This window comes from Ptychodera flava, unplaced genomic scaffold, assembly GCF_041260155.1.
Source record: "Ptychodera flava strain L36383 unplaced genomic scaffold, AS_Pfla_20210202 Scaffold_54__1_contigs__length_889265_pilon, whole genome shotgun sequence".
Classification (NCBI taxonomy): Eukaryota; Metazoa; Hemichordata; class Enteropneusta; family Ptychoderidae; genus Ptychodera; species Ptychodera flava.
In genome coordinates this window covers 463,690-522,500 of record NW_027248376.1, presented here as the reverse complement: position 1 = coordinate 522,500, position 58,811 = coordinate 463,690, and the positions used below count along the sequence as shown (strand labels likewise).

At 37.9% G+C, this 58,811-nt stretch overlaps 2 protein-coding genes across 5 annotated transcripts; both read left to right on the top strand.

Annotated features, from left to right (window-relative positions):
• Positions 1-2,833: 2,833 nt before the first annotated feature.
• LOC139128449 (uncharacterized protein KIAA1958-like) lies at positions 2,834-3,484 on the top strand. Its single transcript, XM_070694221.1, has one exon. It carries the CDS (start codon positions 2,834-2,836, stop codon positions 3,482-3,484), a length of 651 nt encoding a protein of 216 aa, XP_070550322.1.
• A 5,579-nt stretch (positions 3,485-9,063) lies between these two features.
• Positions 9,064-39,487, top strand: LOC139128460 (neuropilin and tolloid-like protein 1). 4 transcript variants are annotated; one of them, XM_070694231.1, is made up of 11 exons: positions 9,127-9,290; positions 23,528-23,673; positions 24,723-24,809; positions 26,320-26,431; positions 26,799-26,920; positions 27,710-27,965; positions 28,710-28,886; positions 37,085-37,294; positions 37,962-38,156; positions 38,326-38,457; positions 38,975-39,487. In XM_070694231.1, exons 4-11 carry the CDS (start codon positions 26,344-26,346, stop codon positions 39,067-39,069), a joined length of 1,275 nt encoding a protein of 424 aa, XP_070550332.1. In that variant the 5' UTR covers positions 9,127-9,290; positions 23,528-23,673; positions 24,723-24,809; positions 26,320-26,343; the 3' UTR covers positions 39,070-39,487. The 4 variants fall into 4 exon arrangements, with proteins under 4 accessions (XP_070550330.1, XP_070550333.1, XP_070550332.1 ...); XM_070694229.1 differs by having other exon boundaries at positions 9,064-9,290; positions 23,528-24,809; XM_070694232.1 differs by lacking the exon at positions 28,710-28,886 and having other exon boundaries at positions 9,114-9,290; positions 23,528-24,809; positions 38,975-39,479.
• The last annotated feature ends 19,324 nt before the right edge of the window (positions 39,488-58,811 follow it).

Below are 58,811 nucleotides of genomic sequence, written 5' to 3'. Positions count from 1 at the left end.
TGCGCCGCGTACCGGAGTTTAAATCCAAATCATGCCGGTAAATTGACATATGGGTTTTGGTTATTTTTCGGGGGGGGGTCATCAATTTTTTTCGTCTGACAAAGGGGGGGTCATCTTGTTTTCACAAAAAATGCAGGGGGGTCTATATTTTTTTGAACACCGGCGACAAGATTTTGCCGCCCCCCCCCCCCGGCCGTAAAAACTGAACGCTCATTTACCACCCTGCCAAATACCCTCTTGACAATCACCACCAGACATATACCCCCGGCTAATTAGCACCAACCACTTACCACCGAGACATTTACCCCCAAAAGACATTTACCACATGGATATCAACCAATAATACTATTTATAACGACAATATTGCTTTGTTGAAAATGGGGAAATAATGAAAACGAAGGTTCCTGATCAGTCGAAAAGACTGCTTGTGCATCTTTTCTAGTACTGCATCCTGCTGGTGACACATGAGATACCTTTCTCTACACCTCGCAAATGTTACTAATCATTTAATGATTACCCCGGCTAACGCTTATTACCACAGTATATATGCGGTATGTAGCGCGCCCTCTCTAGGTGAACTTATCACACACGATTTCTGCCTTCTCCTCCATACAGTGGCAATAAGGCAATTGTAATAGCGTGTCAAATGGTGAGCTGTCACTGTTGTCAGGAAGAGGACAGGGTGTGAGAGAAGGTTGGACGTTATGAGATTGAGTCAGAACAACAATGTTACTGCATAACACCAGTACTCTATCCTGGTTTTGCATCAGTGTGTCTGGATAGATCGTTGGTGGAGACAGCGTACTTTTAAGACATGCAGGAGTGTGGGAAAATGAGACAGTTTCAACAAAATGAGTGAGTGTACAACGTATACTTATTTTTACAATATTTTATTTTTCGGGTTATTTTGAATAGTTTTATGTCTACTCCATCAGTCATATTTTATCATAATAAATTATAATTGACAGAATTTCAAATGACTTAAAACTTAATTTATTTTATTTTCTCACGAGAGACAGATACACAGCCAAACGGCACTTTGTCAGATAGTGTAAGGTAGACATGAACGTGCTCAGCTTCCAGCATGCGTTATATCAAAGATGCGAGAACGTTTATCATCATCTAATTGAACATATAAGAATTTTTAATTTGTCAGTTCACTCCAGGAAGTATCAGAGTGATTGATTTAATGTAAACTGTAATTTATTTAATTCTGAATTTGAGGAGATAAAATGAATTCAAAGTCACAAATCTCTGTGTTGTAATTTGTCAGCTCCTTTATTTTTGTCCATATCTGTATTGCTACAGATGCGTCACAAATCAATGTTGCATTATGGGTCATGTTGTACATTCCCAAAGAAGTACAGTTTCCCATTGCGACAACTTTTTTGAACTTCCCTGTACTCATAAAAGACATTTGGGTTGAAACAGAACAGTAACCAGTTAAATAACAAACCTTGATTCTGAAAATATCTGAATCCTAGACTTTTGTAACAGAATCATCGTTATTAACACGTCCTCGTATTTTTAAAAATAACATTACATGAAATGTTTGCCGCATAAGAAATGGCATGCCAAGTTATGCTTCTAGGATGCGCATACTTCAGTAAAGCATGCTAGTCGTTTTTTTTTTTTAAATTACGCTTTCTGTGTAAATTCATATCAGTTATGACATCTAATCGTCACTACATTCTAAAAAATTTGTCCTTACACCACTGCATTGAAGCGGCTTACAAAGGACTCGATAGCTTCATCCTTGTCAGGATGTTCCATCCTAGATGACATGGAATCTGGAAGATTGTTACTGAGCTGCTCACTAATCTGTTTCATCACTCTTCGATGTTGTAGATAGTCGTCGTTAAACAGTGCTTCCATGAGTTTCTGCAAATATACTGTAAAGGGCATATGCAGCACAATGAGAATATGAAGCAATCAACCTGCAGCACATTTCATGAATTGGGAACATTTCATGAATTGTGATTATAGGATCTTCATATTTTTTCAAATTTCTCAAAAGTGTTAGATGCCATATAGCTGAATGTTGCAATATTAAAAATACTCATAAAAACAAGTGTATAACTTTAAAAAAAAGCAGATGAGCTTACGTTTGCAGATTAAAACGACCTTACTTCACAATCCAATTATCCCAAATTAGTTCAAATCGTGTTCCATATCGTTTGCGCATTATTAATGCCAAAATCAAGTATTCACACTTGATTTTAGTTACGGCGCTAGTGACAAAAATGTCCCTTTTGATTTGACCACTTTCTTTTTGAAGAGTGGCATATTTGTCTTGACTTAAATCATTGTCAATTTGAAGAGAGAGGAAAGTTTACTTACAAGAGCTTGGTTTTGTCGTTATTGGTCGTACAGTGTAATCACCTGTTTGTAATTTGGGAGGACAATGAAATAACGCATCTGGCCTTCACTGTTGAAAGCGTGAGGTCTAGCACTATTTTCAATATAGTGAAGCCATGCCAGCACCAGTCTGTAAGTTAAAGAGAATTACATATTTCTTGGTAAAGTGAATCTACTACAATGGTGTTACTCAGTAGCTCCCTGTAAGATCACTTATCATATACCTAGATCCACGTACCCATGTAAACCTATGGGAAGAGGCGCTCTTACAGGTGTGTAATAAGTTGCCGTATCACGACCAGGCACACTTTGTCTGAATATGGTCATTCACGCGCGCAGTTCTGAACTACTTTCAGTGTGGTTGCTATGCGCGTTGCTATTTGTACACTTCCCAACTAGTACTTGTAAACAAATCAGCGCGAGATTCAAAAATTGTCGTCTGCGTTCTTCAGTTCTCATTGCTGATCAAAACACCATGGCACAAGCTGATGAAATAATGCAGTATTTGCAGGAAATTCCCGCAGAAAATCTAAACAGTATCTTGTTCGGTGATATCGATGATGGCTCTGAAACGACAAACACTTGCGCATCCGCCAAAGGAAACGAAGACATGGATTCCGTGAACAATTTCATAAAATCTCAGCGAAAGGTCAGTACCGTACGAACGACCGAGAGAGATGTAAACAAAGTACGACGATTTATCGAGACTCGGTATGATGACCATATTGAGCTGTCTGACATTCCAGCGACTGCCCTGAATGAATACCTAGCAGCGTTTTTCATCAATATGAAGAAAGCCGATGGGAGCGACTACGAGCCTGATTCGATCTCGGCCGTGAATCACAGCATTGAGAGGTATTTTTCGGAAAAGCGATACGGCGTTATTCTAAATGATAAGCAATTCGACCTAGCTAACGAAGCACTGAAGGCAAAGTGGATGCAACTCAAGAAGCTTGGGATGGGCGGAAAGCCTCAAGCATCTGAGGCAATTTCTCCCGAGGAAGGAAACGCTATGTGGAAGTCTGGCGTTCTTGGAAAGAAGGACGGTGAAACTATCATCTTCACGCTGTGGTATTCTTTACGAAGAACTTTGGACTCCGTGGTCGCGACGAACATAAAAAACTGACCTTCGGCGATATAAAACTGCAGAGAGACAACTCCGGACACTTGTTCCTAGAATTTCGCGAGCGTGACACGAAGACTAGAGACGGAAAGTATGGAAGACTGGTCACGACATGCGACATGCGAGTTTTTTTTAAACTGCGACCTGGGAGTTCTTAAACTGCGACATGCGAGTTGCAAAACTAATATGGCGTTTGCATACATGTTATTTCGTTCTCCTCCTAACGATGAATTACAGAGGTAGAAACGAGCTTATTTCTGCATACTTCTACAATGGATACACCCTGGGAGAAATAGCGGCCACGTTAGGACTCCGACATGTATGGAAGACCGGTCACGACCTGCGACATACGACCTGCGTCTTTAACTGTGATCTGCGACCTAACCCTAACCCTAACCCTACCCTAACCCTAACCCTAACCCCTAACGCTAACTAACCCTAAGTTATGCCGTTATAATTTTTCTGTCCCTTGGCCTAACCTCCAGGGTTGAGAGCGAAGTAAGGCTTTTTACGAGAGAAAACCTAACCCTAACCCTAACCCTAACCCTAACCCTAACCCTAACGCCTAACCCTAACCCTAACCGCTGATCGCAGTTTTAAAAACTCGCATGTCGCATGTCGTGACCGGTCTTCCATAGAAAGTATATGGATTGTCGCTCCGTCCCCCCTCGCGTGTTTGAAGCTCCCAGAAGTGACCGTGACCCGATTTAGATCTACCGCGGGTTCATCAGTCGGAGACCCATTGACGCGTGCAACGATGATAGTCCGTTTTACCTTCAACCGATCCCGTCTCATAAGATCAACTCCTTGCTGTGGTTTTATCCGCGACCGATGGGTATAAACAAGCTTGGATCTTTCATGCAACGGACTGAAAAAACCTATGTCATTTGCTGGACGCAAAACAAACCACTCCGTTCGCAAAACAACAGTGCAAACCCTGAGCAAAGCCGGCGTTCTGCCTCAGCAGATCATCAAGATCACTGGCCATAAAAATGTGTCGAGTCTCTAGCATTATGACACCGTCTCCATCGATGACCACCGCCGTATTTCAGGCATTCTGACAGATGTCGCCAATCAGCAGAGGTACAGTTCTGAGCCTGCAACTGTGACAGGCGTGAAGATTGAGTGCCCGGCGAATCCCATCGCAAATTCACCGATCGCAAAAAGACCACTCTTCCCGCTGCAACCGAATACAGAAAACGCGCTCGCCCATGCACATACGATAATGAATAACTGTACATTTAACATCACGCTCGCACCGAAAGTCAAGAGAAGCCGTCCATTTGTCATCGAATCTGACAGTGATAGTCAGTGATTCAGTCTGTTGACTGTTGCATTTGTTTTTCGATTTTTGATGTTTTTGCTTACGTTGCACGTTGACTAAGTCCGTGTCGTTGCGTTCTTGTGTTTCAACTTGAAGTCTATTTCGATTGTACGTTGCCGTGCTCATTCAGTCGTTTCAATCATTAGAAAAGTTTATTAAACATTCGGATTTGTGTAACTTTAACAAAGGTCTCCTTCCCTTTTTTGTTTGTACGTTTGCGAGTGACAGCTGAGATTGAGAATGAGTTTGTTTACATGTAAATATATTACATCATACTTACATCAATGCGCAAAGTGATTTGGCTTGGGCTTTCGCTGGTGGAATGACGATGTCACGTATAATTTCGCCATGAAAATGAAAAAAAAAAACCGCTCAATTTAGCCATGAGAAGGTGAAAAAATATATAATTTTCCTGAATATTCAGTAATAAGGTATATGATAAAACCTTTACGGCCCTGATACGTTTTTTGCGGACCTCGATCGTATGGCGTACGGGCCCTCGCACGCTCGGGCCCTTCCGCCGTACAACCTCGGTCCGCAAAAACCGTATCAGGGCCGTAAAGATTATAAATTTTCATATTGAATCACACTGAGAAACACTTTCAATAGCGGTATGTTCATTGTAGTCTGCAAACGTACTCAGAACTTTCTAAAGTTTAAGGAGGCAGTGTGTTTTGGTGCAAAGGGCAGCAGAGGGCTATGAAAAAACTTTAAGACTGCATATTTGGTAGCGAGCTGATAGCTTCCCGATGTCTTTAAGCAAAGCCTTTGATGTTAGGATATTCTCCAATTCGACTTTAGCTCTACTGTCTGGAAATTAAAATAAGTCACATGCTTATATTTATTTGCTCAATTACACACATCCTGTGAGTATGAAGAGTCAGCAGGCGCCTTTTGTTTGTAATAAATTTAATAAATGTCATCATCACAACTGGTCATGAGACTACGTTACCTGACTAAAATGTAATAATATTAGTTGAATAACTGTCCGACTGTACATGGCTTAATGCAGAACTGTACTGACAATGGACAGTAGTTAAGGCAGCAGAAGATAACACAAAATGATGGGAAATGTTTACAAGTGCATGCATTATGCTGTTAACTCAAACTCATATACTTTTGACGTTATGGATTAGCCAATTCAAGATATAAGTTTATTGCAGAAACTAACTTCATTAAATACATAGCCTATTTCTCTCTTCCCACTTAAGTGGACCATGGGCACAGTCTGTCAACAGTGGGTCTGGATGACTGGGATGTACATTCTGTAAATAACCTATGACAGAACACCACTTTGGCACTGTCACTTCTGCTCTACTGTCCGTAGTTGAAGCAACTGACCAGTGAAAATGATTGATAATAGACTGTTTCTATGCTTTAAGTCAGAGCAGTCTTTCTGGCTACCAAGGGATCCAATTTTTCGACTTACTCCTATAAAAAGTAGATTACATTACACAATATACCAATAGTGAACAGAAAGTTTGTATTTATTTACTAATATCTGAAGATCAGAATATGCAAATAAATTTGACTTGTTGCGAATAGAAGAGAACGTAAACCTGGTAACATTGATGTAATATAATGCTACATATCACGATTTACTAATATTAGACGACTTATTTATTTTTTTTCTGCAGTAATAGGATTAATTATGTTATATGTATATCTTACGTAAACACATACATGTACATATGATATGTTTGCTGATTCACACCGCTCACAAACATGCAATTTAATGAAGCCATAGACTGATCTGACCTTTAGCAACATGCCACACATCAAATAATGATCTGTGTTGGTCATTTGTTCCCTAATAGATTTGGCATTTTGGCGATATCTGTCACTGAAAATAGTTGACACATGACACATTCTTATCCGCAATCTGCTCGTACAATCAATAATTGCCGATGGTTCATATGACAAATAATAACACAAAATCGCATTTTTACAGAATTAAGACAGAAACGTGAAAATATATGAAACCTCCCATTGTCGGATTATATTATACTTTTCTGCCTCTCTTCTTGTACTCTTTGTATCTTGTCAACTATAGTGTACTTGTTTCCTAAACTTGACCGTATCTTTGCATCTTGTTTGAGATTTCCATCATTTCTCCCCTGTTTTGGGAGTTATTTGCAATGGTCTCTTTGACAAAGGTTTTAAACTGAGCGTGCGTTAAGATAATAGCATGCTTGCTTTCACTGCTGTCTTTCAATACACAGAGTCAAGTTAGTAAATGGTGACACCAACCCGTTACGAAGAAACCAAGGGCCTTAGCCTGTAGTTGAATGTGACAACAACTACGACTCCAACTGCAGCCAATACTTTACCATCATATAAGTCACCTGAGCCACTTACAACGACAAGAACGCCCCATTAATCATAATCTTGATTTTGTAATAATCTAGTTTTAAACACAGTCAGTTGCTAAAATTGGTCAATGTCTTTCAGGAAAGGGCACAAAATTGAGACTCATGGGCCGGTGATATCTCTTTTCTCTACATAACTGATAACATATCCAATCTATTATTGTTTCTTGGCCTGTGGTGTGGCTGAGGAACTGGGACGACTAAAACCCGGTGTGCCTTTATTGCTTCATTAAAAAAAAGCCATTTCACTTTTCTCGACGCAAGGAAAAATTATTTCGTAGTCGGGTATTGGCGAACCCATCGGAGAGGAGTCTGCGCAATAAAACACAGTCAAGAAACAAAGACCGGAAAAAAAACAGAACCAAACAAATACAATCTTGGTAAGAACAGAACTAAAGAGAATAAACATCATTATTATATTATCACTCTGCATAAATTGACTGAATAATTATTATAATTATTATTAATAATTATAATCATACATAATCGAAGTTTTGCAAAGGAAATAACCATACATTTTTATAAACATATACCAATGAGATTCCACAGATGGTCAAAATCATCTTCACGATAATTACGTATCGATCTTTCTACACATTTATAATCTTTTATAGTGTCAGCTATGTCGAGGGAGCGTGATGATGAATTATGTATGGTCCGAGAAAATAGCTGTATCAACTGTCAATACTTCAAGACATTCAGGGTCGTTACACAATACCAAATCAAGTTGACGATTATTGCAAGCGTTAACTGTACTGACTTGAAACATATTATATTCATTGAGAATTTCAATAAAAAAGGTTTGTTTTCGATTGCTCAAAGATTAAGGTTAAATATCATATCAACCCTAAGTCTTTTGCTAAGTAATGTCCGCAAATAAGGACTTGGTGAAAGGGTTTACCACTACATTTTTGAACGATTACTGTTACTTACTTGACCAGAGTTTTATTAGATATCACCACTAAGTAGAAGACGGACTCTTGCACAAGGATTTACATAGTGTGATAGTGGCCCAACGTACTTACATGTACTTCGATAGTAGTTCTGTTGGATTGTCGTGCTTTCCAGAATTGCCACTTGGTTAGTCTAAAAGTTTGTATCACTGGAAACTGTTTGCGAGAAAGGTAGCCAAGGGGTAGTGTTTACCATACATTTTACGAAAACATAAAAAGGTGAAAACGCTGGAAAGTGTCCGAGAATAACTTAGTGCATGCCATCCCGTCGACGCCATTGTTTGACCCCAGTACGCTTTAATTTGTTGAACAATGCAGAGTGTCCAGACGTGACATGAAGGACACGTGGGCTTTTTTACTGAAGTGGATGAACCTTTGGTCATGGTGCGACGTGGTTTACCATAAGTAAGTTAACTTGACGAATACCGGAATGTTGCAGTCAGCCACTCAAAAGTAATGCTTCATAGTCATTATTATTCACAATTGTTTGTCTTCTTAATATAGTAATTAAATAGGCTAAGGGCTTAAATATCTGAAGTCATGCATAAAAGATAAAACTGAAAAATCCATAAGTTGCTTGATTCTCTTGCTGCTTCTATATCGCCCGAGCAACTATCTTTTGAAAAGTTAGAGGCACATAAACCTCTGTTTGCATGACAACGTCAGAAGGGCAGTGCAATTCGTGTAGAAGGTATGCTTGAGATTAAATGCGAATATTTCTGTCTCACAATATAGCAGTTGAATCGTGTACAAGTGAATGCTCATAATAAAACTATCGTGATTTACAATATGGTTATTTACATACATAGTTTACATACATATGTATATTCATGCACACCGATTAGCCCCACCTACAATTCCCTGAATTGACGTCATGGATTTACAGAGAAAGTCGTAAATTCCCTACTGTCAATTCTATGAAAAAGCGTAGGCTACATTCAGGAACTACGACAATCTGTGTTGGTTTGATACGAATTTCCGTTTGCTTTTTGAAAGAGTATTTCAGAAGAATAAAACTTAAAAAGACCAACTTCACAGATTTGTTGATCACAAGGAATATCAGCCGACTATTTAGATTTAAGCTCAACACCTGAACGCAGTCCTGGTAGAAGTTATAAATAAATGCAAAGCGCATATTATGTTTCACAGAGTATCACGCAAAGGTAAAGTAATCGCATTTATTGACATTTCTCTGACTATGCAATTTAAATATGTGTTTGTAGTTATTTACTTAAAACTATTGATTGATGTACTGTATTAATCGTTATGAATTGCATAAACAACACACATGAAACAGAATTCCACGTCATTCCGTTTCCGCAGCGTCATCGGGTCTCTATAAACAATTTGCTGGAATTGATGGCCGATGGCTTACGTGAAGTGTCTCCCAAGTTTTAAGCCGTCTGATTGGTCCTTTTTCAGTTTTAAACATACAACCAGGCAATAAGCCTTGGATTTAGAAAACTTACGTTGCTCTAAATGATGACAATTTACAAACCAAACATACCTCTCCGAGCCATTCCATACTGCCTGACAATTCACACAATGACAACCGTTTAGGCTTTGTTATGTGACATGATCGTGTTTGCTTTTCTTGGCATCTCTATTCCAATATGCATAAATTAACCTTGTTGCTTTCGTTTAACTTGCATGCCACTGGCCGTTTTCTATTTTTTTCCTAATATTAGCAGTAAGCTAACTAAAGTGTCTGCTCACCACTGGCACTGATCGCAATCGTTTTATAGTGATTTAAGAAGACACATCATTGGACCAAATGCCTGATATATGTTCAGTATATTTACGTTTATCATACATGCTATGCCTGTATTGCCGTTCTTCTTTTGTTCAGACAGTATTGATATGAACCCATATTTTAACTAGTAAAAATATGAATTATATTTTAACTGTGTCCGAACTACTTTCAGCGACACGTACGCGTGACCTTCTCTGATATGCATGACCTTCGTCGGTATATGTACATATAAAACAGCTAAGCGAATAAGACAAACGACAATCCGAAACGTCATTGTGATTATGGTCAAAATTATGTTGTTTGCAGTCACTTTAAGAGCATTGCACTTAGGCACAAGTAAAGTTGTCCCAAAAATATACGAACAAACGCATATGTATCATTTGCCGACACCTGTCATCGTCTACAGCCTGTCCCGCAGCGGTGCAGTGTTTTCGTATCGTCTACGCTGCTGAAGATTACATGTAATGCGGCTAGTTTTCAATCGGGTTCGAACTCACAACATACGGCATCAGTCGCCTAGCGGAGAAACAACAGATAGAACCGCTCGGTTAAATGCCAACTCTCAAAAAGAGTGGTTCAATAGCCAGCTAAGTTGTTACAGTTTTCTGACTGAGACCGCTCCACACGTTGTAGAGTTCGTGAAGCACTCACGCACGTACGCTCACTATCACACATCGCACACATAAACTTTATCGAAGCGAAACAATGAATACATCGCTGTAACTGCGCGATAAGATATCAGTTGACAGTGAATCATGATAGAACCGCTTTACGACAAGTTTCCTGTTGTTGAGCTTAAGTATCTGGGCGGTGAATTACTTCGTTTACAGCCGTAAATGAGCCACAAAAATCCAACCGCATCGAAAATACTCGTGACAGACAAGGTTGAAGGTGCACATAATGTTTCCAATTTGTACCTATCACTATCAGTAAGATTCACTGGTCATGATCGTGTCTGGTGGCATCGATGCGGTTCGGGTTTCAGATACAATGTAAAATCTAGGGAAAAGTCAAACTTTCGCTTAGGTTGTTGTGTTTAGTTCTAGTAGACGTATATCATTTAGGACATAAATTTGTGTCCTAAACCCCAGCGTCGCTCACGTTGATTGGTAGGTCTTATGTCCCTATGTCCCATTTGCGTTCATTCATTGGCTGCCTTTATGTCCTCAAGTCTCATTAATATTTACTGTTCCGAATGCAACTCATTCATTGGCCGCCATATGTTCTTGTCCTTGCCTCACTTTCGGGTGTTCCTTGTCTCGTTCTGCCATGTGCTCATTACTGTAACGCATCTGCGAGCCTAGGCAATCATTACCAGACAGCTAGAGCGTAGTCGCAAGGTTTGTGAAGACAATTTGTCTTTGTGAAGACAAATTTGTCTTCAAAGACAAATTTGTCTTCACAAACATTGCGACTACGCTCTACCTGTCTGGTAATGTTTGCCTAGGCTCGCAGATGCGTTACAGGTTACAGTAATGAGCACATGGCAGAGCGAGACAAGTAACACTCGAAAGTGAGGCAGGGACAAGAACATAAGGCAGCCAATGAATGAGCTGGATTCGGAACAGTAAATATTAATGAGACTTGAGGACATATAGGTAGCCAATGAATGAACGCAGATGGGACACAGGGACATAAAACCTACCAATCAACGTGAGCGACGCTGGGGTTTAGGACACAAATTTACGTCCTGAATGATATACGTCTAATAGTCCTGTATCAAAATGACCTACATTACACGTCCTACACACATGTACTGCATGCTCTGATTGGTTAATCCGCTTCTCTAAGGTCCACTTTCGGAACAGTCATTGGAGGGACCTCATGTGTTAGGTCTCATTATTATGTATTATTCAATTTACACCTTCCTGATTGGTTAATGTATAGTTCCGGTCCTCCAGTGTTCACTGCCTCATTATGCAATGTCCCATGTACTTTTGGATGATGCCTGAACGTGGTCGCAGCTCGATCCCAATGTATAAAGAAAGGTACTCATGCCGAGTATTTGTCAAAATATCGAGTTAGATATGACCTTTTTCGAGAATTCCTTCACTTTTCATGGCATTCTATGTGATACTGTGAATTATACGTGAATGAAATATTTCCAGGAGAAAATTTGGCCTCTAGCCTGCGGTATGTTGAAAAGAGTTACTGACGCCTGAAACCGTTACGCAATCTTTGTTACGTAGTGCAGAGTACTGTATATTTCCCATAATTCATTGCGATTTATATCCTCGGAGATACCTGAGTGAAGTCTACTATGTGTCCCATGTGAAGACAAATTCGCAGACTATTTATCAAAATTTTGGAAACGCACTTTTATGCACTCCATTCTTCTCAATTCTCATTTTAAATCATTTGGACAATTATGCATAATTGAGAGAGGAGATAGCATTTTTGTGAAATTTGCCAGAGATTATGTCCTCAGCCATACAGAATAATGTGATGGAAAGTAGGAAGACTAGTTGCACCAGTTTTATGAAACAAAAAAAATATTGAATTTTTGCAATGGAAGGGACAAAAGAAATTTGCATGCTAAGTTTTCTCAGAGAATGACCCCTTCAGTTCGTCATAACTTGCTGCCTAAAAAGTATGGCATTTGTAGTACCTGTAGAATGTGACTTTTATGGTTGTTAGGTGGTTATTTTCAAACTTTCACTGAATATCTAAACGCACTTTTACTAGATATTATTTAAAAATTATTCTGATGCTGCACACTTGTGCTTACATGCAGAACTGAAAAACTTTTTAGAAAAGTAACCTCCAAGGATACAAATCAAAGAGTATTGTGGGTAATTTATTATACTGTGTAATGCCTTTCACTGTACTGTTTTTGTTTGCAAAGACACGTCGGGTTTGTTTATCACTAGGAGAAAAGCGACTTTAATGTGTTGCTGCATTGATTGCGTACAGATATATGCACTGTTTATTTTTTATGAGTAAAAATAAAGAGAACTGCGTAAAATACGCAGGACTTTTGCGCTAACGGAAACACTGACTTGAAGATAAGTTGGTGGATTTAGATTTAATGCAATATCCTTGGTTGTAAAATATACTTTAATTTATATCGTTTTTGACATCACCACTTTGATTCTAAACTCGATCTCGTACAAATAAAGAAACGATTTTAAAAAGAGAAAAATAGTTGCTTTGCTATTCAATTTACACTCATTGATATTATACATGTTCGCCTATGAAGACATTACCTATATTAGTTATTTCCAGATGCTTATCTTTGTGTGATTTTGGGGACAACGGTGTTCTCAACTTTTGGGAGTCGGTAGATGCATGCGCAAGAGACCTTAAACGGCACAATAATTGTTATGGCCATGTCATCGAAATGTACAAAATCAAAATCCTCTCGGAGTAGTAATTTCAAATTTCTATAATTTCAATGTGTCATACTTGATATCTAGCTGAAAGCAGCTGCATTTTACATTTTCAATAGTGTTTCAACTTGTACATTCTGTCCAACAAAAGAGTCCAATATTATTTGCAATGATTGAATGGAGCAAATACCCTCTGCAGCTTTGTGTTCTCTTCAATTGCATATGTCAGTGTTTTATTTCAATAGTCAATAATTTTTCAGTATAGTATTTTTCAATGTTTAATCCTTATTTCTGTGTAACTTTAAATACTAAAATCATTCTGTAATGTAAATTGTTTCCAACCACGAAATTTGATGTATAGTACTATACGAAGTAGAAATTTAAAAGATATATATATAGATATATAGATAGATAGATAGATAGATATATATATATATATATATATATATAGATAGATAGATAGATAGATAGATAGATAGATAGATAGATAGATAGATAGATAGATAGATAGATAGATAGATAGATAGATAGATAGATAGATAGATAGATAGATAGACAGACAGACAGACAGACAGACAGACAGACAGATAGATAGATAGATAGATAGATAGATAGATAGATAGATAGATAGATAGATAGATAGATAGATAGATAGATAGATAGATAGATAGATAGATAGATAGATAGATAGATACATTGAGTAATTTTTAACGAAATTGGCATCGGCACTCAGGTCTTAAAAGTTTGTAATTTTAGGACCATGCAAATCAGTGAATACACTACAGTATAAACGGATATAATCTTATACCATGTTGAATAATCTGTAGAGAGTGTTTGTGGATTCTTGCAGGTTTGCCAAATGGCTCTGATAAATTTCATTAGGGGAAGGCTCCATTAACTTAGGAATACCCGACTTCCCTAGAGGATCAATTTCACAGACCTGCCTTTCCTACAATGGCACTACAAGAGTACCAGCTGGATTGGATAAACATAACAATGGAACATTCACACCTTGGGGATTAAAAGTCTTCTGTTTGTCACCCGAGTTGCTCAGGCAAGGACTCGGGTTTCAGGTACCATGCAAGTTAATGCAGTAGTCCCCTAATGTCTTGATCAAGCCAATTTTGCATTTCTCCAAGAGTTTGCGAGAAAGATATTCATACAAGTCTGTCCAAAGATCAGTATATGTAGGTTACGACCGGTACGACTGACCCACAAGAATCTATGACGGCTGGCTCCAGCTGCAGTCAGTTGACTGCGAACAACTGTTCTCACAGGGTCACAATTTTCGATCTTTGGAACATGGTAGACGGCTTACTGAATTATATAATGAACCCCATGTGTTTCCCTTGAAGCTCTATTGTTTCCTTTTATCATTTACTGGCCTCACTGTTGTCGATGCGGCCAATGCCCCCGTCAAATCAAAATGAAAATGAAAAGCGTAAACTTTGTACGTAACCAACAATTGGAATAAAACGAGCAAGCATGCTTGTAATGCATAAAGGGACAGGGATAAGCAATAACATGGAAATTGAACGCATTAAGGTTTGTCTGGTATTTGTCGTTGTAACTTTCGGCTGATCTCTGAACATCACGAATAACCTATTACTTCAGCAGCAGCCAGGAAGCACGTGGGGCATTGCATAATGAGGCAGTGAACACTGGAGGACCGGACCTACACATTAACCAATGATGGAGCTGTAAAGTGAATAATATGTAGTAATGAGACCTAACGCATTAGGTAACACCAATCAGCGTAGCTCAAATCAGTTCGTGTACACTCTAAAATAGGAGACATTTGCTGAAGTCATGACCTTTTGTATTGGCCAATGGCAGAAGGGAATTTCTCATGAATATTTAAATTTGTAAAAGCGGAAGTGAACGTACGATTTTGCGGGAACGAACCCATTGGCAACTTTCGGCGGGTTTTTTAACCGCAGTTGACAGATATTCGGTGTCTTTCGAATGAAAATATCTCCAAAATGGTCTACACTTTAAAATGGCAGCTTTGGAGGGTAGTACGTGCGAGATTTTTCTCGTAACATCAATTTGAAGCTAGTCATTGAAATACGCAAATCGCCATCACACTTTCCCGCGATTTTAACGTTGACAGTCGACTAATTTTTGCGGGCGTTTTACGATCGTAGTTCTAGCTTACTTAGTTATTTCTTATATCATTCGTAGGGGCAGAAAACCAGCTAACACATGGGTCCCACGGATAGGTGCGCAACGGTGCGCGGTTTTGAAAACAGGAAGCATTGTTGACCGCAGGTCGCCTGACTAGTAATGCAGCCGTAAGCCCTGCGTACAGGTCTGTTTTCCCGGCGTTATATCGAACTGTGGACGAAGACATGAAATGACTGGCCATCCGATGGTTACATCAATTGTGCGTCCTCAGCTAAAAACGTCTAGAAGACCATATGAAAGTGTCTTCTGTCCATGGCATGAACTTTACGATGTTTAAGTTCTATGATTCTGTTGCTGCGACTCTGTTGTTTTCCTCGATAGGCGGAAGCGAGCAGTCGCGATATGCGCATGTGTCAGACCACAGACGTACGTCTCAACGTTGGCGGCGGTGTTCCGCATGACGTTATCGACACAGTGATTGGTTCATTTTAGTCACATGGGCGTTTCTGGGATATATTTTGAATGTCTCCTATTTTAGAGTGTACACGAACTGCAAATGGACCTTAGATATTAAGAAAAATGAGGGCAACTCCACACATCGGCTGTACCAAGATTGTTTAGTATTAAGATACGGTGAATAAAAGGATCATTGCATTTATTTTGTGTGGAATACATGGCGAGACACTGGTGAATCGTTAGTGTTTTGACCCTAGTCATGTGATCTGGGTCCCCGGTAAACCGGTTTGTTGATTGAGTGATTCGTCTTTACGGGTTTCGGAACCAAAATGGGGTTCCTTCAACAGTCGCTCTCTTGTTTTGTATCCCCTCCGCTTGGTTGTGTAATGAAGTCATCTTCGTCCTCGAGGACGAGAAGACAGATTCGTTATTGAGAGAGTTAGCCACTATTGACTGACTCTATAGTGAGCGATCCGGTGTGTGGTGTCATTTATTATAATTAACATGACCCGGCATCGACCGGAGTTTCTGGACGCTTATAAGGATTTTGTTTAGGGCATATTTTGAGCGTTGCTAGTTTTCGTTATGTTAACAGTAAATGTTGTACTAATCTGTCAACGATAAGTTTGTTCTAGGCATTTAAATCGATTATCCGAACTTTTAGTTCTGTGTCAATTTTTCGTGGACTTTGTAAAAGAATTTCTGGTTGATATGGTGCCTGCTTTCCAGTGTTTGAAAAGCATATTGTGAAGGGCTGTTTCGAGAAATAAATCTTGTTTCTCTGTGTTAAGCCATTCCAAGGTTTGATGGTTTCGTTAATAATATTTGCTGTAAACAGTCTTTCAAATCGGTTTTGTCTGAGGAGAATATTGGTTTATTTAATTCATGCCGCCAACTTTGATTACTTATATGGCAGCTCTCTCAGATTTTGATTTCTTTGCCAGATGATGTTTCCTGTATTGCTCAGTAATCTTTTCAGTTTGGTTGATTGTAGTACCAATTTGATGACATATTGCATCTTGGTTTTATACGATAAAGTGGCATAAAGTGGAGACCAAAAAAAATCTGTTTCCCATTGTTAAAACCGCTATCGTTACACCTTTTAACTGTTTGAGCGATATGGGCAAAGTGTGTTTTAATTAACTCATCGAACTTTCCGGTTGTTGTTTCGGATATCTACGGAATGTTTACTCCTTCACATGCTGGTCAAAGTTATATAATGAGCTATGATTTTATAAGAAGGATTTGTTTTAGATGCTTATTTTATAGACCATGAGGAGTGTCGTTAGGAAACGACTCGAGGGTGATCCCAGAAGTAAGCTCAGCTGCAGTGATATTCAGTTCACTCTCCTGTGTTAATAGAGTCCTCCCTTATGTGCTCAGTTTAAGCGAGCAGGCCGTAGATACGGAGACATCGCTATCTGTGCTCGTCTCAGACTGGTTTGATGAGACTTTGAGCTTGTTCTATTTGTAGCAAGGCAGGATGTGATTACTGTTTGAGTATATTTACATTACGTCAACGTCAAAGTGGACCGTTATCTGATAGGTTAATTGGTTTCAGGCACTAAACTTTGATGAAGTTTATTTTGTCCAAATGGTTTCCGTGTAAGAGCCATGGTTAAAATATATCTATATTTTTAGACAAAGATAATGGTTGAAATGATCCATGTTTTGCTGGTTTTTAACAATGGGGAAACTGATTTTTGATTTTTTTTGTCTCTATCTTATGCCACTTTATCGTATAAAACCAAGATGCAATCTGTCATCGAATTGGTACTACAATCAACCAAACTGAAAAGATGCTGAGCAATACAGAAACATCATCTGGCAAAGAAAATCAAAAACTGAGAGAGCTGCCATTTAAGTAATCAAAGTTGGCGGCATGAATTAAATAAACCAATACTCTCCTCAGACCAAACCGATTTCAAAGACCGTTTACAGCAAATATTATTAACAAAACCATGAAACCTTGGAATGGCTAAACATAGAGAATCAAGATTTATTTATCGAAACAGCCCTTCACAATTTGCTTTTGAAAACACTGGAAAGCAGGCACCAATATCAACCAGAAATCTATTACAAATTCCACGAAAACTTGACACAAAACTATTTAAATGCCTAAAACAAACTTATCGTTGACAGATTAGTACAACATTTACAGTTAACATAACGAGCACTAGCAACGCTCAAAATATGCCCTAAAACAAAAATCCTTATAAGCGTCCAGAAACTCCGGTTGATACCGGGTCATGTTAATTATAATATGACACCACACACCGGATCGCTCACTATAGAGTCAGTCAATAGTGGCTAACTCACTCAATAACGAATCTGGCTTCTCGTCCTCGAGGACGAAGATGACTTCATTACACAACCAAGCGGAGGGGATACAAAACAAGAGAGCGACTGATGAAAGAACCCTATTTTGGTTCCGAAACACCGTAAAGACGAATCACTCAATCAACAAACCGGTTTACCGGGGACCCAGATCACATGACTAGGGTCAAAACACTATCGATTCACCGGTGTCTCGCCATGTATTCCACACAAAATAAATGCAATGATCCTTTTATTCACCATATCGTAATACTAAACAATCTTGGTAGAGCCGATGTGTGGAGTTGCCCTCATTTTCCTTAATATCTGCACTTTTACAGTTTGTATTCTATCCCTGACTTAGCAATGTTTGCATTCTATCCCTGACTTAGCAATTAGTTTCATTTTTGTAATAAAATTTCGTTTTAGACGGAAACTGTTGAGTTCACCCTTTTGTTCGTTTTTTTGCACATAACAAAATTGGGGGCTTGTGCGGGATCCGAATATTTTGAGCCTTTTGACAACATTTTGCCAGCCTTTTCCAAATTACTGCATACTGTGAACTCAGCGAAATTTAATCATGGCGGAATTAAACCAGAGGAAATGGATGATTTTTATCAGGACACATTTGATTCCCAAAGAAAAGACGACCTCATAGCACTGGCCAATTTCCTTAAGGTAGCAGTCAAAAGATTTATGCGCAAGAGGGAAAATACAGTACCATATTGTAAAACATTAAGTTTATTTAGGCCAATTTTAGATTATGAGCCCGAGTCTAGCTTTAAACTCAGAAAGTTATAAATACGGTAAATTTGGAACTTAAGAAAATGGAGTTAGAAATGGAAGAAAGACAAAGGGAGAAAATAAAGACGGAAAAGAAAATGAACGACTGTCACAATTAGCAAGACGTTGACTACAGTTAGAAATGAGACGTTTAGAGCTTGGACAGTCAGGAAATTCTTCCCTTCAGAGCATTTTGACATCACTAAGCATTTCAGGTTAGTTCCCCCTTTCCAAGAAAAGGATGTTGATAGATATTTTCTTCATTTTGAGAGAATTTCTCAGAGTCTGAATTGGCCGAAGGAGTCCTGGTCTATGCTTTTGCAAAGTACTTTGGTGGGTAAAGCCAGATAAATTTATATTCAGTTGTCAGTAGAGCAGGCTTCAAATTATGATTCAGTGAAGGAATTAATTCTAAAGGGCTATGAGTTGTTGCCTGAAGCTTACCGGCAAAAATTTAGGGATTGTGAGAAGGCGAATGATCAAACGTATGTTGAATTTGCTCGAACAAAAGAATAACTGTTTGATCGTTGGTGTTCGTCTGAAAAGGTCTGTCAAAGTCACAAGAAATTACGTCAAGTTTGTAATTGAAGAATTCAAAAGGTGCATTCGGAGTGACATCAAGACGTTTATCAATGAATAAAAGGCAGATTCATTGGAGGTTGCAGCACGTTTAGCCGTTGATTATTCATTAACCCATGAATCTTCATTCCACAGCACACCTTCCCAGTCTTTTTCATACTGAAACAATGCAGGGAAATTTAACTCCTCCTTTTTATCCAAAAATTTCTCAAGGGAGAGTAGGAAATCAAGTGACAACAGTTCACAAAATTCAAGTAACACTTCCACATCATCAGATCCCAAGTCTCAATCTCCTTCTGACAAACAGTTTGGTACACGTTCTTGTACTTATTGTAAGAAAGATGGCCATTTTGTGTCAAATTGTTTCAAATTGGAAAGAAAACATGAAGGTCAAGGTGGTCAAAGTGGATCTAAGCCTACCGGCTTTATTTCTTCATCAACTCAATTACAGTCTAATAATGTGTGCAACACATCTTTTTAGGTCAAACCCCTCTTATGCCCAATTAATGAGGTCAACGTCAATGCTTCTCAAGATACATGTAGCATTATGGGTATTTTTGAACCATTTATTCATGATGGTTTTGTATCACTTTCTGTGATTGTTCGTCCGCTACCCCTGTCAAAATTTTAAGAGATACTGAGGCTTCCTATTCTCTTTTGTTGGCAGATACCCTGCCGTTTTCTGAAAAGTCATTTTCAGGTTCTAAAGTTCTTATTAAGGGGGTAGATTGTAATGACTACATTTCTGTTCCTCTCCATAATGTCTAATTGTGTTCGGACTTTGTTTCTGGACCTGTGACTAAGGTATTAAGCTGTTTTGCCTTTTGAAGGGATTCATCTTCTTCTTGGAAACGACCTTACTGGGGACAAGGTCATTACAAATCCACTTGTGACTGATAATCCTAGTTTAGATCAGAAACCAGAGCCAATAGAGGAAGAAATTCCGGGCCGCTTCCCTTCAAGTGCTATTACTCGAGCCATGTCAAAGAAAACTTCTGAGAATCAAAATATTCTCAAAAATGATGTCACAGATGTTTACTTAAATGACACCATTCTTACTCAGGTGTTTGACACGGATCATTCCGTTATCCCTTGTGGATTTGAAACTTCCAGTAAAACCTCTGCTGACCAAGGTCAGACATTTTCTAGATCAAATCTCATTGTAGTACAACACAAAGACCCAGATATTTTGTGTTTGTTTGATAGGGTAGATGATGAAGGTGAAACTTCAGATAGCTCTGTTACCTCTTATACATAATCTGGTATTCTCATGCGTGGATGGAGACCTCAAGATGTCATGGTTGATGACAATTGGGCTTTAAAACATCAAAGTTTGGTTCCAAGGCCCTATCGTGCTGAAATATTGCGCCTGGCCCATGAAAGCCCCTCGGTTGGTTATTTAGGAGTCAGAAAAACTTATCATTAACTTCTTAGTCATTTTTATTGGCCTAATCTCAAGCAGGATTTACGGCACATTTCTGTAAAACTTGTCACACATGTCTTGTATTTTCAATAAGTAATGGATTAGCTGGGCATTAAACAGTATAGGTCATCCGCCTATCATCCAGAAAGTCAGGGTGCTCTCGAGTAATTTCATCAAACTTTGAGAAATATGATTAAGACCTACTCTTTTGACACAGAGAAGCAGTGGGATGAAGGAATTCATTTTCTGTTTATTGCTGTTAGAGAGTCAATTCACGCGTCTCTTGGTTTCAGCCCATTTAAGCTTGTATTTGGACATACAGTCCGTGGCCCACTTAAGCTCTTCAAAGAGAAATTCCTATCAGGCAATAATGATTGTCTGAATATTTTACAATATATTTAAGATTTTCGTACAAAACTCTCTAAGGCATGTGAATTAGCCAGAGAAAATCTTGAGTCATTTCAGCAGTCAATGAAAATCAACTACGATAAAAACACCTCAAAACGGAACTTTGAACCAGGTCAAAAAGTTTTTGTTCTACTTCTGGTTCCTGGCAAACAACTCCATGCTCGTTACTTTGGGCCATATCTAATCGATAAGAAATTGAGCGATTTAAATTACATAATAAAAACACCTGACAGGCAAAAACAAAAACAACTATGTCACATAAATATTCTTAAGCCATAATCGGATAGGAATAATCCTACTTAAACACAGCCTGTCAGTGCAGTCAGTTCAAAACATTATGACTTGAATTGACTTGAATGAAAATACTCTTAATTCAAAGCTGGGCTCGGTCAAACTTCAGAACTCAGAAATCCTGGAGAATCTTGAGTCTGCAAAGTTGGCACACCTCCAGCCGTCACAACAAGAACAGGTGAAAGAACTGCTCCTCTAATGTAAGTACCTGTTTCAAGATATTCCAACGAGAACAAACGTCATTTATAACGACGTTGATGTTGGGGACTAAGCCTGTAAAACAACATCCATACAGACTGAATCCAACGTAAGTGAAATATCTCCGGGAAGAAGTCAAATATCTGCTGGACAATGACTTTATTGAACCCAGTAGAAGTAACTGGAGTTTGCCGTGCACACTTGTGCCAAAATCAGATCACAGTTATCGTATGTGCATGGACTACAGGAAAGTGAACACTTTAACAAAGACAGACACTTTTCTAATCCCGAGGATTAATTATTGCATCGACTGAGTGAGAAAAGCCAAGTATGTGACGAAATTTGACCTACTGAATTGATTTTGGCAAGTCTCTCTGACGGATCTTGCTCGTGAAATATCTACCCTTTGTTACTCCAGACGGATTGTTCCAGTACAAGGTGATGTTATTCGGAATGAAGAACTTTCCCGCGACATTCCGACGGCTGATCAACGATGTCATATCCGGGCTAGACGGATGTGAAGTGTACGTCGACGACATTGTCCTGTATAGTGAAACCTGGGAGGAACACATCAAGCTCGTGCTTAAGTTCTTTGAAAGACTGAGCAAAGCAATGTTGACTGCCAAACTGAGTTTGGTTGGGCGAGAGTGACTTATGTTGGATATACTGTAGGACAGGGTGAGGTAAAATCTGTTGATGCCAAAATCAGTGCCATTTCAAATTTTCCCATACCAAATTGCGATAGACAACTGATGCGCTTTCTCAGTCTGGCTGGTTACTACAGAAAATTATGTCAAGATTTATCTACGATTGCTGAGCCTTTGACTAACTTGCTTAAAAAGAAAGTAAAGTTTGTTGGTCAGAGCAATGCCAACAGGCATTTGATACACTTAAAGCCATACTTCAAAGTGCTTCAGTCTTGTGTGCACCAGATTTCAATTTGCCATTCAAATTAGCTGTAGATGCTGATGATACGGCTTTGGTGCTGTTTTATTGCAAGAGGATAGTCATGGGATAGATCATCCTGTTTGCTATTTTTTCACTCAAATTTTACATATCCCAGAGAAACTACTCTACAATTGAAAAAGAGTGTTTATCTTTGATATTGGCTTTACAGCATTTTGAAGTTTATGTCACTTCTTCAAATCAGGCAATAGTGGTTTACATTGATCACAACCCTCTTGTTTTTCTGCAGAAATTTAAAGGCAAAAATCAGAGATTGCTAAGATGGAGTTTAATGTTACAGGAGTTTAATCTTGACATTAGACATATCAAATTTAGGCAGAGACAATTAATTGCAGACTGTCTCTCTCGTATTTAGAGTTTATTGTTGTTAACACTTTTAAGATTACATTTGTAAAAGAAAGATTTTTCTTTGAAAAATTTTCTTTTTTGAAGAGGGGGTGCGTTATGTAGGTCATTTTCCCCCACACTCATCATGACCTGAGTTCAATTAGTCTAGAACATTCTCAAGGTCACTGCCCTTAATGACCTCACAACCTTGAATTCGATTAGTCGTGTTTGGAATGTTCTGGAAATTTAGTTAGCTGTGTAAGAGAGATAATTTTGGAACAGTAATTAGCATGTCAATAAAAGTTCTAGATTGTTCTTATATGCCCTTATGTAAGCACATGTGTATAAAAAGGGATGTGCACAGCTTCCAGTCAGACTTTTGGGATTGTGTCTCTTGTGTGTTACTTCAAGTCTTTGGAAACTCCAGCAGTAGTCATTCTCAAGACTTTTCAAGACCTTCACTGCCAACGCTGGATTTATACTGTGGACTTTGTGCAACTTCAAGCCTGCAAGCCAAAGGACTGTTCATTCATCCGACAGACTGTTACAACTCTGAGACTGAAGCTTTGCCGTCCCAGCTGAGATAAGTAGTCTGTACACTTTTAAAGCTTGTACTCTATTCCGGACTTAGCCATTAGTTTTATTTTCGTAATAAACTTTGTTTAAACGTAAACTGCTGAGTTCACCCTTTTGTTCGTTTTCTCTGCACGTAACACCCTGACTTAGCAATAAGTTTTATTTTCGTAATAAATTTTGTTTTAAGTGGAAACTGTTGAGTTCACCCTTTTTTCGTTATCTGCGCGTAACACAACTAGCAAACGGAAGTATCAAACAAACATAGATTTTCGTAATTCCTTGAAGTCGCCTATGCTTTTTCATAGAATTGACAGTAGGGAATTTACGACTTCCTCTGTAAATCCATGACATCAATTCAGGGAATTTTAGGTTGGGCTTATCGGTGTGCACGTATATACATAGTAGTAAACTATGTATGTAAATAACCATATTGTAAATCACGATAGTTTTATTATGAGCATTCACTTGTACACGATTCAACTGCTATATTGTGAGACAGAAAAATTCGCATTTAATCTCAAGCATACCTTCTACACGAATTGCACTGCCCTTTGAACGTTCTCATGCAATCAGAGGTTTGTATGTGCCTCCAACTTTTCAAAAGATAGTTGCTCGGGCGATGTAAAGCAGCAAGGGAAACAAGCAACTTATGGATTTTTCAGTTTTATCTTTTATGTATGACTTCAGATATTTAAGCCTGTAGCCTATTTAATTACTATATTAAGAAGACAAACAATTGTGAATAATAATGACTATGAAGCATTACTTTTGAGTGGCTGACTGCAACATTCCGGTATTCGTCAAGTTAACTTACTTATGGTAACGCACGTCGCACCATGACCAAAGGTTTATCCACTTCAATAAAATAGCCAACATCCCCTTCATGTCACGTCTGGACACTCTGCATTGCTCAACTACTTAAGGCGTATTGGGGTCACACAATGGCGTTGACCGGTCGACATGCAGCAAGTTATTCTGGGACACTTTCCAGCGTTTTCACCTTTTTATGTTATCGTAAAATGTATGGTAAATACCACCCCTTCGGTAACTTTCTCTCAAACAGTTCCCGGTGATACAAACTATAATACCAACCAACTGTTCAAGAGTCCGTCTTCTAGTTAGTGGTGATATTCAATTAAGTCCTGGTCAAGTAAGTAACAGTAATCGTTCTAATTTTGCATCTCCATTACCAAATAAGTCGTAGCAGTGTGCAAAACTGAACGACGTGAATTTCCATTTCAGTGAACACAACTTTGACGTAGTTGTACTTACGGAGACGTGGCTACGAAATGATATAATTGACGCAGATATAATTGATCAATTTTACTCGATCCAGAGAAGAGATAGATCAGCAGAAAACAGCAAAAAAAGACAAGTAATGGTGGAGACTGCCTGGCTGCACGTTGCACTTCCTAAAATCAACATGTATATTGAAGCTGTCTACATTCCACCAAATTCTCCCTCATCAGGGCTGGAGGAGCTTGAATATGTAGTGGTTAACCCTATGACCAATCCCTTATTTGCGGACATTTTAATTTATTTTTAATTTATTAGACATTACTTGGAACAAGACTTACGGCTGATAAGATATGTAACCTTCATCTGTGAGCAATCAAAATCAAACCTTTTTATCGTAATTCTCAATGAATATAATCTATTTCAAGTCAGTACTGTACAATTAACGCTTGCAATAATGGCCAACTCGATTAGGTATTGTTTAACGACCCTGAATGTCTTCAAGTCCTGATAGCTGATAAAGCTGGTTCTTTGGACCACAATACATTATCATGCTCCCTGAACAAAACCCTGTCACGTGTAAATTTTCAACAATGCCCTTCCTAAATTTTCAACCTCAAAGTGACATACAATATCTAAATAACTCAGCGGTCTAATATTAAGATTGCCTGGTGGATAGATGCATCTATAAGAAATAAGGTCGAACTTTTCAAAATAGGGTTTGTGACGTTGCAACTTTATATACACCATATCATGCGCATAACTCGAAGTAGGTGATGTGCGGTTAATGGAAAACAGACAGACTGATGCGTTTTTTGAATTGATGTTTTTAAATTTCATTGTTAAATTGTTAGTGACATTCTTTTAGCCTGCTAATGAGTGCCATTCATTTTAAACAGACAGACAGGTTCTGTGTTACGTTCTGTCTCTAATTTTCGGCATGCTGTAATGTGCGCATTGTATGACGCGTGCCCTCCATCCATTAAACATGTCAATCAATCATCCATTACATGTCAATCAAGCCGCTTGACAGAGAACCAAGCCGCGCGTTCTAGCCCACCAAGGCAGCGATTATTGTAGTTGGGAAAAGTTTGAAGGACAATATCCGCACATTTTGTCAATTAAATCTTGCACTCGGGCCTAACCATAATTGTGGCCTAATTCAAAGATTCACCGAACTATTGATTGCTAGACAACAGTTAAAGTCTAACGATAAGCATATATGTATTAGAGGCAATATGTATAATATACATTAGTATTGAGATAAGGGGTGAAACGTATTGCATCTTTTGGTAAAATAACTTTATTAACATTGAAGTCTGTGCTACACATTTGGCTTATTTTTACTTTTGAGTTTCATACAGGAGGAGTGCATGGCCTACGCAATCAACAAAATAATATTTATGATCTCTTTTTAACTGCAGGTAGGCAACAAAAGTAAAAGAAGGATGGGTTATATGAAATTTGTACTGATTGCTACCTCGATGTTTATTCACCAGGCAATGCCTGAAACCATTGAAAATTCGACAATTGCAGGTAAACATTCTAGGATTACGTATCCAATGCTTTTTGAAAAATGTTCGCCAATCCCCTCTACTTAAATTTTGACACAAACCAAACTGTACTAAAGTGCCTTTTACAAGTCTTAGATTGTGTTGCTTTTCTTAAGGCATTTCTCGCTGCTAGGTTTAATATATTTAATCTCAATAATCGAGAAGCCAGTCAGTCTGACAAGCAAAGAAAATTTTAAAAAAAGTGATGAAACGTTTTACACAATTTTCTCACAAAGATAAGGTTTTACCGTCTTTTTTATTCTTTGTAATATCTCATTGTATGTGGCTTGCGATATTGTCTCTTGAAGTGGAGATTTCCTTACGATTTTTTCACCATTTCTTTATTGCAGTTAGCTGCAACAAGCATTTAAAACTGAATGGCAGGAAGAACATAGGCTTGCCTGTATCGCCATATGAAAATTATATGCGGTGTGAGTATGCAATCGAATCGGCGCCAAATACATTTATTGAGGTGAGTAATCTGCGTATTAGACTTGGTTCAAGTCGGTGAATTTAAAAAAAAAGAAATCATTTATAAAAGTTTCTCTGTTGTGTCTCTCCTATTTCGTACAAACCTATCGGGAATTTGGCAGCTCACGCCAGGTTTTCCTAGCGATTGAATGCGTCACGTTTCAGTCTGCGCAGTAGTGAGTTAGTTTCTGCCGGATTCACCACTCATCGCGTTCACCATACTCATCGCGTCCACTCACACGCGCGTTTCACATGAAAGCAAAATACAAATCATTGCGTTCACTCCACTCAAACATTCACAAATCACAGACTTGAACCAAGTCTATCTGCGTATCAATGTCCCTTATGAAGTATATTTCTTGGGAGGATCAATTGGTTCATAAGTATATAAATCCTTCGCCGTGCAATTGCAAGAAGTTTAATAGAAGTTTATGACACCTCATGTATACTAATGCAAATAATGTCGGTACCAAACTATCAACTTGACTGAAGTATATTTTTATTCAAGCTGTAATAAATAATTAAGAAAGTGCACAACAGATTGAATGTTATGAGATAAGTCAGTCGTTAGTCCACGTTCTTGAGCCTTCATGACAAAACATACTGAAAGTAACAAAGCTGTTGTATTAATTAAATTTGATGTTTAAAACAAAACTGTTTTGACTAAACATAATGATATATGTGTTCACACCTCAGAACCTTTCATATTAAATGAGAAATGATGCTACTTGTAACGTGCTCAGGGATTATTTCAATAGCATATATATTTCTGTTTCTAACGATCTTTTAGCTTGAATTTAAAAAAATGAAACTTGAAGACTCTCCACAATGCTCTGCTGACAGTATAACTATTTTTGATGGCGGCGATTCGACAAGTCCTGAGATCGGTAAATTTTGCGGTGACGAATTGCTACAACCATTGACTAGCAGTGGAAGAAATGTTTTTATGGTGTTTCAGTCGGATGGGAAAAATGTCGACGAAGGCTTTGAAATTAAACTTACGCCAATTCATGATGACAGACATTCTTCACGGACAGATTTTTATGGTGAGTACTTATATTACTTCCTCTGTGTATTACAAAATTCTACAAACGATACACGAAAACTGTAAAAATGAACAGACTATACACAAATGATCATCTTGGCGTTTCGAGAACTGATGTTTTGACTCTGTTTTTTAACAATTCTTTTTGTTAGCTTTTGCTTGTTAAGGTTAGGTTTGAAGCTCTTTGGCTAACCAAATAACAACGAATTAGTTTTGAGAAACTAAAATAAATAGTTATTTTCTCGCTATAGGGATGGCGGTTATTTTTAAATTCAAATATTCACAAGTGTAGGTAATGTTTTTGTCCAGTACAATATTTGTACGACGACTCCCTCCCCTTTGTTTTAATTGTTTTTCATAAGAGGATGTTTGATAGTTTCGTTTGGAAAGTTTGAGTATTCTTTCAAGACTCTCAATTTTACGTCATATGCTGCCTTAACCATTTATACAGCATCAGCAACACTGCCATATGACAATGCTTATTTCAATAGCATCCGTTTCATTATGGTTGATCTTTAGCTGTAAAAATTGTTAGGAATAAATTAAGTTTTTTTAGATAAATCTATTCTAAAGACGAAAAGTAAAGAAAAAAATTACGTAACATACCATTTCCTAAAAGTTGTAGCCTTATAAATATTTGTTTTGCTGTCTCATCAAATAACTGATTTTTAACACAACTATGCCACTTTAAGTAAGATGTACACATGTCACGACGATATCACTAACTCTCATGTCAATGTTACAGCTGATGAAGACAGATTAACCCAGGCTGGTGGAGGATTTATATATTCCCATCGAGAATATCTCAATGGCACCGCCCTTCCACCCGGACATTACAGTCTTGAAATTAATCTGAAAAATGGTTATGATCACACGTACATCTCTTTCGTAGATATTTCTCTCTCAGAGGAACCTAACATTGGTGAGCAAAAGTGTATATATATATATATATATATATATATATATATATATATATATATATATATATATATAATATATATATATATATATATATATTATATATATATACACACGTCACACTCGTTCGAAATACTGGATATAATATATATAACTATATATATATATAACTATATATATATAACTTATATATATATATATATATATATATATATATATATATATATATATATATATATATATATATATATATATATATATATATATTTATATTATATCATGCTACCATGCGCCATTCTGATTGGACGAGAGCTCATTCCACCGATGCTAAAATACTGTTTTAGCACTGATAGCAGTGCTAAAACGGGCCCCTAAACCAGCATTTTCGAAAATTGCCCTGTCGGTGCATTTGAACGTACCTATCTAAACCATAGACCCTCGAGAAAGACCGAAACAGTCCACTTTGTTTCAAAGACCGGAGACCGAATTTTGATACACAGGTACAGATAAAGTTTGGGTCTGTAACTCACCTCTTGGTGTAAATAAGTTGGGATCGATGATGAAAGACATCTCTGAAGCTGCACGTTAGGGGTATGATGCACACAAATATTGGGGCGACAGCGCACCGTGCACTTTGCGGGAGTCTAGACGCGATATATCCTATTAGGCCTACCGCTCTTTAAAATGAAGATAGTATTCGTTCATACACAAATAAATTGACACTTCCTCACAGTAACGGTATGTCATATATTATTTACCAAAGTTTGGGCTATAACAGCTTGGGATGTCCTAACGATGAAGACCAAGAAGTTCAAAATAACAATGGGATGACTCCTGGCGACTGCGACGATATTTGACATCAAATGCAGCGAGCAGTGTCAGCGTCCAGCTCTCCCTACATCGGGCAACACACTCAGAATCTGCACAACTGTTCATCACAATTGCAGTCATCGCAAGTCTGGATTATTTTAAAACTGCTTGTTTTCTGGAACATTAACGACCAAATTATCCATCAAAAATAGATCCTGTAACTTCACTGTCGCGACGGTATGCGGTACAGAATGAGACAAATCTATTTTTAGTATGCCAAAAAAGCCAGGACTATTGTTCTTATGTAAATCCACGAAAAAAAAATTGTTACTTTTTTCTTTTGATTTGAACTCTTGACCCATTTTCTGTGTGAGTGCAGCAAGTATTTTTTGACAAGTATCGCTCGTGTTGCACGCGAATAAAATGAAATGTCGATATGGACGTAATGCGTATTTATCGTAGGATACAGTGTGCCTGTACGGAATCCCAAGTTATAAAAATGCTCGATCTCGGGCGCAGAATTTCCGACGTGCGATCTCTAAGACGTCCGTTTTCTGCATTTGGCGCATAGAGTGATGAAAATACCAAGTAAGACAGCAAACACACGCAAGTTGATATACTATATTAGCAATAACCCCCTTCGCAGTTGGGTATACACTCGATTTTGGTACAATTCGCTCCATATAGCACTCGCCTGTCGGCTCGTGCTATATGTCGCGCATTGTACCAAAATCTCGTGTTACCCTCCTGCGGCGGGGGTTATTGCTTAATATATATTATATATATATATATATATATATATATATATATATATATATATATATATATATATATATATATATATATATATATATATATATATATATATATAGTTATATATATAGTTATATATATAGTTATATATAGTTATATAATATATATAACTATATAGATATATATATAGTTCTATATATAGTTATATATAGTAATATATATAGTTATATATATAGTTATATATATTATCTCCCAGTATTTCGAACGAGTGTGACGTCATCGAAGACAATGGTTCCCAGAACATAGCAGCAGTATCCAACCGAACCGGTAGGCGAGCAGGGAAACACGAGTCTTCGATGACGTCACACGAGTGAGGAATACTGGGAGATAATATCTTTATCAAATACATAGACCGACTGATTTTTATTCTTGATAAAAATAATTTTCCATGAGATGTAATTCGGACTTTATTGTGTCAGCGTAGCGGAGTAAGTTGTTCGGTTACAGCTGATTCTGGTCACGGACACCCACTCTCAGTCGGCGTGCGGAAGGGGTATTGCAAAACGGTTTTTGTCGATTATTTATGCAACGTCAATGCATCTGAGAAAATAATACATGTAAATGTCGTGGAGTTTGATGCTAATCGCGATACCAAGATCACTCGATCGGTCGCGTTCTCAGCTAGAGCTCATACTGTTTGAAACTTTAGGGGTTAGCCTCATGCTGTAATCTTTGCCGCTATTATGAATGGAATCAAACAATAAACTTAACATTAAACAAAGCAGAACAACAAAACATTTGACATTTTCCATTTCATGTTCATTCGAGCCAGCTAGTTATCGTTTGTGTCATGCATCTATCTGTGTCACTTGTGATGCACTTCGTCAAGTATCGCGGCTCGGATCGAGGAGTGCACGACCGGACTTGCATGAGTGTACGGCAGCGTAATTAAACTCCCCCTTTATATCTCCTTGCCCCCTACTCAACGTCAATAAAATCCCTGGCCAATGCTAACAGTTTCATCAGTTGCTTGATAGCACTACTTGTGGATTTTTGTATTCGATTCTTCCCGTTCGCAGATAAATTCGTCAATTTGGGGAAGTGACCCAGCTAATTACATGCAGGCTACTTCTAGAAGCCGAAGACTTTTTAATTTTACGGGATTTTGAGCAACAGAGAAAGTGTCACGATCATCGTGTCATGATCATTGTAATCAATATGTGAAGATATATGTTACATGTTTATGAATACCTAATTCCGTCAAAAATCTTCAGAACCTATAAGTTTACTCTATTTTCATCTGGGAGCTAGGCGATAATAGTGCCGACAAAAGTCGTTAACCTACCAGTACCACGGCAGTAGAAAAGAGTCCGATTACATCATCTTACTTCTGACGTCAGAAGTAGGGAAATACGGTAATCCTGCAAACCGTATTACTATTTTGTGATGTCACACCCGGGGAATAACAGGGTCTATGTATGTGATCTATCTATCTATCTATCTATCTATCTATCTATCTATCTATCTATCTATCTATCTATCTATCTATCTATCTATCTATCTATCTATCTATCTATCTATCTATCTATCTATCTATCTATCTATCTATCTATATATATATATATATATATATATATATATATATATATATATATATATATATATATATATATATATATATATATATATATATATATATATTATATATATATAATAACAACAATAAGCAGTAATCTGGGAAATCTGTAAATTGGTCTAAGGTGAACTGTAATCAATGTAATGAATATCGTAATATCTCTGACAAGCTTCTTGCTGAGATTCACATTCCAACTGATAGCCTTTGTTGTAAGGATGTTCATTGCCACAACACAAATCATGCTCGGTGTATTTCTCAGTTTTATGATGATATTATTGATAGCTTGTATTCAGCAGGTCTTCAGATTTCACCATGTATTCGTGATAATGTTGATCATACTGTGACAGGGTGGAATGATTACCTCAAAGACGTCCATTCTGTTGCTCGGGATGCATTTAAACTATGGCGTGAAAGTGGAAAACCGAGGAATGGGCCCCTTTTTGAATTCAAGCGTCGTACGCATGCGAGATTTAAATATGCTTTAAGAAGTTGCAGACGTAATGAGGAGCAAATCAAAGCTGATGCGGCTGCGAATAGTTTGTTTACTGGTAATTGTAATGCATTTTGGCAGTCCATCAACAGAATTAATGCAAAGACTCCGCCTAGACCCAACACTGTAGATGGCTGCAGTGGTGATGTCAATATCTCTGAAATGTGGCGGAACCATTTTAGTGATCTCTTAAATGTGGTGCATTCGGTTAGAGACAAAGAATTCGTGTTGAATAAGGTTGACGATTGCAACCTTGATCAAATGAGTTTTGTATCACCTGTGATGTTCGTAAAGCCATTGACAAGTTACAACAAGGTAAATCTGCTGGTCCAGATTCTCTCTCATCTGAGCATTTTGTATATGCTAGTAATAAGTTAATTGTACTTTTGAGCATGTGTCTCACTTCAATGCTTATTCATAATGTATGTCCTCCTAGATTTCTGAAGTTTGTTAGTGCCCATTGTTAAGGATAAGAACAAAAATGTAAGCGATAAGAACAACTATCGCCCGATTGCTCTGTCTACTATTACCTCGAAAGTTTTTGAATTAGTTATTTTGAATAAGATTGAGTCGTTTCTTGGATCTTCACCTTACCAATTTGGTTTTAAAACTTGTCATTCTACTGATATGTGTATGTTTGTCCTGAAAGAGGTCATTAGCTATTATAGAAGTCATGGTAGCAATGTTATCGTTACTTTTATGGATGCTTCTAAAGCTTTCGATCGAGTGAATCACTGGTCATTATTCAAGAAGCTGATCAACCGTAATGTTCCTATTTGCTATGTGAGATACCTTTTAACCTGGTACAGAACGCAGGAAATCTCTGTTCGGTCGGTAGGGCTCCTGTATTTCAACACATTTTACTGTTAAAAACGGTGTGAAGCAAGGTGGTGTATTGTCCCCAAAATTTTTCAATGTGTATATGGATCATCTTAGCCATAGATTGATTAATTCTAAGGTTGGTTGCAACATCGGTGGTATTTTTGTTAACCATCTGATGTATGCAGATGATATATGTCTGATAAGCCCGTCAGTGAAAGGAACTCAGATACTTTTAAATATATGTAGCAATTATGGCAATATTCATGATATTGTTTTCAATACAGAGAAAACTGTATGTATGTGTATAATTCTCAAGCGATGTATGATGGAACATATTCCGGCTGTTTATCTCAATGGAGTTAAACTGCGATTTGTTGAAAAGAAAAAGCACCTCGGCTATATGTTGGCAAATACCTTCAGTGACAATTCTGATATCGAGCGTCAGAGGAGATCTTTTTATATCTCTGCTAACATGCTTTTGAGAAAATTTTCTATGTGTTCTCAGAGTGTTAAATGTAAACTCTTTAAAGCATATTGCTATCAATTGTATGGTGGTAACTTATGGGTCAGCTATAATAAAAGCGCCCTGAAACAATTGAAAGTTGCTTACAATAATGCTGGTCGCATACTTCTACGATATGACAGACGCAGCAGTGCTAGTACTATGTTTGTATATAATAGGATTGACACTTTTGATGCTTTGCTTAGAAAGCAAATCAATAGTTTGATGAAAAGGGTTTCTATGAGTGAGAACCTAATTATACGTAAGGTGTATGATGTTGTGTACTTCACTTCTGACTTGAGGAAAAGATGGATAAATTCAGTCTTCTAATCTGTGTTCAGAAATATGTCTTTATGGTCTAACCCATAAATGAATATTTCTTGATGTAACCTTTTTTGTATCATTCTTTTTGCCAATCCTGTAACCATTTATATATATGGACATGCTCATTGTCCGAAATAAAGAATTAATAATAATAATAATAATAATAATAATAATAATAATAATAATAATAATAATAATAATAATAATAATAATAATATATATATATATATATATATATATATATATATATATATATATATATATATATATATATATATATTGCACTTGCATGACGTTATCTACATCATTGCTGTATTTATTTCCTTTTGAGTGAATTTAAATTGTCTAGCTACTTTTGAATATGTATACATACATACATACACACACACATATATATAATTCAATTCTATTGACACCATACCTTGGATCCTCCTCATAGTTGTTTGCTTCCTGACTAGAAAAGATACCGCTTTTGTGTGGGCTTGTGAGAAAATGTCGTATTTAACGCATAATCGCTTTGGTAGTAGCTTCTCTTTGCAACTTAATCTTAATCTGCAAATTATCTCGTTTGGCGAATTTTTAACACATATCTGCAGTATCAATAAAGACACCTAGCGACGGTATACCACGAGATTTGGACCAGTTCACGACATATATGCACGAGCAATAGCAAGTGCATATATGAAGTGAACTGGTCAAAATCGAGTGGTATACCTTCGCTGGGTGTTATTTATTGCTGTTATATCATAAAGTATATTGAAATTCTGGCGTCTAACGTCAAAACGGATTTTGCTTAAGCTGAAAGCTCGCGCGTATGCGTGTATGCGTATGCCCGTATGCGTATGCGCGTATGCGTATGCGTATCGCGTCTCGACAAATCATATCCCCGTATTTGCTTCATCAATATACTGGTATGGTATAATACCAAACATTGCCTGTTCCTGCGTGTCATTTGTGCAGCGTCAGATACGAGACGAAGTCTCGTGACAGGCGCAGCACTAATGACACGAATGCTGATACGACGAAACGAACAGGCGATATTGGGTAATTACCGATTTATCATATACCCCTGCCAAAAACTTAACTAATTCTTGCAAAAAAGATTAAATTTAGAGGCTTTACTTTATTACATATTGCGCCTAAATATCGGAATATTTATGTGAACAGGCTTCATTCACAAAGTATACGACGAAGTCAACACCACGCGCGACATCGCTGCAAGTCCTCCGTGTCACAATGAACTCAAAGAAGAAAGACAACGGGATTCAAAAATCGTATTGCAAGGGGAAATTTTTAAAGGGGAAGTTCACCAAGGATGCTTTTTACATATCTGCTAGCTGTGTGGTCACTTACCCCGGAATAGCTATTTTCGCCATTTATAACTCGCAAGATTTTTTACAAAAACAGATAGAAATAGTACAGAAAGATGCCCATGTAATTTGAATCATGGGAAAAAGCGCTAAGCTTGGAGCATGCATAATGTGATACGGAAGGGACCATTTTCCCATGGGTATGGCATTGTCCCCTCACCCATGCTTAAACCAGACTGTGCTTATTTACATAACTTTTGTTTATACTGAGTATCCTTGCATAAACGATGATTCACTTATAATAAACTGTCCACTGTCAGATTTTGTGTTGCTGTTTACTACTGTGTTACTGTGAGTGGACAATGTGGGAGCCATACCCGTCCGGAGATGGTCCCTTCCATATCACATTATGCAAGCTCCAAGCTTGGAGCTTTTTTCCCATGATTCAAATTACATGGGCAAATTCCTGTACTATTTTTATCGTTTTTGTAAAAATCTTGCGAGTTGTAAATGGTGAAAATACTTTTTCCTTGGTAAATGACCACTGAGCTAGCACATATGTAAAAATCATCCTTGGTGAACTTCCCCTTAAGCTGCAAAGTCCCGTTACAATTGTAATTGGTCAAAGTATCCTTTGCTTTAAACAAGAACTTTAACAGAAAAACCATGGCAAAACATTATAAGATTCAGTTATTTCCGTATTTAGCAAAATAAAATATCCTTGTTCCTCAAAACCCTTCAAATTTTTACGTCTTCGCAGGCAGAGAGCGGCAGCCATTTCGTTTGTTTATGTAATTTACCATAAAATTGAATTAATGTACATAGGGAACACTCAAAACTGGATGCGTTTATCGTGCATATCTCGAGGTTTACCATGAAATATCACGGCCGGTATTTTACGGTAAACGTCACCTTTGATGAGACGATAGGGGCATGGACGTATGATAAAACTCTTATGTATCGATATCTTTTTTTAATCAACATGTAATAGACCTTTCTGCAAACCTGTACGCCAATAAAAACGATACAAATTATTGCAGGGGTATTATCTTTTATTGTTTTGTTTTGTTTCATTCTGTTTGAGATAAGCTCATTTAAAACCTGCCATTTCTTTGGAGCCATTTTAAAGTCTCACATGACAACCAAACGGTCTTGTTAAGATAGGGCTCAGTACGCATAATGGAACACACAGTCGGATTACGACAAGAAGGAAGCTCTTCTGTTGGGACAAATAATTAAATTTTATACCCCTGTAAACTCGCTATTGGCGTTAGAAGATAAAGCTCACCTTTGTTTTTGGAGGACAAGTGTTGTTATAATTGTTTCTCATAAGTGGGCGGACGAAATTTACAATACCACAGATCTGTCACATTAGTATTTTCTCGTACGCACACAACATTAAGAAGCCCCTTAAATGTAATTTGTAAACAATTTTGCTAAAGTTAATACACGAGTAACCCTCGCTACTCAGACTCTGCATATCCCGTAGGACAAAAGCAGGCGGTAACATTTGGCATGCTCGCTTTTTATATTATGAGATATGTTATTTCTTTAGATCCTTCGTGCAATGTAGAAGAAAACACCGGACGTGATGGTTCTGATATCAACAGCGGGTATGATCATCAAGTAAACAGTGTGGAGGAGTGTTGTGATAGATGCAGACAAACTGAGGAATGTGTTTCATATGCATATGACAAGAGACATGACGCCTGTTGGATGAAGAATGGAATTCCTCAGCCCACTTTTTCAGTGAATTTTGATTCAGGTACAAAAATGTCCATTGTCCTTGGACTTATGATGAAATATATTCAAACACACATGGTGGGTGATTGGCTACCTAAAAACACTTAATCATTTAATGATATGTAATTTTAAAGGCACTCACTTCGTCCATCACGGCAGTAAGCGCGGCCAGATTTAAAAGAAGCTCTGATGTTTTTATCGATTTTGACATTGTTATGCAGTGCCATGTATGTAGGTATGTATGTATGTATGTATGTATGTATGTATGTATGTATGTATGTATGTATGTATGTATGTATGTATGTATGTATGTATGTATGTATGTATGTATGTATGTATGTATGTATGTATGTATGTATGTATGTATGTATGTATGTATGTATGTATGTATGTATGTATGTATGTATGTATGTATGTATGTATGTATGTATGTATGTATGTATGTATGTATGTATGTATGTATGTAGTATGTTTTGTCTTTGTCTGTATGTATTAACCTTCAAATTACGATAAGTAAATTTCACTGATGAAGACGGTCGTCCACGACAAATTTAAAGTTCAATACGCTGAAAAAAAATCATTGACTGATTGTGTTATAGACACGTAATTCTACATTTAATCTGTCAAGCTGATGGATATCTTTTGACATATCATAAAGAATATAAGCCAAGAATATCACTCATCTTTAGGTATTGTTCCACTTTGCAATAGAAGACGAGAGAATATCGAGATTTATGATACAAATGGAAAATTACTTGATATGGTTTGTGATAGTGGCAGTGCCATTGCTACAGAAGGTGGTATGAAGTTGGTGATGCACATTACGAATGAGGAAAAGCAAGAAAAGGGATTCATGGCAATTTATGCGCTTTTTTATCAGTCCGGTAAGCGACTAGAAAAATGTCTTTTTGCACATAAGGCTGGCCTTTCCTGTATGATCAAGGTTGTCAATGCTCAATCCATTGCCCCGACAATATCTGTGCGATGAATATAATGGTAATTTATTTAAGTATTTCATCGGTAACATATTCATTTTATGTTTTCTTTGTAAAGAAGGTGACGGCAAATGTCGAAATAATAATGATTATTTCTGTAATAATTGGCGATGTATTCCGAGATATCTGACCGAAGACAAACACGATCACTGTGGTGATGGTAGTGACTTACCTGAACCGAAATCCAAAGGTATGTAACAAACAATCATCTTTTCTTCCGATAATTCATTCACTCGCTCGACACCCTGGCTATCATGCAAGGTAAATTTTAAAAACTGACATAACTTACAGTGAAGTGCACGGCAAATAAAATTCTTCAGTATTTTTAATCTTTTATCTAAAACCCAGCATTGATAATCATGACACTATTGTAGCCTATAATCCAAGTTTAATTAAATGCTGATGACAGAAAACAGTTGTTGAAATAGAATGTCCAAATATCAATTATATATGCAGATATATATATAATATATATATATATATATATATATATATATATATATATACATACATACATACACACGCACACCCATACATACATACATACATACATACATACATACATACATACATACATACATTACATACATACATACATACATACATACATACATACATACATACATACATACATACATACATACATACATACATACATACATACACACACACACACTAACGTCAAACCCCATTTGATTTTAATGCAGGACTGCCGGTATATGGTATAGTGTTAATCGTCTTGGCTGTTCTTCTTGTCGTCGGTATCGGATTTTGTGTGTGTATTGCATGGATGAGAAGTTAATGAACGACAGAAGTCTGCAACAGTTTTAAATGATTTGTTGCCCTGTAATGATTTTATTTTTGCGTTCTTCATTTTTTTCGATTTGGTTTTTTTTTTTTTGTGTTTACCAGGGCTTCTTTATTTGCCCACGTTTTCGTTGGTCAGTTTACTTCAGAGACTGCTATACTGACGTCGCCTTGCACATGTTATATACAACAAAACCTAATCTTGGTACTGCTCGTAGTACGAAATGTTTTGGGTGTGTAAATGACGAATGCCATATTAATAGTGTGTAACGCTAAGTCATGTACTGCTCTGGAATCTGTAATTATGTCACTGCAAATGTCAGCTTTATAGAAATTCACAAAAAACCTCTTAAGTGTTATGTTAAAATGCTGTAAATTAAACATTACAAGTAAAATAAACATTGTATACATCGATTCATTTTGTGTCTAAAATCGGAAATTTGCGGAAAAGGTGTCGATGACAGTCCATATAGGACCTTTGGCAACAATAATCCATTTATGTAGCAAAGTGCCGAACAGAAGAGTTTTAGGCATAAAGTGAATGAAATACTGTCGATTCTGAAGGCAGATGAGTTTGGTTCAAGAATTCCAAATTTGGGACGAAAAGCAGGCTCATGACCCAGTCTAACTGCGATCTGTACTTGTAGGTTCAAAGGTCACCAAACTAAAAAACAGGCATGAAATAAAAATTATAGGCTCGGAAAAAAATAAAGTCATGAAATAAAAATTACATGGAAGAAAAAATAATTAGAGGTATGAGATAAAACACTATTCCTGGCCTTATTAAATCAAATGAAAGCAGACTGGAGAAGTGAAGTGCCGTTTTTATTTTGCATGGTGGCATGCGGCAGAACTATACATGCGGACATATCCCTGCCTCAACCCTCCACGTGCCACGGCCGAAGCATCCGCCAAACTGAACACCTTAAAGGTATACGGTCACCTGTTTTTTGTAATAACCAATCACAGATTATACGCTAGACTGAAAGATTCAGTCGTGTGTGCGGGCACTCCGTCGCACCGTAGTGAAGGGTCGTAGGTCGCAGTGCGGCGGAGCGCCCGCACACAACTGAATCTTTTATTCTAATTTTACGCAAGTGGCTGCTTTTTAAAGTGCGCCTCAACACGACCAGCCATGGCATACTTAGCAGCGTCGTCTGCGGCATGTTCTTTGACTTATCAAATATGGAGGACCGACAGCTACAGGTGTTTCAGGGTACCGGTAGTACTCAGTGGTCATGCGGTAAAAAAGAAGAAAATAGAAATACAACCCCAAAGCATATCCACATTTATTTTGAAATTTATTTGAAATCTGTCCGGTACGATGGCTTTATCGTGATTTTATGTACAGTTACTGTACTACTTTGCCAGTTTACTGCTACAAAAACCGCACATTATTGTATTTCTTGACGTAGCTCTGAACTGTAGAGCCGCCTTTAAGTGTTGTTTGTTTGAAAGGGGACTCTCTTGCCCTTTTACAGCGTCTAGAGTGCATTTTTGTTGGGAACCTAGGATGTTTTAGATGATATGAATGACGTTATATCTCCATCACAGTCTACTAGAGGCACTGCCCATGTGTATTCGTAGAGACCTAGAGCCAACCATGACAAAGAAATGAGGTCAACCGCTGGTTTCTTACAGATTATTGTAAAATGATCACTTGGAATCGATTCTAATAGGTTGGAGGGTGTTAATAATGATTACGCGCGATATAGCATACTCAATAAAGAGAAGTAAATTAATGACCATATGTGAACAGCTTCACCTCGACAGGGACTTCTAAGACGGCAAACGGGGATCTTAACGGACTTACCTTAGACCCACACAGTGAATTAAATTACTATGAAAAATCTGAGTTCTTTCGATGAGAACATGACATTTAAGTGGTACTGTTATGTCTCTTCCTCACGGTCTATGATTTGATGTACCGGTTTGGGATCGTAGTAGTTTCAGTGACTGATACACCAAGTTGTCGGTAATAAGCACCACTTCATCAGATCTTTATTACTTTACAGCAATTTTGAAGACAGAACTTGTAAATCTCATACTTTTTACAGCTGTCAGATTTAATTTACTCTACTATATTCTATCTGGCGACTGTACAATCTAAAATATTTCCAAATCTACATGTTATGATGAATGAATAACTTCGCATACAGCTTCCTGATCATTTCGAATAACTTGAGGATCCGTTATGAACAGGACGAGACGGATAGCTCTAAGATTGAGAACGCAATTATGCTTTGAATCACAGGAAGCTATGTCTGCTGGCAATCGTTACTCTCGGTCAAGTTGATCACTATCGGTCAACTTTAAACATCCGAAATAATAGGGATCGGATGGGGAAGGTATTACTGTAGTCAATACTGTTATGGTTGCATTGCGATGCAAGTATTATTCCCCCTGTTACTGCCTTTCGATCTGCGTGTAACGTTTTTACTACTGCGTCTCAATCAAATGAACTCATGCCAAGCTAGGTGTGATACAACAATTACACTTAACTGATTGGCAGTCTTTGTGTTGGCCGTTTTTATTTTCTGAATAGAAAGCTAGTTAAAGTGCAAATGGAATAGGCAGAGATTAGCCATAAACTATAAACAGCCTTCGCTATTTCTGCCATGCTGTGAAAAACTGCCATAAAATGCAAGATACAAGATATTCAATATTCTTCAACTTATAACATCCAACGTAGCTCCTATTTTTTGCTACAAACAACCGCAGGCAATGGCAAATTTCTTGCCCTGGCGTGTCGATAATTTGACAAGCAAAACATTTATTTACGTATTACAACTCAAATTACAGACTCAGATAAGATCAACGGTCCCCTAACTTAAAGGACTAATCGCTTTCGTAATGAGAAATCCCTTCTTGAAACATGCCACGGTTCTTTGCACGTTTCGACCAATCAAGTCGCTGCATTTGCGCCATCGATGTACTGGTATGATATAATATGATTCATTTACTTTAGTGTAAACATCTTTTAAGAAAATGATATTCTGATTTTAAAGAAATAACTTAGGATTTCCTTTTTTAAATGTGATCTAAGATATAATTATGTTATATATTTCATGATTATCAAATTATCTACATGGTTTAATCTCAAATAGCATCAAACTAAGCGCCATCCTTTGAAAATAATTTGTGTCAGGATTCCTACGCATGTCGAAGGCATATCTTCTCGATTGTTGTCCTTCAAATGTCAATCACCGCTACGTGCTAAACTGTATTAAAAAGTCTGTAAATTATTACTGTACCACTGTCCGATAATCAGCTTTAGTACGTAAAGCTTCCCCTACGTCTGATTATATGACGACGCAGTGATACTGTGAGGGCGTTGTCTTTTGTTGTGAAAGGGGTCCGTCATGGTACGCTGTTTGTGGTGCTTCACCACCATTTTATTGAGTTGACCCGACTGCAGAAATATAGCCGTCGTCACGTCCACATCAATGCTGCATAACCACTGCTACTAAACCATTATTCCTATCTTGATAGATGTAATCAATTAAGCCAAAATGCAGAATAAAAACAGAAAATGTATAATATTGTGTTCAGGGTATGTTTATGAATTTGCTGAGGTTTCTCATAAGATAGGACTTTATGATGGAGTCATGTGATTTGCATTGACCAATTCCAGGATGCGATGTTTTCATAGAGTGTGTAATTTATTTTTAGTCGTTAAGTAACTCAATAAAACAATACTACCTTTGTGAGGTGTCAGTGTGACAACTTGAGTGGTTGTTGTACTGGTCCAGTTCTCTTTGAGCATCGGCTTCAGCGTTAAATGTTAGTTGAACACATGTGTGACACTCTCAAATCAACTTAACTCTGTAAGCTGTACGTCTGACACACCGTACCCTACAAAGAGGCTTCATGTCAGTTAGTGCACTGCCAGGGACACCTGTGTATACTAGAGGTTAAAGTTGAACACAGTATTATTGATGACCATTCGTGTGTGACCTCAATGACACTAGAATGGCAGTATGAGTTGCTGATAAACACGAAACTGTTATCGCTTAGACATGACCTGCATATACGCATGCGCGTTCTACATGCAAATATTCACGCTTATGCAAATCACATCCCGATGGGGACACCACGGACTGAAAATAGAAACACGTAAACCCCCTCATATTAAGCATTATATAAACAACATCAGGAGGAAGACATATGTCATAACCGCGACCTCTGAGAGATTTATTGCTCACAAGGAACGGTTCATATAGATTCTAAGACGAGGCAGTTCTCGTGACAAATACAGGTAATTGCGCAACGATTTTTTCGCACATACAATACGTCATCTGCCAAGGGTTGTATGCAGACGCGTGTCTATGCAGCAGAGGACAACGGGCCCAAGCCGGGTCCAAGCCCTGCAGAGCTCTACAGCCGCTCGGTTAAGCTAGCCGACATGTACGTAATATCACATACCGTTATTCTTTATTAAATAATCAAGTCATGTAGACATTCTACACATTGATGATTATGCAGTGCGTTCACCGGGCCCGAGCCAGGCAGCCATAGGTATAATGCCAGTCAACATGTAGGCCTATAGGCCTACACTATATCCACGTACGGTGATTCTTTTATTGGATAATCAAGTCGTATATAGACATTCTACATATTAAATACGATTATTATCCGAGCAATGTGCCAAGCGCCTGTGTTTTTTCGTGTATTTATGCAAAGTACGTATTATACATTTACTGAACCTTCTGATTCTATAATTTGGAAAAAGGGGCCGTGAAAGTGGTTTTTAACACTGAGCACTTTTCTGAGAGTAATTTAATTAAATTCTATAAACATATGACTTCGTTCTTCGATAGAATTACAATAAAGGAAAATAATATCATAATTTTATAGCTTCAGACGAATATTGCTTGCCATACCATGTGATTAAATATGGTTATGATCATTTGCTTCAAAAAGTTAATTTTCTTCATATACCGAAGACATTTATATGTATTTGTAATGAGATGTATTATTCCAAATTGAATAGCTGAGGATATTTAGTGAATTCTACGTTGATTCTCACACAAAGGGAATAACAATTTCCCTTACTGGACTTATATCGTCCAAAAAACAACCATGGCAACCACTTCCTTGTAATAAACAGCGTGCAGACTTATACCTCACAATTTCGTCACCACTGAATAAGAATTGCCACTCGACCATAATCTGTATTAATGCCAATGTTCTTCTCGCTTCGAGAAATTTTAAGAGAAGTAATTGGTTGAGAGATCTCAAGTTTTCTTTAACTTTGGAAAGTAGTCGCTTCTTAGATTAAGTCCCTGAAAGCCCAAATATGATGAGTTAAGTTCAAATATGCTTCAAGGCACGTTGTCGTTTAAAAATTTGTGACATTTTATTGCAAATGTTGCATTCGACTTGGCGGATTTGTCCGAGTGGTGTTGAGGACTAAATTCACTGCTAGGTGATGTAAGAATTCAAATTAAAATGTCGATAATATATCAAAGTGTTGAGGATTTAAAAAATCTTATACAGAGCCTTTTGGTGGCAGCATTTGCGTTCGGTTTGGAGATTCTCTGTGAATGGATTTGCTTGAAGATTTTTTCAAGTGTCGATCATGTAAAACATGGTATGGAAAAGGAAATATGGCGACGACTCTGACAGTTACTCAGTTTGTGGTAAAGTGATACTGTGGATGTCATGCGTTGGGCACCTTCTCCAAACCCAACTCTGAGCTTAAATTGACCATTTTGCAATATCCTTGCCGATGAAATAGCACGGAAAGGGCATCGTGTCGATCGAGACAGATGACAAGGCAGCAGAGATATGAAGATACTCTTATATAAGGGGAAATATGTACGAGATGCTGACCAGTTTCATCCCTTCACTGACAGGTAGTCTTCAGTACATCCCTCTGACTTTTCCAAGTCAAGATCTGTTGAGCTCAGCTATGTAATCAGATACCGAGTCGACAAAGCGATTTATCAACACATGCTACATTAAGACCTTTTTCGCACATCGACGTCCCATAAACTGTCTAAATTACAGATTAAGTCTGCAGTGTAAAAACAACGAGAATTAGCTCAGAAATGAGAAATGTGCGGTAGAGAATACCGTTGAGCCCGTGAAGGTGCGACAAATGTTGTTGTTGTTTTTTGTTTTTTGTTTTTTTGTTTTTTTCCCGAGTGCCAATGTCGCGGTATCCTCGTAGGGCAGTATTGTATACAATAATGAAGCACACCCAGGTACAGTACGATGTACAACAGACTAAAACAGCACATTACGGCACAGCACAGCAGCGCATAACACAGCACCGCACTGCACAGCATAGCACAATATAGCACGGCACAGTGAAATACAGAATAGAACAGTACGATACAATGCAGTGCAGTGCAGTGCAGTATTGTAAACCACTTACAGGTGAGAACAGTAAAGTACAGTTGACAGTACAATACAGTACAGTACAGTGCAGTACAGTAAAATACAGTACAGTACAGTACAACACAGTACAGTACAGTACAGTACAGTACAGTACAGTACAGTACAGTACAGTACAGTACAGTACAGTACAGTACAGTACAGTACAGTACAGTACAGTACAGTACAGTACAGTACAGTCCAGTCCAGTCCAGTCCAGTCCAGTCTAGTCCAGTCCAGTCCAGTACAGTACAGTACAATACAGTACAGTACAGTACAGTCCAGTCCAGTCAAGTACAGTACAATACAGTACAGTACAGTACAGTACAGTACAGTAGAGTACAGAACAGTCCAGTCCAGTCCAGTCCAGTCCAGTCCAGTCCAGTCCAGTCCAGTCCAGTCCAGTACAGTACAGTACAGTAAAGTACAGTACAGTACAGTACAGTACAGTCCAGTCCAGTCCAGTCCAGTCCAGTCCAGTACAGTACAGTACAGTGCAGTGCAGTGCAGTGCAGTGCAGTACAGTACAGTAAAGTGCAGTGCAGTGCAGTGCAGTGCAGTGCAGTGCAGTGCAGTGCAGTGCAGTGCAGTTCAGTGCAGTACAGTACATTCCATTACAGTACAGTACAGTACATTCCATTACAGTACAGTACAGTACAGTACAGTACAGTACAGTACAGTACAGTACAGTACAGTACAGTACAGTACAGTACAGTACAGTACAGTACAGTACAGTACAGTACAGTACAGTACAGTACAGTACAGTACAGTACAGTACAGTACAGTACAGCGCACTAGAGTGCATAGTACAGTACAATACATTACGGTACATTACACTGTACTGCTTTAATGGCATAATCTTCCATTTAGTTTCACGAGGAAACCAGAACACACTCTGTACAACCATCACCAAACCATGGATAAAAACAAAAACGTTTAATACTAGTCCCCCCTTCCTGTATACATCGATCAGTTCCTTGCTTTGATATCAGTAGTGTTATGCTATCTTTTCATTCCATCGATATAATTCGGTCGATTGTCTGAATTTATTTTAAACTTATTTAATCTTTGTGCGATGCAGTCCTGGAAGATGATGAAAACAAAAGCAAACGGTGGTAAACTGTACTCACACCGAGCCTACCCGAATGGTTCCGAACTTGTGAAATAAAATTACGAGCCTAAGATCAGGAACGACGGAGTCTACAACCAACATACGTGAAATTTACAGACATCACTTTATCAGTGGAGACTGATAAAGGTTGGAACAGCTCACCTATGGACGTATGTATATATCTGTCTGTAGGCTAGCTGTGTAGGTGGTTCGGTATGCATGCATGCATGCATTCATGTCCGTATGTTTGATTGTTTGTGTTGTCTGCTCGTTTTGTTGTTGTTGTTGTGGATGTGTCAGTGAATATGATAAAAAATGCATTATCCGCAGATCCGGATTGTGGCATCGAATCTTACACCGGAAGACATGGCTCAGACGTAAACGATGGATTTACTCAAAAGGTCAATGGAGTAGAAGAATGCTGCCATCTTTATAACTATAGGTAAGCGGACGAGTAGGAGGCGGTTTACGGAATTTGACGGTACAGTTTGCAAGTAAAACTCCGAGGCCCGCAGGGCCGATGAGTTTTATGGCAAACTGTAACGTTAAATTCCGTAAACCGCCGACTACGAGTTCGCTGACCGTGTTATACCACGAATTTGCCGAGTTTTAGAGCCTTGTTTGCACGCCGAAAGTTTTTATTTGTAATTTTAGTGCAGTGCAAGTTGAAACTTTGGCAGGAAAACATTGACGCGTTTTGACACCTTGTTGAACGAAAGTATAAAAAACTAACCCATGATTGGATAAAACAAAGTTGACACGTGTTGCTATTGTAGTGCGATGACGTGATTGAGCACCTCGTCTTATTTTAATTGTATGAATTATGTTTGATTGATTGGTTGGTGGAATGAAGTGAAAAGGTGTTTGCAGATCAACGTTAGAGTCACGCTTTGCTCATTTTTGTCGAAAACTTTGAGCAGCATACACGCAATTGCCGAGTCGCTCTACGTATATCGATATGGCGGATGAAATACAAATGAAAGCTGTATCTGGTGCACTTCAACTACCAAAGCCAAAGATGGAAAAGAAAGTCCCCCTGTCACGCCAGTGCTAACGGCCACAATCGGAAGACCAAGCTACACAGCCACGTCAGAGAAAGGCGCAACAGAAACTGCAAGTACAAAAAAAATACGTGTAGATCCACAATGACTGTGGTACTGCGTGTGTGTGTTTGCCCGTCGCTAGATTTAAGTTTACCAAAGGCGACTGAAACCTCTACATTCATTGTTGATAACTGACTTTGAAATCTTAAATTTCAGCTTCGAATGATCGTGATAACAATAACCTTAACACAGAAGTGATATTTGCAATCAATACCGTTATTTCACGGTGACCTGGAATTGATTTTGAGATGTACAGTCGTGCAAATTAATTCAGTCCGGTGATTCTTTTAAAGTTTCTTTACTCTGTACTTGATGGTGAAATACATTTCTTCTGGTTAATGTCTCGCATTTTTTACTCGTCGCCACGTGACTTCCTTTTGTTTAAAAAGTGTCCATTTTACAAGTTCTTTTGTTTAAAAGTGCCCGATTTACTAGTAAACTGGACAGTTTTTAACAAAGAACTGTCCGATTTACTAGTAAATCGGACACTTTAAAACAAAAGAACTTGTAAATCGGACACTTTTTAAACAAAAGAAAGCCGGGTGGTATATAATAAAATATTCGGTTATAGAAATTAGAGAGCATGGTTAGAACAATGGGCACGAGGCGGAGAGTGGTATAACCAAAGTAAGGGATGCATGTCTTATTTGATATTAGAAGTAAGAACTGCTGGTGAAGATCACCGTGCACTGGCCAAAGTACTCACCAGATTTTCACTCTATCAGTTATAAGTTGCAAAGTGATACGTTAGATGTGAGAAATGTGTATCGATCGAAGTGCTGAATTATTAAACTTTCTTTAAATTTGACAGAAATGTGATTTTCTCAAGTTTATCAGGTATTATTATAGTATTACCACATCATCAATTATAAACATTAGATAATGTACGAGGAAAATCTATTTATAACAATTTATCTTTTCGAACAGGCATCATCACGCCATCTGACAACAGATTGGAAATGATAAAGATATTCAGTGATAGGGGCATGATGGAAATGGCTCAAGCGGCAGAATTACACTTGAAATGCACATCAGTGACGCTATTCAAAACGAAAATGGATTCAAAGGAATCTATACACTGTTCTACATGTCAGGTAAGATTTAGACATAATGAATAACAAGCAGCTTATTGTTCTCAATGATTGTGTTAAGTAGCTTATTAGCTCATGTCTCTGAAAAGACACTTGCATGTCAATCTCATATGAGCCTCACTAGTCCCAGAATTATAAAAGTGAGTCACAAACGACAGATAATTGTAACATTTATTAAAGTTTGGTTGAAAAGGTAACCTTATAAAGCTTTATTTGCCAAATTTTGTGCTCACATGGCAATGGAAAGTGCAGGAATGAGAACAACTACCGGAGCGAAATGGAAGGTGTATTCCCAAATATCTCAGAGACGACTATCGTGACCACAGTGGGAAAGCCTCGCGCATTACAAGTGCTTCAGTTGGTGAGTGGCTGAACGATCCGAGTTATAACAGCGTATCATTTTACTATTTATCATTTACTTCAAGTTTATATTTACTGTAAGAGTAAAGTGTGTTCTCCATCAAAATGGATGCCGGAGACATTTCATAAGAAAATCAAGGGAAAAATATTTCCGACAGATCTACAGTTTTAAAAACATATTTTAAATAGCAATAAAGTATCGCGCATGAACAGGTAACAATGGTACAAAGTTTATGTGAATACTTGTTACTATCTTAATAGAGCGAGACACCCCAAGAAACGGGATTTCGTTCGTCATATGAAATTTTGTCCTTCGAAGATTATAAATGTGGTGATTGAGAACAGTGCATATATTTTTCAGTGATCTTGCATTGTCTTATAGTTATCTCACTTTTTCTTACAGTACTTGTGTCGGTGATTGTTTTCATTCTGGTCGATGATTTCAAGTTTCGATGATGTGTTGTGTCATTGCTGTTCACAAACTGAGACGTTTTCACATTTTTGATGACATTGTATGCCAATACTTCACATCATTGGACGCATTCGACGTTCTAATGTAATGATTTATTGCAAAAAGACATCAGTAAGAAGCGATTAGTGCCTATTGCCTTGAACCATTGTATGTGAGAAATGACACGCATAAGTCATACATACTAGGAATAATAGAGATGACAAATATCCACCAACCGATCCGAACGAAAATACCCATTTCTGGCGATTTAGAATGAATTTTAATACTTCATCAGTGTAAACAGTATTTTAATCTAAAACCATTTAAATTCAATATTTCAGCAGTTGTGTCTCTTCATCAGAAAATTTTGTCTTAAGAAATTGTGAAAAAGCAAATGTGAAAATGTATAGTTTTACTAATCTTTATTCTATTGTCAATGATAACCTTTTTTCACTGCCACTGAGTCCACTCAGTGTTTATTATTCTGTATATAAATAGCTTTTTTTGAACACTAATTCTTTAAAGCTTTGAGTAAGTATCCTATGAACTACAGCGGTGTCTTCATTTTCCGTGACTTGAACCCGCAATTATGAGTTACTTACGTCCCCTGAATCATATTTTGTATCATTTATATCTGTAGACTGTAAGATCCGTCGCTCGAGGACGCTCCCCTACGCTCCCCTCCTCCTCCGACTGGATGCTGTCTGTCACATGCGTCGGCGAGATGAAAGAACGTTAGTCACGCCTACAGTTGTTTCTGGTCGCTAAATATGTGACGTTTTATGCAGAGTGCTGTTGAATATCTATTGAACTCAGAAGGGGAGCGTACGGAGACGGAGAGCGCCCTCGAGCGACGAATCTTTCAGTCGATTATATCTGGTGAACTGCATTTTCTAACACTTTCTCTGTTCTATTTTGTGACACAACGTTTATAAAACTCATCTTTTATGCATAAACATAATTGCAGACTTGATGAACTAGACAAAATACGTCTTGATCATTGTGTTCTAAGCGTCTTGTTGTTTCATCAAAATATTTACTCTGAACCAATGACAGTTTGACACAACCTTTGCACCCTGTATTGTTACTATGATTTAGCATCCGTCAATAAAGCTACAAACTGTGATTATCAGTAGTGTACTTAACAATCGATTTTCTCAATGCTTCATAACTAAGTTTTTAATCAGGGAGTTCAAAATGCGTGCACGCATGATAGGGTAACAAGCAATCTCTGATAAATCTACAGTTTGGAATTTTCGACAACTTCTGCTTACTCGTCAGTTTGTCACCAAAATTGATGAAAAGTCGATATGCTCAGTTACAGAGTGCTTTGGTCGGTGCACGCAAAAAGACCGGGTAATAAACATCTATTCCTTGCTCTGAATGACGTAATGCACATATGGGGTCCGACAAGTTCCCAAGCCAAGTCTGTTTCTAGATAGTGCTTCATGGATACGTTAGCCGCGCTCCGATGCTGCAATAAAACGGATCCAAATGACGATTGAGATATTTACGTCTACTTTCAATTTGATGAGAGACTCTTGGGCAACGTGAACGATATGTGGAGTGCAGTCATCTATTGACGACAGAGACGGCGATATCAGAGCTAGAATGACTATGGCGGCAGAATATTTGGTCTGATTAACCCTTCCCAGGTCACAAGTCCGTTGACCTTTATCAGTACGGACACTTAGATACAGTGGAATTTGAACACCTGCATTTAGTTGGTAGTGTGCACGAAGATATTCACCGCCACACTGGAGCCGTCAACATCGTAAAGCGATAAATTTAGGAGTTAAAGCCAAACACAAATTGTTTTCAATTCTGGCTGATTATGAGTGCAGGGTTTACGAGGGTTGATAAAAATTTATAAATACATCGTAAAATATGATAACAGGGGGAGGCTTGACTCTGATAATGTGGAAAGAATTCACGAACAACTTAACAAACTGTTGGTAGCTCGCATAGTTTCAGTTCAAATATGTCATTTAAGTAATATAATGTGTTTTATGACCATTTGCGTGAATATGTGTGTATAACTGGGGTAAATGCGATACTCGAATCGGGGACTAACTAGCTGCATCACTTTCAGCTCTACTCAGACTCAAGTGAAAAAAGCTGACTGGGAACAACAAATACTTCATTTATGAAATAAGCAGACATAATAGCCGATTTCAAACAATCGACACAATGTCTTATTCAACGACTTGAGTCTACGGCTTCATTATAGTGTAATAACGCTGACTACGGAGACGTTTCCTGCGATGTTTACAGCCTTATCACTTTACTCAAGAATATAACTTGTCAGTGTCAGTGTGGTTTCCTGACACCCATACAAGCTTCACCCATACCTTAAAACTCGTAACCATACACCAAAAATTATTGTGATTTATAACCAACTCCTGATATCCGTTGTTGTATCATACGATTAAGTTCATTTACCTTGTCTAAAGACATTAACTCGAAAGCCACAGTCATTTAGTTTCTTATCACATAAATATACCGTGTACATGTATTCTTACATACATTAACTCAATTCCGTTAAACAACATGACCCACTTTCCCCTATCCCTAACAGGCTGATAGTTGGGCCGCGATCTGTTGGGCGCTGTCAAGGGGCACCTTCTAAAGTTACTCAAGAGGTGATAGATAAGGGGATATGCGTGTTCCGTCTTTTTTCTACTGAAAAGCTAAGCTACATTCTCAAAACAAAAGTGGACATTTACAGAGTATACCGACACGCCAACTTTGAGGGTGCCCCGGACGGGACCTCGAAACCAAGGCTAGATGTAGGCCTAACTGCCTTCGCCGGGAACTAGCCAGGCAGCCTTAGCCACTCGTATGCCAGTCAACATACAGGCCTACACTAATATCACGTACGGTGATTCTTTTATTGAATAATCAAGTCGTACACAGACATTCTACATATCAAATACGATTATTGTCCCATCAATGTGCCAAGCGCCTGTGACTGTATATGGTAAATGTCTCTCTACTTACGCGAGACCCCAAAACCAGGGGAAAGCCTTATTTGAACTGTCTTCTATGTATACACATAATCGCATTGTTATTGAACTTTGGAGAATACGTACGCGTATGGATCAACGAATCCTGTGCGTCCCGTCGTTTCATACCAATGTCGTCACTTTGAATCAGTGACACTTTGACACAACCTCTGTACCCTGTATCGTTACTGTTCTTCTGTCAATAAAACTACAAATCATGACTATCAATAGTTTATTACAGCCTTTGCATTTTCAAAGACGCATAACTGCGTTGTGAAGCGTTAATGCATGTTAGAAATCCGCCTGGGCTTAATCACCTGGTGCTGTTGTTATGTGAAAGACACGCACAACTTTGTTAGCAATCTCTTGTTAGACTAGTTTTGAAATTGCTTCATGTCTACTTCTTCGTCGCCATGTATCCTACAGGTGTGTATAAAGGCTATGGGCTGAATTACAGAATGCATTTGTCTGTACATGTATCATTGAAGCTGAACTTTAAAAAGCCAATAAATTTCGAATTTCAAAAGTAAGTTTTTTAACTTTTACTGGACAGCACAAACAAGGTAAATACAAAGCCGTGAAAGTCACCAACTAAAAAAAGAAGTAACCCTTGTCCTGAATAACGTAATTAACATATGAGGCTAAGGGTCCCCTAAGTCAGTCTATATATAACAATATTATGATTTCTCATAAATCCCTTCATTATCGTCACTCCGCATTCTTTCGATTGACATTAACATCCATGACGACATTGCACTGCAGGAAATAGAAAATGACTATTGAGACATTTACTTCTTGTTTCAGTTCGATGAAATTTTCTAGGGAAATATCAAAGTTACCTGATTTAATCCAATCTGTTGATAACTGGTGTAGCGATTGTCAGAATTACGATGAAGTGTTTATCCAGATATGTCTTATTTAGGTCACCAGTCTGTTCAGCATTTATCAGTACTGATACTGCGATACAGAGGACTTTGGACACCTGCATTTGGATCGTAGTCTGTGAGTAGATAAGTATCGCCAGAACTGAGACGAAAACGTTGTAAAGCAATAAGTCGTGCAGCTATCGCCTAGTACGCACGTTTTACAAACCTGGCTCCTTGTCACAGTTATGTTCATTTGAAATAATTGTTAACTACAATAAGAGCGATAAAAATCAAAGGACTCTTCGGAACAGATTACAAAAACAATCAGATTATTAATTCAAATTTGTGGTTCAAGTCATTTTTCGTGCATTTGTGACCATCTGCGGGAAAATACATTGGATAGGCGGACGTGTTACGTGAATCATGGGCTAATTATTCGCATCACTTTCAATCCTACAGTGCAAACTCCACTGTGAGAAGTTAGCCATGAACTATGTGATGATGGTAATAACTGTAGTTATGAAACAAAAGAAAACAATACTTGTGTATATGCGTGTGTGTGTGTGTGTGAAATGAACACATATACCTTTCCAACGATCTAGACATGTTTTTAATTTACCGAACTGATTTGAATCTTCAGCCTGCATCGTAGTGGAATGAGACTGACACTGGGTGAGCACGATAATTTGTTGAAGCCAATGTTTATGTGAAAATAATGCATTGAGAAGATTAAACGTAAAATTATACGCTGAGTTCCCTGAACCTTGTAACAACGTTATGTGAAAAGGAGAAGTTAACCTATCTCGGATAATACCCAAAGTCCCTACGCTATCAACTTTGCCAGACTGAATTTATCGTCTAATTTATATACGATTTCATTGCACTTTTGTCGTAAATTTTTAACTCCATGCATGAATTAAGTCACAGTGACAGTGTTGTAGCCTGAAAGTCTGCATGTTTTGAATTAGTCAACGTATATAATCTAGAGTAAGTTCGCACTTAACCTTGTCAGGGCTTAGTAACTTCACAGACAATCGACGATATGTAGAAAATACAGCTTCGGATGTGATAAGGCACTATAGACGCCGCTCTTATATTGAGTCTTCGAATTCTTTCTCATCCTGTATTTCTTTCTCTAAAGACTTGAGTTAGAGGGATTATTAAAACTAATTTTGTTTCCAAAGTCATGTGATCACATTGACAACGACGATCTTCGTGATGATCAGGATGACGACGACGAAGACGACGACGACGATGATGATGATTATGATGATGATGATGATGATGATGATGATTTGATGGTGATGATGATGATGATGGTGGTGGTGGTGGTGATAATGATGTTGGTGACGATGATGATTATAAAGATAATGCAGCAATGGTGGCGAGTTGGAGCAGGATAGTGTCATAATCTTCAAACTTTGCGCGAAGAAGTTTAATATTTCACGCTCACGATATACTGGCGTCCATGGACGCGATAAATCCCGCGCAATTCCCCTCCATTTGTATTTTAACAAAATACTGGCGCCACAAAACATCAGCACGAAATCAGCAATATGGTCTCACTCGTTTAAACGTTAAAAAAATCATCATTAACTTATCTTTCCCATGCTTAATACTCCCACGTTCTATTGTATTTCAACTACTTTTAATATTTAGCTGTTATAGGCATTTTAATTTAGTCATGGCGTGGGTTTGAAACAAAAGAATTGTAGCAAGTTGCGCCAAGTTGGAAGATTATGATAATAGAATGATGAAGAAATGTAGGGAGCTCAAGCTTTAAAGATTGATAACAAGACTGATGAGCACTGGGTAATCCCAATATATTGTGATTTTCAATAGATATAATTATGCTTATGTCAGACTGCACAAAATGAATACGGTTTGACAACAGTCTGCGTAAAACCGTCTGATGCACAGTGGGAACTACATAAGTGAGAGGCAAAAATAGAGTGCCTAGTCTTTGGCTCCCATGATTACTCCCATGAAACAAAATTACTTCGATATGAATGCAATGAGTCAAGATCAAATTTCAGCGAGGAATCTTTTTTGAAATTGAAAAAGAGACTCGATGACACATTCTGTACGACCGGCTCTGCAACCCAGATATTCTACAAAACACACGTCATGAATTATTCATGACGCACGTCACCGTTCTTTACCGACATAAGGAAGTTAATAATCTATTGAGGCCTCTTTTGCGAGGTCTGCAGCTCTGACATAGTTTAGCTTTTTTCGTGTCCTTCTCTCCGACCTTTCTCGGTTTTCTTTGATCAGAGTTACGTCATCCTATTAGGCCTCAGATTTCTTTGACTTAGAGTTGCTTTGATCAAGAGTCAACATGGCAAGCTCCGATGTAAAACCTAGTACTTCCGACAGCAAAGGGAGTGAACCAGTTGAAGTCTCAGATGGTAATGGCGGACGACGTGGCAGGAAAACCAAAAGGTAAGCTGATAGGGCAATAACATGGTATATCGTGACAAATGGTGTCCTGACATTAATATATGTTGCACTGCAGCATGCAGTATATTGTCACTGCAAGAGTAGGGCTAAGGAAAATAGCGTATGAAACTTGAGAAGTTGTAATACTTCATCAATCAGAGACGGCAGTCTACAAAAATAGCTTGATATTCTCACGGCTGCAGGTTAGGTGACACTTGCGCCCTCTATGGTGTGATGCTAAGAAATGAGAGATGTCACATGAGATTTGTCCCACATTTGGATTACTCCAATACTGTATTTTGATATGGACACGATTAAGTGCCACCATGCAACTAAGTAATTTGCATCTGCAACGTATAATCTTCACGATGACCTATTTATGACATTTCCGACTAACCTTTAATAATAATTTTATGACGAATCTGTTCAGAACAGACATTAAACACCAAGTCGCACTCTGCACTTACTGACTTCAGTTATTTAGCTATCGTCTGTTCAAATTAATAAAGGGTGTTACAAATGAATGGTTGAGGTATAATCATGTCATTAAATGGGCTTACTGATTAAGTGCTACATTCCTACGACGAAACGTATTTCACAGCTGTAAAGTAATACATCGCCTCAAAGCAATTTCTAGTTTCTACGTTTAAATTCTAGTACTTTGCTATAACGGATCAAGTTTTAAACAGACTTTCAGCATCATTTTTTCAATATTTTTGAACAGTTTGTGGATAGTCTGTCATTTTAAACCATACACGTATGAAAAGTCTGTGGATTCTTTGAAGTATGAAGCTCACGATATCAGTTTCATTTGGCGAAGTTTGTCATTGTATTTAACTAGTCACACCAAATCGTGGTTAGGCATTGAGCGATTGCCTTTGAAGTTGGTTGCATCAATAACGAAGGAAGGAGGAAAGAATAATCAACTCGCAAATTTCAGTTTTGCCTTTTTATATAACATTGGTGTTATTCTATGTACTCTTAAAAATCAGTATTCATAATGGACCTGCAAGACTTCTGAGCTTACCACATAGGAATTACCCCGAAGTTTGTTAGATCAAAGTTGGATCGACAAAACGACCATTGATTCTTTGAATCAAGTTAGTTTGCAAATATTATATTGTCTCATTAACCATAATAGAATAAGCTGTCTTGGCGCAGGCATATACGACGTTAAGCTGACAGATGAAAATACGCTCCAAGACTTGAAGATAGAAAAATATAAAAAGAACCGATAGCTTATACCCTTTTAAGTATTGCATTTACATAACGATTTCTGGTGCAACATGGTTTCTCAGATATTCGAGTTCCGTTTTGATTATATAATTTTTAAGTATCTAAGTTTGCAAATCTGGCCCTTTGGAAGCCACGGGCCAAGAGTATTTTGTTAGGAGACATGCAAAAATCGATGAGACCGCCGCGATATTTTTACACATCTAATTGTTATCAATGCCAAACAATTATCATTATAGCAAAACCAAACATTTTTTTCTCCCGTTTTTCGTCAGCAGCAATATGGCAGACAAAGCGTTGATCGTATCTGACAGATGGGGACCTTCAATTCACGGAGGAGTCACCGATGCACTTCACCTGGTGATCAGACTACTGCAGAACATGGAAATATCTGTCCATTGTACAGCTTTAAAAGCAACAAAAGAAGAGGAGCGTGAAGCAACAGAATTTGGCATCACCCTTGAACTTCCGATAAAGGAGGGCTTATTCCAATACAGAGAGCCAAATGTTGACTGGTTGCTGTGTCCTAATGAATACTATCCACAATTGGAAGAGTTGACAAATGTCAAGTTCGTGTTTGGCTTCAGTGCGTTCACCTCAATACCAACCTTCAAAATCCTGAGTAAGGTGTTTCCGAAGGCGTCTTGCTATCTGATCAATCTCTTTGATGAAGATGACATCACCCCCTTAATTGTCGGGTGCAGTAAACAGGAACTTGAATTTCGGAAGCGAATTATGTCAGATGAATTTCAGAAGGCAAAGTGTTGCTTTTCTGTCGGAGAGAGAGTTTTCGCGGAATACAAGCGACGTTACCATAAAATCAATCAGCAGCTTCTTTCGCCGATGATAAACAAAGAATACTTAGCGGCTTCAGAATCAGATAAACCCCCCATACTCAAGCGCGAAAAATTCAAAATTATATCCGTTGTCCAGGAATACGAGTTTGAAGACCCCCAGAAACTTGATGTCGTTTATCAAGGCGGTAAATGATGCAGCTGAACTCAGATATACGTTTAACCAAACTCCTTCGGTATGGAAAATAATTGGAATGTCACCAAGTAAGGGAAAAGAGATAGAAAAGGAGCTGACACGCAGCTCAAGATTGAAGATCACGCCTAAAATCGTGACAAGTACTGAAGAACTGAACAGTGAACTGATGTCATCTCATCTTGTATTAATTCCGCCATCTACGACAAGTTATGGTAACCTTACTCTGGCAGCTATGTGCGCAGCGATACCCGTAGTCTACCCTCATGGGTCTCACAGTGATGAGATTGTCAGTAAACACATAGATAAGCTCGAAGCGACAGAATGTGCAGTAGAAATGGATGAAGACCCAAAAGATTTGAAAGCCAAAATAGTGTCGGTCATAACGAAAAACCCGACAGCATTTCAGCGTGCAAAGATAATAAGAGATCACATAAAGAAAAAAGTCGCCCAGGATACACAGGGTAGTAATGAATGTTTTGTTGACGCGATAACTGCCGATCTTCAACACACCTCTGCACACAGGAATGACCAGAATACAAAATTAGAGCCCACTGTTGAAGACAAAGGTAACAATACACGGTCTGTTGTCTTTTGAGTGAATTGGGAAGTTTGCGGGGGTTACATATTACTGTCAGCTGCTTTTAAAAATACAATATGGTCAATGAATCAGTGAAAATAAGTCATGGGTAATTTTTTCATGTTGT

Excerpts from the sequence above, each read along its gene's own strand:
- LOC139128449 (XM_070694221.1), top strand. The coding sequence starts at position 2,834 with ATGGCACAAGCTGATGAAATAATGCAGTATTTGCAGGAAATTCCCGCA.
- LOC139128460 (XM_070694229.1), top strand. The coding sequence starts at position 26,344 with ATGGGTTATATGAAATTTGTACTGATTGCTACCTCGATGTTTATTCAC. Across the intron at positions 26,921-27,709 it reads CGCCAAATACATTTATTGAG|CTTGAATTTAAAAAAATGAA; the intron begins GTGAGTAATCTG and ends ACGATCTTTTAG. Across the intron at positions 37,295-37,961 it reads TTCAGTGAATTTTGATTCAG|GTATTGTTCCACTTTGCAAT; the intron begins GTACAAAAATGT and ends ACTCATCTTTAG.